Source organism: Xyrauchen texanus, chromosome 11 (assembly GCF_025860055.1).
Source record: "Xyrauchen texanus isolate HMW12.3.18 chromosome 11, RBS_HiC_50CHRs, whole genome shotgun sequence".
Lineage (NCBI taxonomy): Eukaryota > Metazoa > Chordata > Actinopteri > Cypriniformes > Catostomidae > Xyrauchen > Xyrauchen texanus.
The window spans coordinates 4,614,805-4,686,893 of NC_068286.1; the positions used below are offsets into that span (position 1 = coordinate 4,614,805).

Here is a 72,089-nt window from a genome sequence, read left to right on the forward strand (position 1 = left end):
TTCTTCGTCAAATTCGTTGAAGCGAGATTCGAAAACGGTATGGTTTAAAAAAACGCATTTCATTTCTAGGACTCACGGTCCAAGTTTAGGCAGTTGCGCTAGAGGGTTTGAGGTCTAGATGCCAAATAACATATCAGAATATCCTATTTCTGTGTGCCAAATTTCATAACTTTCCCAGCAGTGGTTCTATGCAACTCCAACGGTAGAAGAAAAAGAAGAAGAAGAAGAAGAAGAAGAAAACTAACGAAAACATTAGGGATCTTTCGCGGTCTTTGGGGCTTGACCCCTAAAAAAATTATAATAATATAAAAAAAAAAACAGTTCAGCAACACAAGAAATGTAAATGAGGAAAAACAGTAAAGTTTCACCCCAGGCCTTGTGCGTTCTTCATCTACTTCTCCGTTTTTGACGATTTGAAGGTTTTGATGAACGAATACAGTTTCTGTGTCTTAATGGTGAGAAATCCCACACAATGATATCCGCCGTTGACCAATTGCATTTTGTTTTACAGAATATATATATATATATATATATATATGTGCGTGTGTGTATATTATTTTGGATATTTCTATAAGAAATTAATGCTTTTATGTCTGCTGCAATGGCAAAACCAAACAATTAACCACTAATTCTATCACAAGGTCAGAAAAGTAATAAGGTTGAAGTAGCAGTAGTTCTGATAACTATAGAAGGAAGAATAAAATAAGAAAAAAATGTAACATGACTCATAATCTACAGTTTGTTGGTTGTCATTGGAGCTACTAGCATTTGCATTGTTTTCTTCATCACCTTTTCAACAGACATAAACCCACTCACACACAAATTCAATGATACAGGCCTGCTAATTTTCATTTTTCAGCCAAATCATTACACCAACATCACAAGACACAGAACAATACATTACCAACTGTGGATGTAAGTGGTGCGGCTGTTGCATGGGCGAAGTTAACATCTGAAAAAAACATTTAAAAAAGTATGAAATAGACACACTATGTAAAACAACAGTCAATTGGCCCAACCAAATACAATAAGTCAAATTGCCTTGACATGCTTTCACTTAAACCTCCACTCTTGGGTGTTCACCGCTTTAGGCCTGTTTCACACTGCATGCATGCATTTCTGCTGCTTGATTGAGCTGATTCTCCATAGATTTGTTTCTTTGACAACGACCATACATTATAAAATGGTTCTATTATGGGTAATGGTGTGCAGTGAAGCCATTATCTGTATTTGTATTATTTACTATGACAACATGATTTGTATCTGTTTCTGTATTCAAATAGGACCTGATGTGGGGCGTGACTCAAACCGGAAGTGCTTCAAACCTAATTTTAAAATGTAACTCTCTTACTTTTATAGTTTCTGTATATAAAATATGCCTCAGATAGGCCTATTTATATATTATAATAAGAATTATTATTATCATTATTATTATTATTGTTATTATTTATTATAGCCTATAATTATTATTAGAATTTAATTATATTATTTATAATTGTTTTCTCACCAGATGAAGCTGGATATGTTGGCTACATTAACTGTGGAATGTGTTTTTGTTTTTTTTTTACTTTGGTTTCTCCAGGTATTTCTGACATTTAATATCAGCTAAAATATCATTTTTGTTTAACCTATGTCTGTGCAAGCATAACAAAGTTATTCTGGAGGCACGAGGTGTCAAGCAATTGTGAAAGGTCGAGCACAAATTTTACAGCGAATATTAAATAGCCTTCAAATACAAACATTAATAAAATGGGAAAAAAATAAATTAAGCCTATAAACAGGTGAAAGCACCATAAATCTCTATCCGAAAGTTTTATGTTAGGCTACACTCAAAGCTTATTTTTTGTGCACATATTTTATCATGTGGAGGACATAATTATTTAGTTAAATTAAATAAATTGCAAGAGCGAGCCTATATACATTTCTAGAAGAGAAAAACAGAAAAAAAGCATGTTTTGGTTTCTCTGCAGTCCTCCATGTTCAGTAATATTCTGAATAGATTTACAAGTATTTAAACCTCTTTGGGGAATTTAAACAGTTTGGGGATAAAGGCTAAAACATGCAACTACTTTCACTGGCTATATGGATATAAATATGGTCAGCTTTAAGAGACGGGCAGATGATCTCTTCTCTGGTCAGGAATTCAACAGGTTGGTTTATGAATCCTTACGTGTGAACTGTGTAAAATATTTGGCGTTTATGTATTAACAGGCATTTAAAAAAATTGAAAATGTGTATCATAGAGTATCTTAGTTAACGATACTCATGACAAGATTTGATTTCTGAGACGCACTCAATTAACCGAAACTTAAAAGGAGTCGAGACTGCAGCCAAATGACAAACAATATCCATAATATCCAACATTTATTTTAATTTCAGTTGAAAAGCACACTTGCTCTCTCTCTCTCTTTCTCTCTCTCTCTCATATGTGTATCGATAGCCAGCTGGTACGTGATAGCTGTGTAGTGTGTAAGCTTCATTCTCCTGGCCTTAAGAATCCCTTGCGAGCGAAGCTAGAGGCCTTGGCTTTTATAGGCTCCTTGCTAGCACGGTTGGCTTACATGCTTACACGTGTGCCGTGACCCAGTTGGGAGTGAGGTTTAGGGGGGTGAGATTAAGTCAGCTGGTAACCAGCAGGTAGGTGATAGCTGTGAAGTATGTAAAGCTCACTCTCCTGGCTTTAAGAGCTATCATGTACCAGTTGGCTACTGTTACATGTAGGGTTGCCTCCTAATAGTCAACCAAATGTTAGCCAATGAGAAGAGTTTTGGTTGACCAATTTTGATTGGTTAATTGGTTGCAAGAGAAAAAACTCCACAGGAAACCTATGAACATTGGTATTAGCACTGGTTGGACGATAGGTGGTACTATCGGGTCAATTTCGTTAAGCAGGGTTAGGGTTAAGCTGAAACTGGAAAAAAATTAAGAGCAATTAAAATGTGTGTTGTTCAACTTTTTGAAAGATGGCTTTACAGCAGCTGTGAACATCTCACTGGCAAAAAAACTCTGTGCATTCTCTACCGGTCAGGTATTTCATATATATATATATATATGTGTGTATATATTTAAGCAATATCTCACGCGCAAGAGTGTATATATAGCACACTTGCGAGTGTGATATTGCTTATATACAACAGTGAATTAAAGTAAATATAAAAAAAGGTTAAGGAAAAACTGAGTACGGTCATAAAAACGCATTTGTGCATGGAACTACTTTCTTACGAGACGGATCAGAACCTGCCGTTGCTGGTTCAAAACAAATGATGCGTCCAAACCTCCGATAGTAATTCATAAATAAAATGTCACTTCAGAAATAGTATCACGGCTTGTGCTGTTTCCAATAAAAAAGGATGGATGTGTGTGTGTGTGTGTTTGAGAGAGAGAGAGAGAAAGAGAGACGGAGTGTTTGCGATCACCTGTTGCCACTCCCAAGCAGAGATGCTGTCAGCTTTCTGAAGGTCAGCTTTTTTTCAGAAGAACGTAGTTCCACAAAACCAGATAACATGTTGAGGGGTGTGCATTATTTTTCAATAATTCAACAGTCTCTCGTCAATCATTCCTTACTTATAAGGAGTGGGCAATTAGGAATTATTATGAACTTGATCATCAGGGTATTTAATGTTTACAATATGGAATGCAAACCCTAAACTCTAGATGATGAACCTCTTTTAATGGCCAAAAACCACCCGCTACATAAGAAATGGCCTTCTGACCCACAACATTTCATAATTTTACGAGACGTGCAGTGTTTGTTCAGGTTAATCTGCAATCAGACATAACCAGAAGGCAGAATATACAGGTGTGATTAAGGATATTTCATTTAAATACTAATAAGTCTTTTTTTGGCAGACCGATAAAAACCTGTTCAACCTGATTCGCAGAAATTGGCTATGTAGAACACAGTTGTGGTTAGTGCTCAATACTTCAATTTCGGAAGTACAATCGATCAAATAATGAGCCGATAAAGAGAAATCACACTGAAATAAAAGGTCAAGATTAGCGCATTGGGAGTTGTTCATGACACATATTGGGAACTAATATTCCATAAAGTACATGCAGAACATTTGCATACCGGTTTCTTCAGAAACAGAGTAGGGAAGTATCCAGCTCTGAACAAACAGTTGTGTATTGTGTAGAACACAAATGATCTAAGTGGAAATTGTCATTTTGTCAAGAATATGCATATTTTTGCATGCAGTTTCCATCAACATGTGGGCATGCCATCTGAGACTGGGACTGCCGGTTCACATTTTCAGAGCAATTAAGGATATTGACAGCTAAAATAATAGAATATTAAATAAAAAAACATAATGTGCACTTGTGCTCTGACCAGATGCCAAACTAAACAAGCAACCCAGATACCATCTACTTTGAACAGGTTACTGAGTGTCAATAGACAGATGTGTAACATTGACGTAAACACCACTGGCTTACACTTACACAGGATAAAAGAGATCGTAGTCAACAGAGCCTTTAAAAAACCTGTCATAAAATAAAAGACAAAATGAATAAAAATAAATAAAAGTATTTTAAATGGTAAATTATTTCCATTTGAATAATTGATTACAATAATGTGAATTATAATTATTAAATACATTAAACACATGGATTTTCTGAGGCTATCATCTGAAATCAATTATTTGTATTGCAATTATGAGTTTGATATATGAAAATTATAAAGCACTCTGCCTTTTAAAATACAAATCACAAGAAATTCTGTTTACAGGAAACAAATAAATAAATAATACTCAATTTTAAGAAGGGTGGACACCATTATAACATTTGGCAGTCCACTGTAGAGATTATTCTAGCCACAAAAGGTTTGAGATTAGGTTGAGATTCTTAAGATAATAGAGATAAAACTCTAAGCATTGGCAAATATTTATCCCCCACTTCACTCAAACAATTGGACATTTTCTGTGTATGTATGTAAATAAGATCTTACCTGATTACACATGTAGTGCTCCACACCTGACAGAACTGAGTACAAATAAATGTGTGTGTCAAGAGTGTTTATAGAGCAGTTATCTGTTCATCAGCCGGCAGACCGTGTATACCACATTGTTTGTTTCATCCATCCTGCTCACATTCAAATTCAGATTCAAATTTACAGAGTACAAATAAATATAGTGCATTCAACATGTTCACTAATTCTCATACAATATAAATGTAATTTATTTTAATATGTTGATGTAAGTCAAGATTTTAGCATGATGAGTATATAGATACTTGAAAACTGCTGTTTTATCACATATTAATGATAATTACGAGAAAATGTTACAACAATAAAAACATCATTTATTTGTGGATTACTTTTCTTCTGAGGTCTCATTCTCTTATGTTTTGTTGTATTTAATTTTTTGGGATATTTTATTATAGTATGGGTTTATCTATCTTTGTAGGAACTTTCCATTGACTTCTATTATTTTCATACTGAGGTAATGCCACATACATACACAAGTTCCCTTTTCTTTCCTCTTCTTCCTGCTTACATTCAAATTTTTTAACTAATATTCATGTAGTGTGATGTCCTGTGACGTTTCTATATTCACAATATTATAATGAGAGCTGCATTCTGTATTTTGCACCTTCTGTCCTCTCAAGGAAACTTTGTGTTCTTAGAAATTCAATTTGTACTTTTTTGTTTATTCGGGAAAAAATCTATTGTAATTATTCCTATATTTATTCGGTAACGTATTTTAAATTAAGAAGTTTAGAAATGGAACAGAGACTGTTTAAAGAAATAATAATAAGCTTCATGTATGTGGGAGGTCGAAGTTGACAGCGCAGGCTCTGGGACGGGTATAGCTGGCAATGCTGGCTCTGGGATGGATGAAGCTTCCAGGTAGTTGGCCATGGCAGGCGTGGGCGTTGGCTCATTGGCTGTGGCAGGCATGGGGGGCTTGGAAACAGGGTTCAGGGCAGGGAGAGGAGGATCTTCTGAATCAAGAGTTTCTAGAGTTAAACTCCTCCCATGTATAGTCTCCTGTCACCGGCAACTCCCTCCACTGGTGTGCGATGAGTCTGATTGTGTACATGGATTTCAGGGTTGTGTCGTAAAAGTCTGTGCATTTGGCAAGGACACAAATCAGATGGGAATATTTTGGGATGGGTAAGATCCATTTTGGGCAGACAGTTGTTCTCTTACATAGTGAGAGTTCACAGGAGCAGGACCTAAATGCAGTTTAAAAGTATTAATAAAATAAGCAAAGCACAGATTAACGGGGTAAACACAGGAACAAAGGAAACATTCCTGAAGGGCACTGGTCATACGCAGGGGTCAAAACAAATAACAACTAACAAGGACTGAACAGAAATAAGGGCATTATATACAAACTGACTAATGAGGGAATGAAACACAGGTGAGAACAATAGGAAACAGCTGGAAGTGATCAGAGCAGGGGATTATGGGAAGTGTAGTCCAGGAGGAACTGATGACAGAGGCAAAACACAAGGCAGACAACAGTGAATCATAACAGATACAGTGTTACCCAGGACGGAGAGGTGTGGCGACTTTGGTGTGCGCACTTGTTAAGTTTCCTGTATATTGCCGTTGCACAGAGGTGGTTCCACCTCTAAAAAACTAAATAGTGCCCAAGACAAAAAATTATCAAAACAGCAAGTGGGGTGGCCATGCTTTGGTCCATGGCCACACCAGTAGGTGTGTTACAGTAGGTTTAAAAGTGGGTACTTTTTACTCTCACTCAAATACATTTCTAATAATGTTTTGGGGTTTAATTTTCATTAATGTGTAATTTATTGAGAGATTATTGAATGGGACTTTTACAACAGCAGAAGTTCATGCATTCAAATGAAGAACACATGGTTTTAATATAACTGGGCTCTTATGACATCAGTTATTAAGTGTACATTTTTAAGAGTGTGCTGTGTCCCGCATGTCATAAGCAGTATTTATGCATTTACTCCGCGCCCTCGCAAGGTTACTGTAAACTATCTCAGCTACTTCATGCGGATTAACTGTATAAATCCATGTAAACATCCAAGTTAAGTATAAATCACTGCCATTCATGTGATCGACAACTGCAGCGTGAACAGACAGCATTTCTGCGCTTGCACAGCGAGGTGTGTGGGGCAAGCGTGTAAGATGTTTGTGATACATTTGCCCATCACTGGATTGAGAGGCCAGGCATATGATGGTGCAACAAACATGGCTGGCCAATATTCTGTAGCACAGGCCATCTTTTGCATGTATCGAGGCAGCTTTAGAATCCATATACAGGAAGTTTATTAAACAAATCAAGCAAACAAATCCAAATCGTCGATCTGAGAGACGTAGTCGATATAACGGCAGTGATTCAGTAACAGGCAAATAGTCCAACAAGGCAAACAAAGCAAAACAGTGATCCAAAAGACGATATCCAGACAAACAGTTACAATGGTCATAAAGTGAGACATAAATAGCAGGCAATGGAAAATGCTCTGTAAGACAGGGATTAGCTGGCAATACTTCACAAGGAATAATGGATATGCATGGCTATGTATATATGTGACAAACAGGAAATGAGAAGTGAAGGACTGTGTGATGATCAGTATTAGTATTAGGAAGTTTGTTTGGGCTGTCAAGTAAGTCTGGAGAAAGGTCCTTCAAATCTATTAAGCCTCTGTGTCCCACAAGTTGGGCAGTTTGCTCAGGTTCGACACATGCTGTGCTAAATCAGTAAAGTCAAGTCATTTTTATTTGTGAGGTGCCTTTCACAACACACATAATTTCAAAGCAATTTTACAGATACAATACTGCTCTTGGACTTTATACTGACACCTCTTGGAGTGAAAGCAGCATTACATTCAGTTGCAAGTATACACTGTTCACAAGGATTTCCATCATGAATAATTTATTCAACTACCGAAAGTCTCTTATCCCTTTTGCTCAGTGTCAGTGTACACTTCACTGTATGCTGTTGGTGGTCTGGTCGTCATGGTGATCATACTTGCAGTTGGGTTGGTCGTTGTTCTCAAGTTTAAGAAGAAAGTGCACACATCAGCAAGTATGAACATGCAAGCAAAAACATCATGCAAAATATCAATACTGTAGTAAAATAATGCCAGGTTTGAAACACTTCATGGTGAAAATACTGATGAAGCCAATATGGTCTTGTCCATTTCAGTTAAGGAATGTCACAATGAATGTAGAGATGAAGAGGTGAGTGACGCTTAAACATTCTGTTAGTTACTGATTTTCCTTTAAATAATCAACTTCATATTACTTAGCAAAGACCTGGCAGCCATATTACAAGTTAACTTTGGTTTCTTAATTCAGGCTAACAATATTTATGAGAATGATCATCCTGACGTACAGATGAAATCGAACCACAAGACTGAAGTCCCAACAAGCCAATCAGATTCAGTCTATAATAATGCAAACCTCAGCATGGGCAAGTCAGATACAGTCTATGGAAATCTCTGATGCCGACATTCCTCAATGAGAGTGAAGAACAGAACTCAAGACCAGGAAACTGACGGCAAACTTTTCTAAATCATATGTCAAAATAAATGCTTTCAAGTCATAATCAAATTTAATGAAAAATGTGAATGAAAAATACATTATTAATTTATTCATGTGAATGAATACATTTAATTTATATTAATATTATTTCATGCATTTAATCTTCCCATGAATCCTCGACTCCCTGCCTCCACAGGGTAAGTGGCAGTCCTCCATCAATTTTCCCTGCATTTGGAAGCCAGATCAGTGTATTTTAACTTATTCATCTAATCGGCTGTCTCAGGTCACTCATGTGACAATAAGCTTAACCAGCATGAAAGTTCTAGCTGATGTTGACTAGAAATGGAAGCGGAGCGTAGTTCTAGCGGGAAGACCAGCAGGTGTACATCATCACATCATTAGCTGGGTAATTCCTAGTCAATCGCACGTAAGCCATTTCTTTATAAGTCTGCTCACAATCTATCACATTGCTGTTTCGGTGTGCTAACACTGCAACCTCCACCACCCCACCACCACCAGTTGAGCCCTGTCCCGCAGGAGGGTAGGCTCCTCGCCTCTGCCTCCTATCTCCGGCAGGACATGACGGTTCCGGGTACAACTCCCTCGGACTGCCGGACGGGGCCTACGCCAAAGAGAGAGACATCACCTCCCGTTTTACATCTATCAAATAAATGGCATCTCAAACTTCACTCAAGCCTGCGTGTCTTCCCGATAGAACACTACGTCTGGCCTCAAGGAGGTAATGGCGACTTCTGAAGGAAATTTCAGCTGCTGACTGAGGTCGACCCCTATTGTCCAATCACTTTCAGGCACCAGGCTTTGATATTTGCAAACTGTTTTTGTTTGCAATTATATTATAGAGAAACTGTTTTTAGTACAATACGGTGTATAAATACAGTACAATAAAGAATCCATTACATAAGGTTAAGTGCAGTAACATGTTGCATGTTTTGAGCAGGAAATAAAGAAGCTTCTATAGTCTTTTGACTGTGAATGATTTATTTATTTATTTATTTTTAGCTTTTAACATGAAAATAGTTCTTGAGGCTTGCATTTTGGACAAATGGATTGTAAAGACTGTTAATGCAACACCGCACGTTTATGGGTTCACATGTCTACTTCCCTGTGGAGTTAGTAAGTAAAGAGTTAGATACAGTAGATCTCTCCCTACCATTACAAATCATAATTTACAGCTCTCCAGTGGTAGATATGGTTAAAAAAAGACACAAATCACTTCATCTCATATATGTATGAAAGTATGTGAAGATGATGTCACCTGATCCACATTTACACAAAAGATCCTCAACTGTCGGTAGCATTTGTAGTGCAGTGATCTGTTCATCTGGCTGATTTAACCTCACAATGTATCTTTTCCTTTTAAATCAAATTTCTTCACAAAGTCTAACACACATGCAAAACATCCAGCATCTTATTAACATATTTAGAGCCAGCAGTTCTCATATTTCACTAATCATCACACAGTGAGATGCTCCAAACACGTCCGCCTGAGCCACATAATTAGGCAAAACCACTGCTGTCTTTACATGTGTCAAGTGTGAGTAAGTGAATGTTTTGGACTCTGTTGATTTGCATAGCATGGAAATCTATGCATCTCCATCAAAAGATATTTGTGTTCCGCATGAGAAAAAAGGTCATATAAGTTTGAGATGGTATAAGGGTGAGTAAATGATGAGAGAATTAACATTTTTGGTAAATATTGCATTGCAGCATGAATGTCTTGCACACTTAAATTGTCTGCTTTTATGTGCAGTTGTTTTTGTTATTAGGTTTGAAGGGTTAGGGTTGGATTTTTGTTATGTTCATCTTTTTATTTGATAAGTATGTTTTTGTTGATCATCATCATGGCTGGGATTTGTACACCGATTTTTTATAGCATGTTTATGACTGTGCATCTGTGATTAATTGTATTGAATGATGTTGTCACACTCGACCGAGAGAACATCTGCTCAGCATCAATATTGCATCTCACTATTCTTACTACTTTTACTACAGATGCTTAAAGATACTTACTAAATTAACCATATATAATCTTTTTCAGTGTACCATGGCAATGATATACTCAGTGTGATTTTGTGAGTGAAATGTTTGGGTTTGACATGGAAGTTGAAAGTTTGTACAAATGAGTGTGTAGTTTTGAGATTGTGCTCAGAGTTTTGGGGAAATAGTTGATTGTTTCATAAATGTTTGTCTTGGTAAATGAGAACAACTTAGTTGAAGCAGATGTTCTCCATGTTTAACATGTAGTTGAATGTGTTTAAAAACTCAATAATGCTAAATAACTTTAAATAAATGGTTTATATATTTTATTAATTAATATGAGTAAGAATTGCATATTACTACAATACATCTGCTTACAGTCTACTTTACACTAAACACTTTAAACACCATGACCCTCTGCTATATATAAAATATAGTATCTCACAAAAGTGAGTACACCCCTCACAATTTTGTAAATATTTGAATATTTGGACATTTTCACTTAGGGGTGTACTCACTTTTGTTGCCAGCGGTTTAGACATTGTGAAATAGTGAGTGTATAGCTTGTCCCCTCAAAATAACTCAACACACAGCCATTAATGTCTAAACCGCTGGCAACAAAAGTGAGTACACCCCTAAGTGAAAATGTCCAAATATTCAAATATTTACAAAATTGTGAGGGGTGTACTCACTTTTGTGAGATACGGGACAAGCTATACACTCACTATTTCACATTGTAGCAAAGTGTCATTTCTTCAGTGTTGTCACATGAAAAGATATAATCAAATATTTACAAAAATGTGAGGGGTGTACTCACTTTTGTGAGATTCTGTAAATTATTCACAATTAACAATATAATGTTTTAAAAATGCTATTGTAGATTTTCATAAAAATATATTGACACCTGTAAAATATGACTGAGTACATAACATGTTAATAGCTTCAATTAACAGAAAAACACTAAGACTTACATCACATGCGAGTAATAATAGAATCACTTTAAAATAACAGCACTGGAGAGATTTTCATTCTCTAAACACGGACTCTGAAACTTTCTATGAATTTTGGGGGGCACTTTTGATGGCTCTACTTTCAGGTCCAGGGAAAATAGTGTTCAACCAATCCACATACTGCTGCCTGATCTGAAAGACAATGAGAGGAGATGAGTAGATGTTTATATAATTTTGTATTGTTTGATTGTAGCAGGATAGGATGACATATTCCTGTAGTACTGATTTGTGACATGCCTCTTTTTTTGCATTATGTACTTGTTAACCAATCCAATCAGTGCCCATGTGTGTGTCATTAAAAGGTCTTTCTAGGGCCTGATTTTACTACCTGAAAGTGGAGTTCAGGGACACTTTTTTATTGTTCGGCAGGCTGCTGATCCCCAGTTACATGGTGTCCTCTGTACATCTGCTAATGGTATTTACCCTTCTGTCACTCACTCGATGTTGTGCCGAATAAAGTGACACAAGGGGTCTTCCTGGGACGCCAAACGTACATCTGAACCTGAGAAAAGGCCAATGTCAAGTTGGCAGACAGAATTTGCATGCCCCGCCCCGGACATACGGGTATAAAGGGAAGCAGGGCAGTGAGTGCCAGTCACAATTTTTCTTCGGAGCCGAACGGTTGTGCAACAGCAAGCTGAGTTCACCACTGTTCCACTCACCTCTACTGGCGATAAGCTGTTGGATCTACGCCGCGCTTCCAGCTGGCGTTCTCTCTCTCTGAGCGCAAAACAGTCCATGCCACTGGGCACTTTGACAGCGCTTTCATTGCCTGAAAGAGTGTTTCTCCTCCTAAAAAGAGTTTATTTCCTCTAAAAGAGTTTGAGTTCCCACTCATAAAAGAGCAATACACAGCAGGCGTTGAACATCCTTTTCAGGATGTGTCTTTTTAAAGATGTTTTTCCGCCTGTGTAGATTTCTCTCCACTTCTGACGGTCATAAAAGCTGCTTCACGTGCCTGGGATCACACGCAGGCAGCGTTTTAAGAATGGTTCATGTTCTCAGTGCGACATGGCAACATTGCGGTCGTGGCTTTCTTTTCTCACGAGAGAAAGCCACTTCAGCCGCCCACCATTGAAGAGCGTCACAGCGGTGTGTGATGCTGATGACTCGGCTGCCACCTTCGGGTCTGCTCGCCCAGTCTGAGGCTGACGCGCAGATGTCCGCTATGCTTTCCCGGGCCACCGTGAGCACGAGGCTGGACTGGAAAACTCTGCCCCCCCCTCACGGCTACTCGATCGGTTCCTCGGGTCAGGGCGCCGCATGACGAGCTGACACGGTCGCGGAGGGCACCTTTTACTACCCAGAACCGACCCCTTCGCTCGTCCGCTCTCACTACCCTGGATGGCGGGGCAGCACACAGGTACACGGAGGTCCCCCAGGTGGACAGAGCTGTTGCGATCCACTTGTGTCCAGAGAACACCGCCCGGTACTCGCCTCCAGAGCCTGTAGAATGACTTCATCACTGACCTGGAAAGTCTACTGCGCCACCGGACAGGCCGCCTCCGCCCTGCATGCCATGGCTCTCCAGCAAGTTCACCAAGCCAAGGCACTCAAAGATCTGCACCTGGGTAGTTCTGACCCCGACGTGCTGCAGTAACTGCACTCTGCCACCGACCTCGCTCTCAGAGCCACTAAGGTTACAGCGCAGGCACTTGGGCGGGCGATGGCCATCCTCGTGGTCCAGGAGCGTCACCTCTGGCTGAACATGGTCAAGATGTACGGCATTGACATGAATCACTTTCTCAATGCCCCCGCCTCCCAGCTTGGCCTCTTTGGCGACACTGTCGACGACTTCGCCCAGCAGTTTTCGCCGGTGAAGAAGCAGATGGCACATCTTGCTGCGGTGCCGCCAAACCAACGGGCCCAGTCTGCTCACTTATGGCGTCCCCCTGTAGCTAAACAACAGGTAGCTCTGCCTCAACCCGGGCCCAGCTCTCAGCCCCAGCATCGAGCACCTCGCAGGTGGCGTACACCCCCCCCGTCTCCAGGACCCCTTCCAGGACCAGTAAAGATGTTCGCTCCGGAGCTGGTACCAAGACCACTCCGTCCCCCGGTGGAGGGCCGGGAGGAGAATCCTTGTTTCATTTGCTGCACCGCCTTCGGGTCGTGGCGGGTTGTGAACAATCTTGGACCTGCGAGTTCTCAACCGGGCCTTACACAGACTGCCGTTCAAAATGCTCACACAGAAACAGATTCTTACCTGCGTTCGACAGCTAGATTGGTTTGCGGCGGTAGACCTGAAGGATGTGTACTTCCACGTCTCCATTCTGCCTCGACACCGACCCTTCTTATGGTATGCGTTCGATGGCCAGGTGTATCAGTATAAGGTCCTCCCCTTCGGACTGTCCCTGTCCCCTCACGTCTTCGTGAAGATTGCAGAGGCAGCTCTTGCCCCGCTATGGGAAGTGGGCATCCACATACTCGACTACCTCAACGACTGGCTCATCCTGGCACACTCTCGAGAGTTACTGTGCGCTCACAGGGACCAGGTGCTCAGGCATCTCAGCCATCTAGAGCTTCAGGTCAACTGGGAAAAGAGCAAGCTCGTCCCGGTTCAGAGCATCTCTTTTCTCTGCATGGAGTTAGACTCAGTTTCAATGACAGCTCGTCTCAGCAATGAGCGTGCTCAGTCAGTGTTCAGGTGCCTCGTTCTCTTCGAGCCCGGCACAGCGGTTCCTCTAAAAAAATTCCAGAGGCTCCTGGGGCATATGGTATCCTCAGCTGCACCACTTGGGTTGATGCATATGAGACCGCTTCAGCACTGGCTACAGACTCGAGTCCTGAGATGGGCATGGTGCCACGGCATATACGGTGTGACAATCACCCCTTTTTGCCATCAAACTTTCAACCCTTGGACAGACCTCTGCTTTCTGCGGACAAGAGTCCCCTTGCAGCAGGTGTCCAGACGTGTCGTGTTGACCACAGATGCCTCTCGACCGGGTTGGGGCACCGTGTGCAACGGGCACGCTACCACTGGCCTCTGGACAGTACCCCGGCAGCATTTTCACATCAACTGCCTAGAGTTGTTGGCTGTATCTCTTGCCCTACGGAGGTTTCTCCCACTAATCCAGGGAAAGCACATCTTGATCCATTCAGACAGCGTACATAAATCACCAAGGTGGCGTGCACTCTTGCTATATGTCACAACTCATCCGTCATCTCCTCCTTTGGGGTCACTGCGTGCCACTCAAATCCCTGGCAACTGCAACACGACGGTGGACACAATGTCGCGGCAGGTTTTGCCCAGGGGAGAGTGGAGGCTCCACCCCCAGGTGGTCCAGCTGATTTGGAATCAATTCGGCAAGGCACAGATAGATCTCTTTGCCTCCCAAGACAACTCCCACTGCCTGCTCTGGTACTCCCTGACAGGAGCTCCTCTCGGGACAGACGCACTTCTAAAACATGATTTAATTATTGTATCTTATTTAATATTTGTGCATGTCATTACTTTTTAACTTTTCCATTTACTCAATCTATCACTGAATGGAATCATGGCCTGGTTTTGGGGTATTTGCTGGATTTATTACTGTTCTGTTTGTGCTTGTTTACTAAGCCCTTGCAGCTCTGCTCCGAATTAGGCCTATTTAATAATGGGCGTCATTCTGTCTGATAATTTAGTATTGTTGTTTTGTCAGCTGGTATTGTCTATATACATCTTTTATTTCCATTCCATGTTGCAGGTTCTTAGTGCAAGGAGGCTAGCTCTTTTATACTGGTGGTGGTATCCCCCCTCATGGTGTGCCATGTTCATGCACATTCGAATGTTGTTTCTTTGAGACCAATTGATTCCATTGCTAGCCTGTCCCTTTTGCTGGAAAGCCTCAGCCCTGTTGGCTTGGTAATTATGTCTTATTGCAGGGCGGCTGTGGCTCAGGTGGTAGAGCAGGTCATCCACTAATCGCAGGGTTGGTGGTCCGATTCCCGGCCCACACGACTCTATGTGCCGAAGTGTCCTTGGACAAGACACTGAACTGCAAGTTGCTCCCAATGGCAGGCTAGCGCCTTGCATGGCAGCTCTGCAGCCATTGGTGTATGAGTGTGTGGGTGAATGAGACACAGTGCAAAGCGCTTTGAATACCTCTAAGGTTAAAAAGGTGCTATATAAGTGCAGACCATTTACCATTTATTGTGCTTCTTAACATTTTGTGCCTTTGTATTTGTCTGCATAATATTTGGTTGATGGTAAAGAGCTGCTGTGATTGGAGAGACACTTGAGCAAATGCACACCTTAAGTTTGGAGGTGCAAGTTAGGACAAAATCTTTCAAAAGAAAAAAATATTTAACCGCAAACTCTCTTATAAGTTTTTTTTTGAACATTTTTGGAAAATTTACTTTTAAGATTTATCTCAAGAATTACATGTTCCCAATTGTTGAGTGTGAGAAATTCAGAAAAATCGATTTGCCTTTTTTTTTTAATAACAAAATGAGGTGCATGTCAACACAAAACTTTAATAAACAGTTTTTTTTCTTTAGCATACCTAACTACATCCTTTATTTATGGATGGAAGTAAAAATGGTTTAACTATTTTGACATTGACATTACTTGGATGTGGTTAGTGACATTAACTCAATTTTAATATTAAAGATTATTTGTAAGATGTCTTTCATACGTACTATTATCCTACAGGTAAAGTAAATGAAGGCTGACCTCATTATTGAGGACACAGTAGATAATGAAGATGAAGGTTCCTTGCTGGGAGTTCAAGCACAGAAAAATAATCTCCACCACCTCATTTTTATTTGTGAAGAAACCCAGAATCCAGGGGCAACCAAGAACCACAAACTGGGACAGTGTTTTAAATACCAGAGTCCTGAGGAGAGAGAGATTAAGCAAGGGAACAAAACATATTTATGGAATGTCTCTTGAGAGTCTCTTTACAATATTTTAAACACAATGTTTGTTACTTAGTTTGTTTCATCTGTGAAACTCCTGCATTCAGTTTTGTGAGAGTTGAGTTCAGACTGACGATGATGCTGATGAAGAGAATCACGTTTAACTGCAAAAAACACAGAAGAGTCAAATCAATTTATTTTTTACTTCTGCTTACTTTTCCCCATTGAACTTTAAATCTATTTATAGGCATAAGCATACATCATATTATTGTGGCAGATGAGTAAAGCATTAATTAAACAACACAAAAACTGCCTTTAGAAGGCAATATATTGTTTCCGTTTAGTTCACTTCAGTGCAGCGTTGCTGACGCAATAGTGACACACAAGTGGACATGTGGTCTGAAGCCCTTATACAATCACGCCAATTTATTGAGCTTTAACAACGGCCCTAAGGAGCTATGTCATGGGTTCATTTTAAGTTATCTCACTAGCGTCATCACTCTGATTTTCTTCATTTCAAGTGCACACATTTTTCTAGTGACTCATGCTGAAATTAAGATTATGTTCTCCCTTTTGAGAAGCAACACTTTAGGATGTTGTTGGAAATGACCAAGGACAACGACGCTTCATCAAGGCTCGCCACATCTCACTGCAGGCCACACATGCCCGTTACACCAGTTCTGCAGCCTCTGATATGGAGCCACATGAGATTTGAGCCTCAAGGATCTGGCTCTTGACTTGAGGAGATGGAGAGAGGATGGACACTGAAATTGACCTTGTGTTTAACACCGTTCCACTAGGCAGAAGCTCCGTGTCAGACATGCTCCTAGAGGTGGTATGCAGCCTAGTCCGGTGACCATTTTCTTGCAAAACGGCACGTGAGAATCGCACATTTCTCTGGCTCTGGGAGCGAAGAAGAGTGAAAAGAGCATTTTTGTTTTACAGTTATGGCAAACCAACACGCAGGGTGCTTCTTTGGCATTACTGTTCTCCCTGGGTCCCATAAGGAGACCTTACACAAGTCTGTGTAACTCATTTCGACCACTTCATAGATGCGCTGCCGTTTTGTAGGGGAGGAGACGCAAAATACTAACTCTGTCCCTATTCGATGGCGGCATGGACATAATGCTCCTCGCTCCTTGCTTCTTTTAGACTGTGCTGACACTGCATTCACTGATTTTGCATCCTTCCAAGGGTTAAGGAGTTTTGGTTTGAGCTCACTGTTTGACTCACTCATACTTGCCAGTGTCAGTGTGTATGGAAGGCCAAATGAGTCTCAATTTGACATAAAAAAAAGAAAAGAATCACTATCAGAATTAGCTCTGTCTCCCCCTGTGGCTCATGCTGGGAAATTAGCATTTAGTGTTCACAACTCAAGTTTAGCCTCTGCACCCATGGCCGAGTGTCTTGAGCCATGCATACTCTATGCAGTGTACAATATCTCATTGTCAAGCATCACATGTTGTTATCACACTGTACATATTTAAACAGTGTTTTAGTGGTCCAATCAGTTTCTGGCTCTTCAAACTGCCCTGCTTTAGGCATTGGCATAGGTTATAAACTTCCAAAGTTGAAAAAAACATCAACAATATTCCCTCACTTCCCTAATGAAGCCTTTTATAAATTTAATAGAGCTATTGTGGTAATACAATATTTATTATGAATATATTTCTGCCTAAAACACTACAGTCAATACGGTTAGTGTTACTATAGTAAATTCTAGGGATGCACCGATCCGATACCTGGTCCTACGAGCCCGATCCAAATCTGACACTGTGTGTTAGTCATGTTCGTTACTGTCAAGACCCAAAAATGACATTAAAGAACCATAAAAACACCATTAAAGCAGTTTATATGAGTTGTGCAATTTGTTCAAAAACAATTTTTTCTACTGAAGACTTGAAGACTGGAATTACTGTTAATGTTGCTGCTACATTATCCAGTATACTAGATAAAATGTGTTTCTTAATAATCTATACATTTATATTGAACTAATGTGTAATTAGAGGTTTGTGTTTCTTTACATATTAAAGATTACACCCAATTAAAAAAACAACAACACTGGTATCGGATTGGGATCGGTGTCGGCCGATACTGAGATTTCCGATATCGGAAGAGAAAAAGTGGTATCTGTGCATCCATAGAAAATTAATTATAAATATGGTGATGTGTGTAAAGGCTGCTAATTTATATCTGTGCATGTTCAGGTGTTTTCTCAGCATCAGTGCTGTTTTGTCGGGCTGTTTAATGTTTTCTCACCGAGAGGTTTGTACCAGAGAATTCTGTGACAAGTTCAAATGTTTCCGTGACTGACGCCGAATATATTCATTATGTTTAAACACACTGTAAAACTTACTGCTAGAACAACACAAACAGGTCCCAGAAAACTCCAGATAAAGCCTTTTTCGCTTTTAATCCAGCATCTGTTAATGGGGAAACACTCAAAATATAAATATCTACAGATTACATAAAAAGGCACAAAGTATAGCACACGTTTTAAATTAAATCTACATTTGAATAATAATTAGAACTAAAATACAAGCTTACTTTTCACTGCCATAACCCTCAGGAACCAGTCCAGCAGACACGCCCACCACAACAAAAGCAATCACATATCCAATCACAATCATGAATCTGCTGCTAAGCACCTCCCTCTGATTGGAGCTGATCTGTGATAGGTTCTTCACACAGATGAAAATCAGCACAGCTTCAATGAACATCCACACAAAGGAGGAGAGAAAGAGGAAGTGCAGAACACCTGATATCACTGCACACAACACCTGGAGACAATGAAAGACAGAAAGAGATTATATTTATTATAATTCTATAATGAACAGTACATTTCATCTGGAGTCGTCAATAATTCTCACGTGGTTAGGGCGTATGTAGTTCAAGAACTGTTGTGTGAGCAAGAACAGAAGGTGAGCCAACAGCAGACTCAAGCAGAGGTTGATTCGAGCCACATTGTTCACTCCAGGATTCCACCGACAAAAAGCAAAAGTCAACAGTGTCAAACTGAGGAACACCAGTCCCACGATAACAGCCACCAAATTCAGTATTTCCATCAGTGGATCATCCTGAGAAAATATAGTCACATTAAACAGGAAACTGCATTATTTTCTGCTCCAGATCAAAACTCAATTCAGTGTTTGTACTGTTGTGAATACTTTTGTGAATCAGTATTTGCTGAATATCTCCAACATTTGTAAAACCCCAAATCTCATTCAATGCAACCAACAAACAATGGCAATAGGGTGTGTTTGACTTCATTCAGCACTGCTAGCAGTTAGAAATTTTCCGCGTCACCATTACATATGCCATTAAAGTACCACGAAGGGGCTGTGTCTTGTTTTGAAGGCTGCGTGGAAGGTAGGACGCATCCTTTTAAGGCTCCAGTATACCGAGCATCATCCTTTAAACAAATCTTGTTTAAACGTCACAGCCTTCATAGGACAAACGGAAATGGAACATAACATGGTTGCTATGACAGCGCGCCACTCTTTAACAAGCACGAGTGAGAAGAAACAAAGTCCCTATAGAAGGGAATGTATGTGGTACATTTTAGTTATAAAGATTTAAAGAGAAAAGAAAATGTATTTTACAGGTGTACTTTTAGTCTAATACATTATTTTAATTATATATTCATACATATTATATACTCTGCACCCATCTACTAAGGTTCTTCAACATGGGAATTAACATTACTTGCGTTTGAACATCTTATTTACAGGCAAACTGTCGTTATTTATTTTTAGACATTTCCGTTGAAGCAAAGAATTGTGGGTTGTGAGTGCCCACAAAGGATACACCTCATGCATCCTCTGAATTTCCATAAAAAACGTCACATTCAAAGGCTGCATTCGAAGTGTTCTACTCGCTATTATGAAACAAGACAGCCTCGATGACGTAGCGGCTGAGAAAGCTTCAAAATGAGACAGACAGTGAATCGAGAGCAGCCATCTGAAGCTCTGAATGATGACACTGCTGATTCATGATTGGCCAGACTCACAACGGGACAATGGTTACACGTGTTTCATGGGCCGCGTTCGCAATTGCATGCTTCACATTAGAGGTGTGCAGCGGAGCCATTATCTGTATTTGTATCTTTATCTGTTCATATGACAAAATGATCTGTATCTGTCTCTGTATTCGAATAGAACCTGGTGTGGGCGGGGTTTACACAGGAAGTGCATCAAAACTAAATGAAATGCCTATGTTTAAGTATTACTCTTACATTTATTGTTTCGATTAATAAAATATGACTTTTATATGACTTTTTATTATAATAGCCTAATAATAATAATAATAATAATGATAATGACAACATACAATTATTATTAAAAAAACTTGATTTTATGAAGCTGAATTTGTAGGCTACAATAACTGCGAATATCTTTGGGTTTCTCCTGGTATTTCAGATATTAATATCTGCATGAAACATTTTGTTTGTCTGTTCATGTATAATAATATTGTGGATGTAAGAGGTGGCAAGCAAAATGTGAAATGTTGAGGACACATTTTGCAGTGAATATTAAATACAAATTCAAACATTAAAAGAAATAAAAATAAAATCAATACAGCCTAAAATCAGGTGAATGTCCAGTATTTTAGAAATTTTTACCTCAGAGTTCAAAAATGCAAAAATCCTCAGATTTAAGGAAGAAGAAGAAAAGGATGTTTCAGTTTCTTTGTTTTATATAAGGAGGAATATTCCTAATAGATGAATACTCTGTGGACCATTTTAACTTTTTTTTCGGAATAAAGTCTTAACCAGATCATTTTCTTAATCGATGATGTGGATATAAATGTGGTCAATTTTAAAAGACGGATAGACGAGCTCTGATGTAAAATCATCTCAAATACATGAGAATCACATGTGAATCATGTGATACATTAACAAAAGTGTATATGATGTCGTATCTGTAATGGCTGTGGGAAACAGGAGAAGGCAGACGAGTGATTTGGATCCAAACGCGGCTTTATTTATAAATCATAAACAAATAAACACAAAGAAAAGTCCACGCTGGGAAAAACTAAACTAAAACACAAAAGAACGCACGGCAGGAAGAACATAAATGAAGGGAAGGAATTAGGGGCATAGACAGCGAACATCCACGAAAGGCAGGGGGTAACCTCGAACGAACAAGGGGAACAGAGAGAGAACCACGAGAGAACATAGGAAGCGACATGAAACGCCAACGAACGACAAAGGGAAGGGGAGAGAGCGGGGTTTAAATAAACAGACAAGGCAATGACAAAATAACAGACAATTGCGGACAATAACACAGTGATCAGGGCTGGGAGTGTGATCCGGGAATTGTGGGAAGTGCAGTTTCACACACGGACAGTGAGACTCAGGGTGGACAACAGGGAAAACGTGACATGGAACGGGATCGGTGACGGGTGAAACGGAACACACGGAGCAGACAACAAGGAAACGTGACATAAACGTGACTAGTGAGACAGAGAAGACAGGGCAGACAACAAGGGATCGTGACAGTATCTTAGTTTATATTACACTTGATAAGCTCCAGACGCGCACAATTCACAGAAACCGCAAACGGAGTCGAGACCGTGCACATCTGATCTGAAAACACACAGTTCGGATTTTAATTAATAAAGTTTACACTTTAGAAATATTGGCTGCACAGATTCATAAAGTCGTTGTAATTTTGTATATGTTTATTTAAATTGTCACTTTATCTTTGTGCTTTTTGTATAATCAGTCAAACGAACAATTTATATATTATTCAGATGAATCTGTTCTTTGTTTTGAAGTCATTATCTTTTAGGGAAGCACGATTTGATCATCAGGTTCCTGAGAGCCGTGAGGAGGTTAAACCCCCCCAGGTCGCACCTCGTTCCATCGTGGGACCTCTCCATGGTCCTTCAGGGCCTTCGGGGAGCTCCCTTCGAGCCCCTTGAGTCAGCAGAGCTAAAAGCGCTCTCTCTGAAGACCGCCCTCCTGACGGCGCTCACCTCCATCAAGAGGGTAGGGGACCTGCAGGTGTTCTCTGTCAGCGAACTGTGCCTAGAGTTCAGTCCGGCTTACTCTCACGTCATCCTGAGACCCTGACCGGGCTACTTGCCCAAGGTTCCCACGACCCCTTTTAGGGATCAGGTGGTGAACCTGCAAGCACTGCCCCAGGAGGAGGCAGACGCAGCCTTGGCATTGCTGTGTCCAGTGGGCACTCTTCGCATCTACTTGGATCGCACGCAGAGCATTAGAAGCTCCAAGCAGCTCTTTGTCTGCTACCAGGGGTAGAATGGATGTTCTTCCTCACTAGCCTAGCAGCCGTCGAGTCTTCGGAGAGGCTCGCTGCCACCCCAGTACGGGCGTCACCAGGACCGTGCTCCACATGTGCTGGTTGTCCCCTAGGCAACCCCGTGTATATTCCGCAAAATGGTTTCCCTGACGGTAAACCGTGACTTCCTTGGGCAGAGGGCCCTCTGTCCTTGGTTGCAGTGTTTGTAGTAACTCCTCCCCCCTTCGGTAGGATCTACCACGGCCCCGCTCGGCACGATGTGCTTCCGCTCCTAACCGGTAAGACCGTGTGTTGTATTCCACCTAAACCCCCCTCCCCCCGGGTGTTGTCTCCGCAGTGTCCTCCTCTTTGGAACGACACCCCCCAGCTTGGACCATATATTTGGCCCCCAGCCGAACGATTTCGTTCCTTTTGTGGAGAACAATAGAGAGAAGGCCACGGCTGGGCCAGCCAGTCCTTATACTCCTGAGCAGTTAGCCGTTCCCTTACGTGCAGGGGACCGCTTCATGCCTGCCAGTGTGTTGGGGGTAGTTATGCGACGGCTTGCTGCGCTGGCTACGAGGCACACAGAGGTCTGCCCATCTCGCACCACCAGTCTGCATAACTCTGTTCAGCTCTTGTGGCGTTTTCCATTGGGACCCAGATAGGGAACTGACGTAACGTCCGTTCCTGATGGAGGGAACGAGACGTTGTATCCCTCCTTCCACAACACTGAACCAACCGCTTGGCTCGGCTCCTCAGTGCGATACCTGATGTGTGTTTGCAGCATCACTCCTTTTATACCTTTTATACTCCTTTTATGTCTGGGGGTGTGGCATGCAAATTCCACACGCCAATCTCCATTGGCCTTTTCTCAAGATCAGAGATGTCTGAGCTCCGCAGGAGCGACCCCTAGTGTCAACTCATCGACACAGCGTCTCATTCCCTCCGTCAGTAACCGAGACGATTTCTTTGGTAAAACTTGCTCTTAGCAGTTCTTTTCATAGCTTTTAATCAAAAATGTCTAGGTTACTTTTGTAACCTCCATTCCCCGATGGAGGGAACGAGATGTTTTGTCAATTGAAGCAACACTAGGGGTCTTTCTTGAAGGCCTCGTTTAACTCTGAACTTGAGAAATTTGTATGCCCCTCCCCTGGACATACAGGTATAAAGGGAGGAGGGAGTGCATCTGTTCATTCAGGTTTTGCACTGAGGAGCCGAGAATAATGTTTCGGCCATTACAGTGGCTCAGTACAGCGTCGTGGCAAGAGGGACACAACAGTAACCTAGACGTTTCCCTACTGTCACTCACTCGACGTTGTGTCGATTGAAGAGACACTAGGGGGTCCTTATCCAATAATGCCATGATGCTGAATCGTGTTACGTGAGCTGCTGATGCAGGTGCGAGCAGGTAGTTGCATGCTAGAGTAGCAGGCTGCATCAGACTACTCCAGGGGGGACGCCCTTTGTGACGAGGCATGATGTGAGATATGGCCTTCGTCTGTTTCTTCACTGCCAAAAACTGCTGGGTGAAATTATACTCTTTTAAAGAGCACAGTCAAAGCGCCCAGGGGCAGGGCTGCACTGGTGTGCAGTGAAGAGAGAAAGCTGCTGATATGCGCCATAATCCAATAGCAATATGCTCTGCAGAGGTGAATGTTGCAGTAGTAGTACTATCAGCTGATTGCACAACTGCTCGGCTCCGAAGAAAAAATCTGAAAGAACAGACGCACGCCCTCCTCCCTTTATACCCGTATGTCCTGGGGAGGGGCATGCTAATTCTGTCAGCCAATTTATCATTGGCCTTTTCTCAAGTTCAGAGGTAAACGAGGCCTTCAAGAAAGACCCCTAGTGTCACTTCAATCGACAAAACTTCGAGTGAGCGACAGTAGTGGAACACTTAGCTAGGAAGTATTTGTAGAACTCCTAGTTGTACTATAAAAATCTTTGTGAATATGGGTGCTGAAGTCACAACGAGGCCTTTGTGTTTTATGAAGCTATTCCAATTAACTTCCATTTTTCACGCTCGCGGTTAATCCTAACCATTGCAAAATGAGCAACCATCTTCTCTGTATGTAAGTCTATTTTGTTATTCATCGTTTGAGTTTTTTCTGTTATTAAATGTGTCGTCTTGTTGGTGCTCTTGTATGGCTGATGGCATGTTCCTGGGACAATGAAGTTAAAAATGTGGTAACCCTCTACAAGCGCTGCTGTTTTGTTCCTACTTAGTTAATTTTTCCAGCCAAACTCCAAATCACCGGTCAGATATTGCTTTTATCCTCCCCTGGAGAAGTATCAGCCTTTCTTCAAAATAACCAGCCAGGTATTTCCCCCACTCCCTCTACTTCTTGAGGCATTGACTTTGACGGCTTTGAAACCACTCTGATGCGGGAGCAGCCACCTTGTTGCTGGTGAGCTTTGTGTTTTTATTGCCCCGCGTTGTGTAAAACTGTTATCGGCCATGTAGACTCCTGTTGAATGGTGTTGCAAACATTATAAGATCTGTTACTCTCGGTGCTTTATATGCTCTGATTTATTTTTTATTTGTATGTACTTATGACATTATACTTTGTACATATAGTTCAAGGCTGTTGGACACACATGGTATGTGTAAACTTGGAAATTTAGGATATATTTTTGCCACGGTCTTTGGTTAATACTTTTGTTGTTTATACATAAGGCAGGTCTACTGCTCTCCTCTGTTTAACGGATGTGCTACCTAGTGAATATAGACACGTGGACACATAGACACACACTTATTCACGGGCACATTAACACACATAGGCTACATAAGCACATGCACGAAGCACCCTGACAAAAAATAAGGATGTTTGTTTGCTGTATCCCATGCTCACCTAATACAGCGGTTGCTTTTATTGTTTTTTTTTTTTATATACATCTGTTAATTGCTGGCATAGCCACATCATAGGGTTGGCTACTCACCAAGAGGTGTCATGCTTTTTGTTTATACTTTTATCATTAAACATATATACAGTCTAATTTGACAAACACCTAATTTACAAAGCTGATTTCAGGTCAAAGTTTTACCACGGACCTCCGTGAGACTTTTGTTAAATTATAGAATAGGCCACTATGATTGAAGCGCTTCCTTTTACATACAGCCACACATACGCACTTGCACGAGTATGCCCCAACACACACACACACACACACACACACACACACACACACACACACACACACACACACACACACACACACACACACACACACACACACACACACACACACACACAGACACTAACACAAGCACAAGCCCAAAGAGCACTGGCAGATGAAAATAAGGACATTTTTGCTGCACCCTATGCTTCTGTAATATTTTCCTTCCACTGCTGCAGCTGCTCTGGCTATTACACATATGTTGGTGACTATAGTTTACAATTGTTCCAATTGCTTTTACCAGACACACAGTGTTACACATTAAAATCTGTGATATTCTAATTGTTTTGTTCCTTTGTAAAAACAAAGTTCAAGTGTAAGTTAGGTGTTCTCTAAACTAGAAGCTCTGAGCACTGTTCGAGATCCCAGTTCCCTTCCAGATGCCTTTCTTCATTTAACCGTTTTTTTTTTTCCTCTCTTCATCCCCCGCCCTTGCCGCTGCCCACTACACACACACCCTCAAAATCTTGTAAGATATGACATCTACATCTAATTACAATCAAAGTCGGCCCATTCACTTTGTTTCTCTAAATACTAAGGGTATGAATACCTGGGTGAAAAGACAGAAAATAACATCCTATCTACAACAATTAAATTCAGACATAGCCAATTTATCTAAAAAAAGGCTGGGTTGGTCAAGTGTACCACTCCCAGGTCAATGCTAAGGCCAGAGGGACAGCAATCCTCATACATAAGGACATCCCCTTTCAAGCTGAGGAAGTGCTCGCTGATAAAAATGGGAGATTTGTCATTGTAGCAGGTCGACTATTCACCAGTCTCGTCATTTTGATCAAAGTTTACGTCCCAAACTATGATGATTACAACTTTTCTAACAAACTGTTCTCCGCCATTCCCTGTGATAAAATTATAAGTTGATAATAGGAGGCGATTTTAACTGTGTACTTAGCACCATGTTAGACAGATCATCAAACAAGGTCCAACCCCTCACCCGATCTGCAAAAGTTGTCAATGATTTCATAGCGCACAATGGTGTTTCGGACATTTGGAGATTCAAATTTAATACTCAAAAAGTATTCTCCTCTCCAATGTCCATTATACATAAACTTGCATCTATGAAGGACAAAACCTGCAAAAATAATAAATAAATACATAAATAAATAAATGTAATAATAAGAAAATAAATAAAGGAATAAATGTCTTAATAAAACAAATACAATTCGTTTTTAATTAAAGTTATTCATTAATTTATTTTTGTAGACTTTTTTCCCTTTATTTGTTATTTTCTCTTTTTATTTGTATTCTTTAAAACGTTTTTATTCTTTCATTTTTTTTATTATTATTTATATATGCATTCATTTTTTTTTTATATTTATTTATCCCCACCTGTATTTATTTCCATATTTAAATATTCCCACATGTATTTATTTTTATATTTATTCCTACATTTCTGTCTCTTGTATGATAATTATGTGGGCTGGTCCTGCTTACCATTGGTTTATCGTAGATTGAAGCATGTGCTCGATTACTCTGAACTTTTTTGATGTGACGTCAGGTCATAGCCATATCGCGTGTAAACTAAAGCTATTTGTGGGGCTAAAAACATAAGAGCTTAAGTCAATCCAAGATTTATTTGTTATACTACAATCACAAAATAAATGGGGAGCTGTTTCATCAACAAAACCACAAAATGAGCAAGTTTCATAAATGATATGATTTAACCTTATGCTTTTCTTGTTTTTCTGTGTATATAACTTCATATTTTGATGTCTGCAAATCCATAATATTGTTTTCTGTTGTTATGATTGTTCATTGTAAAAGATACAACCATGCTTCATTTCCCTGATCGTTTATGTATATATGTGTATATAAGTTCTGCAATAAATTTTTTTTTTTTTTTAAATCTATAGCTGACACTTCACATATATATAGAGATTTGCGCAACTTAGCGAATGAAGTCGATAACCACACATCAAATGACTATGTTTCATTTAGAGTAGAGGTGCTTATTGATGGTTTAGGAGAGCTGTAGGCCGGTATGAATGCTGAAGCATATCCTGGATTTTTAGACTCTCTGCAAAACGTTTCCCTGCATATTCTAAATTTGTGCGAGGCAGAGGGTGCTAAGGTGGGACATCCATCTTATTTGCTTCCGATAAGTACTATTGAGCTCTCAACCAATGATGCACTGGAGCTATGCAAGGACCGCCTCCCTCATTTCCATGTTGCACACAGAAAAGTAACAATAAATACATGTATAAATTAATAAATATATATGGAATATATATATATGGAAATATATATATGTGGGAATAAATAAATATAAAAAAATAAATGAACACATAAATAAAAAATTTAAAACAATGCAAAATAAATGAATAAATAAAAAAAAAGTAAAACATAAATATAGAAAATAATAAAGGAATAAAGTCATACAATAATAAATTCAGGAATAAATGTAATTAAAAACTAATTATTTTTGTTTTATCAAGACATTTATTCCTTTATTTATATTTTTATTATTACATTTATTTATTTATTATTTTTGCAGGTTTGGTCCTCCATACGCATCGACTATTTTCTCTTAGACAATAGACTGTATGGCATGTTAGCTCTTGCACATATCATAGTATTACAATCTTAAATCACGGTGCTGTCTCATTTCACATAGCTCTAACCAATTGTCTTAGGCCCTCTCGCAATTGGAGGCTTAACCCCCTCCTAATAGCTGACGAACATGGGAGACCCTCAATGCCAATCTTTGAGGGCAAATAATTGAATACTCTTCCAGGGCAAAAAAAGCAAGAGACTCAAAACTCAATGACATCTCGCAAGCCATTGCAGAGATTGACAACCACTACTCCTCTTCTCCGTCTCCAACACTTTTTAAAGAGAGACTGCAACTACAGATAGAATACGACTTACTTTCCACAGACAAGGCCACTTATTTACTCACAAAAGCGCGATTTAAGGTTTACGATTCAGGTGATATGGCTGGCAGGCTACTAGCCCAGCAAGCTCACCAAGCCCAATCATCTCGCCTTATTCCTAAAATGTATAGTCAAACAGGGGAGACTGTGACAGACCAATTGGAAATTAACGACACCTTCAAACAATACTACAGTAAATTATACAGCTCTGAATGTGATAATAACTTTTCACAGCTCAATCACTTCTTTGATAACCTTCACTTTCCTTCTGCCCCAGCTGAACAAAAATCATTACTTGGAGGTGCGATCTCCAAGGCAGAGATTCTAAAAGCTATCAATTCCTTGAAATGCAACAAGACTCCTGGGCCGGACGGGTATTCCTCCGAATTTTATAAAAACTTTGCACCCACGCTATGCCCTCTGCTCCAAGCCATGTTTAATGAATCTCTGTCATCTGGACAGCTCCCACCAACCCTACGACAAGCGCAATAACGCTTCTATCAAAAGGGGGTAAAAATCCACTTCAGTGCTCCTCCTACCGCCCAATCTTTCTGCTAAATGTGGATTACAAAATATTATCCAAGGTTCTCGCGGCTAGATTGGAGACAGTTATCCCACAAATTATCGCAGCAGACCAAACAAGCTTCATCTTAAATAGACACTCTATCTCAAATCTTAGAAGGCTTTTCAAGATTGTTTATTCTCCTCTGTCCCGCTCTCCAGAAATGTTTATATCTCTTGACGCTGAAAAAGCGTTTGACCGAGTTGAATGACAATATTTGTTTGCAACCTTAAAAAAAATGTGAGTCTGAAGATTCCTTTATCTCCTGGATAAAACTCCTCTACTCTCACCCTACAGCCAAAGTAATTACTAATGGACAGCAATCAGAGCATTTCTCTCTTGGCAGAGGCACACATCAAGGCTGCAGTCTGTCTTCTCTGCCCTTTGCCATTGCCATTGAGCCGCTGGCCATTGCTCTTAGACAATCTGGGGACTTCCGGGGTATAGAACATTGGGGCCTCATGCACAAATTATCCCTATATACAGACGACATTCTTTTATATGTCTCAGACCCACTAAGCTCTGTTCAACATCTTGGCTCAATTAAGAAATCTCTCCGGCTATAAAATAAATTAAAAACAAAAAGAGATGTTTCCTCTTAATCAGGCAGACACTTTAATCCCTGCATCACATTTCCCATTTAAAATTGTCAACAAGGACTTCAAATATCTTGGGCTAGAGATCACTCCTGCTTTTTTGTCCCTATTCACTAAGAATTTTAATGTCTTGTTTGAAAAATGTAAAAAAGACATGGCTAGATGGATGAATCTCCCGCTTTCCTTAGCAGGCCGAATTAATTTTATTAAAATGGTTATGTTACCAAAATTTCTTTACCTCTTTCAAAATATCCCCATTCGGATTAAAAAATCATTCTTTAGTTCATTGGAGAGGAGTGTATCTTCGTTTATTTGGAACGGTAAACAACCCAGAATCAAAAGAAGCACCCTCCAAAGACCTAAAAAGCTTGCTGGCCTAGCTCTACCTAATTATATTTACTATTATTGGGCATGTAATACAAAGACAATGTTACACTGGATTGGAAGAGGTTGTCCCAACGGGCACGAGGCCTGGATGCAAATGGAGTTTTCCTCTAGCTCATTTGATCTAGGCTCCATACTATGTGCCCCATCTCCTCCCCTCGAAGCCAATTCTGCGCTAACACAGTGGTCTATCACTCTATTAGAATTTGATCTCAATTTAGAAGACATTTTAAGTTGCAGACAACGTCTGTGCATTCTCCCATAAAGAATAATTATAACTTCCCTCCTTCTCTCTCAGATTCTACCTTTGGAACTTGATCCTCTAAGGACATTAAGTCTATTTCCATCTTTATGTGGAAGGCAAGTTCGGATCATTTGCCCAACTCTCTCAAATATTCAATTTACCAAAGTCTCACTTCTTTAGATTTCTCCAAATTAAACACTTTGTCCAGAAAAGTATAACCCCCTTTCCAGATTTTCCAGTGAGCAACACGGTTGACCATATCCTTTCATTATCCCCTTCACATAAAGGTCTAATTTTGATTCTTTACAACAGCATATGCGATATCTCACCGCACTCTTTGCAGGATGTCAGGAGACTTTGGGAGAACGATCTCGGTGAGGAATTTACAGATGATCAATGGACGGCTGTGCTTGACTTAGTACATACATCTACTCCTTGTGCCAGACACAGCGTGACACAACTCAAAATAGTTCTAAGAGCACAAATGACCAAGACAAGGCTGGTGAAAATCTTCCCTAATGTGAACCCTTCATGCCCTCGCTGTAAAGGTCGACCAGCGGACTTTAAACACATGTTCTGGTCCTGCCCCAAACTTAGCACGTTCTGGGCCAACATCTTTGGCGCCTACACTAAGATGCTTCAAAGAAACATCACCCCCAACACTGTAAGTGCCTTATTTTGATTAACCCTTGAAAATGGCCCCCTTATAGCATTCACTTCCCTGATTGCCAGGCATCTCATCCCCCTGGAAGGAACAAGCACCCCCCCAGCTTCACAAGGTGGATTAGAGATTTTATGTATTTCCTGAAGCTTGAGAAAATCAGATACACCCTTAAAGGCTCCTTGCAAACATTCAGGAAGGTCTGGGGCCCCTTTTTAGAGTACTATGAGAGCTTGCAAACACCATTAAATATGGATGACTAAGGTGTTATTATCAGAGTGAAGCAGCAGCACTTATTTACTTAGATATCTTATTTTTACTATTCTTATTATTTTCTTCCCCTCTTATTTTCGTCCTCTCATTCCTTTACTGTACTGGTAATCACTTATTTTGAAACTTTGTGCTAAATTGTATATGCTCCTTCTGCAATCCTTTGTTGGACAAGCACTTCAATTGACAATTATTCTTGTGAAGATCTGGATCTAAAAGGACAAACTGGGATGGTTGGGTGGGTTGGGGTGGGCGGTATCTTTCACATTGGTTACTATCTGTATAACACATCCATACTATGTTTGTATACATTTGGTCCAATATGTGCTGTAGAAAATGCTATATGGTTTAACGGAAAATCTGTAAAAAAAAATTATTTAAAAAAAAAGAATGCTTTTTTCAGGCAGGTTCAGCTAATGACATAAATTGATTGACAGGTGATCTCTCTATCCAAATGCTGATTGGTTCTTTAAACTGTGAGTTGGGATTTCCTTTTCAACATCCATTGGCTGTTTTCCAATTTCTCATATTTATTAACATATAAGTGCTCTATCTCTGCTAAATAGTCTCTGGTATTGCAGCAATATGGTGTCCAAATTACCACACTTGTACTGCAGTTCTTTTTTGTAAGGGTGAACTCCCTTTTCTAACTTAAAACCTCAATTAGTCATTGTACTCCACCCTCGTCTCTGCTACAGCAAGATGGTGAACTGTAAAATGGTATTTTGACTCTGAACACAGATGCTCTTGTCCAAATTAACTCCCTGCACACTTACTAGAGGAATAATACACCTGGAACAAACTGAGGTTACCTGTCTTGCTCAAGAGCTTAAAAATGATGGTTAATAATAGTTAAACTTTACCAAACTTGAGCATGTAACCACACCACCACAAGTATAAATGTCACCTGTCTGACCTGATCTCTTACCTCTGGTGGTCTGCTGGTTTGCATGATGAGAGCGAATGTTGACAGATGATCACAGGAACACACAGTGTGGTTGCTGTTGGTCTTTACAACAGAACATCCATCTACAATCCACTCACTGATATTCCAGTACACACAGGACAGATTGCCTCTAGAGACAAACTCCTTCAAATGAAGAACAAACATCCAGAACATTCAGTGTCAGTGTTCAGTGTCATTCATCACAACTTAAATTAGTCACAGACTTGGACAAAATGGGACAAACATTTTACTGTTTACACAATCAGGTCAACTTCAATGTCTCATTAGCACATCAATGGTTTCTCAACATCTGATATAAAGGTAACTCACTCTGATGTGTTTCAGGGTGAAGTTGACTGGTTTGGTGAGTTTTGTGTTGACAGTTTTGGGAAGAGTAGCTGAGATCACAGTGGACATCATGGTTTTAACGGAGTCATCTGATGTGTTGAAGAAGTCAGGTCTCAGTAGGTTCTCCATTGTGGTGAAGCTCATGAAAGCCACAGCAGCTGATTCTGTTACAGATGTTACATTATTGGTTATCATGGACACTCTCACATTTGTCTGTAATTACTGGTGATGTATGTAACAATTTTTTATACAAATTACACCAATATTTTTAAAATACTTGTTTCTTGGTTGTTTTGGGCAATTCCAATGAGATCGATGTCCACAGAAGCACTTGTTGTGTCCAGCCGAGGGATTTTATTTAAGGTGACGTTTGGTCCAACCATGAAGACTTTTGCCTCTAATTTGGAAAAAAAAGGTTATACTATCTATTTTTTATGTATTTTTTTTTTACATTTATCTTTTGTATGTTTTATGTTTACAAGTATGTTTTATAAAGTTAAAGCATAAAACACTGTTTACACATACCGTTTCCTTACTCATTCTACACCAAACAAACAATCAAATAGAGGAGTCTGGGTGGTTGCTAGGCGGTCACTAGGTTGTCCTCAGTTGCCACTAGAGTGTTGCTTGGTGGTTGCTAGGTTGTTGCTTGGTTATTCTGGGTGGTCACTATGGAGTTGCTAGGGTGTTCTGAGTGGTCATTAAGAGGAATGAGTACACAATGGTCATGCTGTATGTTTAATTCTGCCCTGCCCAATGTAGGCATGGGCAATGGGCATGGGCAGGGGTGGGCTGAGCCTATCCAAATGTGTGTCTAGCCCACCCAATCTAAAATGAGGAAAAACACATTATATATATATTGCAATGTTTCATGTGTGTTCATGTATTTCATGTCTTTTATTTTGAAAAGTTTAGTTCCTCTTTCATGTCATGTGTTACTAGTCATGTGATGTGCTGTTTTCCCTCCATGTTCACGTGTCTTGTTTTCTTTGGTTTATTGTTTAATTATCTTGTTATCAGTTCTGTCTCTTCATTGGTTCCCTCGTCATTGTTCTCCCATGTCCATGTATTTAAACCCTCTTGTTTTCCATTGTCCTTTGTCAAGTATTATGTGTGTGTTTGGTAACGTGTTACAAGTTTAAGCCAAGTCAAGTAAAATGTTTTTGTTTATTTCACGTTTATAATTAGGATTTTTTTTTTTTACTTTGAAAATGGGCCTTAGACCACAATTAGACCAAGCGATCACAAAATAGCACCAGAAATGAGTCTTATTTTTTTATTTTTGCAATTGGTTAAAGAAAAAGACACCTGCTACACTCAAGAGAGGCGGCTTAATTTTGCTGCGGAGAGTCATGCGTGTCAGAGTGAGAACGTAATAAGTTCCCTCTCATCAGAAATCTCCACCTCAGATCCCCAAAAATAAATAAAATTTATAATTTTGTATTTGCTTTTTTTAAGGGAGTATAATTGTTAATTGTATATTTCAATTTAACCAATCATTCACAAAAGTCAAAGAAAAATTATCATCATAATTTATTATTATATAATTTGATCCCATCATTGTTTACATTTTAGGTAATTAATATTGTATTAATCTATTGTATAAATCTTTATTTCAGCTCCAACACATGAACAGTGACCAACCAAACAAAAACATAAATATAATCTATTTTAGACTATAAAAAAATGCTTGACTGTTCCACCGAGATCAGACATACAGTAGATGAAACGTTAACTGCTCTGAAGTTGAATCAATTAATTAGCTTTATCACCATAAAAGCGCACATTCCCTTATTGTTCGACCTTCCCCATGAGTGCTGTAGAAAGCGTCCCCCTTTGATAGATGGACTCTCCCTGTCACCCCTGTCATTCAGCACGAAATGGACTATTCCCAAACGTTCCACCGGAGTTCGCAAAGTGACTGAGAAGAGAGCAGTCAAATGATAACGGGAAAAGGAGATCGGCTGAATATTGTAGATAGTTTGTAGAGTAAAGTCCACTGTATTATTCCAAATAGATGGAGTTTTACCGATTGTGCGTGTGCGAGCATTACACTGTAAATGACCACATAATTATTGATTATTCTCAGCAAATGTAAAGACAAACACTATTCCGGCTGTATCCGTGTTTACATTTTATTAAGATTATATTCCTCTGCTACGACATTACTGCCATTCCATATTTATTTGTCATTAGTATTATGTATATTTATTCCTTAGAAGCACCAATGCACAGTAGCATTTCAAGTTGTTTACATCTTAGTTTGATCGCCCGTGCAGCAGCAGCCATGCTCATGTGTGCAGCTCCTGTACAGCGTTAGCGCACACATAGTTTGTATACATTGTATTGAACACTCATTCCCATTTATTCAAGTATTTCATTTTAGAGATCGTAATATTGTGTTATATTTTACCTTTATTGATCAGTGTTTACCAAATAAGCTTTATTAATATTGTGTTGTGTTTTATACATGTTTTTATTTCAATATTTATATTTGTATTTTGCATTCACAGAACCACACATCTATGCACATTTAATAAAGACAACGTTTTGGATTATAACCCGAGTATGACATCATTGTTCTGACTGGACAACCTGTAGCCTTCAGCCAAACCCAGTCTAGCAATTCAAGTGAAGACACAATATTTTTCAAGTGCGATCTACATGCCTACATCGGAGGGCAATGTGAAACATACAACATGACCAGTGTAGTCCGATTCCTGAATGAATGACTCTTATGAGTCCGTTGTTTGACTGATGAATTATTGGATTGTATTTATGCATCTAAAATGTGTAAAGATGCCTAAAATAAATTTTGTCTACTCTGCTGAAATCTGAAAATATCTCATCAGTTGGCAACAGGCTACTGAGGGTAGTAACTATATTAAGAATTGCAGTTTTATGTAAGGTCACAATGGCCACAATGGGCAGTGGAGTTACACCTCGGGTGTGCATTATCTTTTAATAATTCAACAAGCTGGAGTAAATTTTTCAGCTTTTTCACCTTTTCTGGTTTTCATCCCTAAAACGGTATTGTGAGTGGAACTACTTTCTACCACCATGGATTCAGCATCTTGCTCTGATACAGTCACAGAGCTGAATTCCTCTGCCGCTTTTTCAAGATGCCTTTCCGTTTGTGTGTATTTCCTGGTTGCGGTCGATACCTCTCCCCGTCCGATGGCCACGATCGCTGCCTCTCGTGTCTGGGTGCCACCCAAGCGGAGTCAGCGTTCGTGTATGGTTCACTCACTGTAAGGACATGACCATGGCTACGTTGCGGTCGCGGCTCGCCTTCATAAGAGGGAAAGCCACCCCTAGGTCCTTCTATCTACGGGTATGAGGCAGGGTCGGCTAGCACTGGGGGCGATATGGGGACTTCAATGGGAGTCTCTCCGCCGGATATTCCCCCATGGACCTCCCATTCCCCGTCACGCTCATATGCTCCAACTGAGCGCTGGAGCGAGGTTGCCGGTTCGTCCTACGGCGGACCCGCAAACTCGTTCGGTGCTCCTTACGACGACGAGCTGTCGATCGCAGCATCGGAGAGTGGATTCGTCATGTCTGACACTGAGGACTCGGCTGGACCCTCACCCTCGGGTGTGGCAGCTCAGTCGCAGACCGACGCGGAGCTGACGGCCATGCCTCGACGATTGGTTCCTAGGGCCAGAGTGCCGCTCACGGTCATGCTCTGCCCCCGCTTCTTTCTTCCCGGAGGTGCATGATGAGCTCACGCGCTCATGACAGGCACCTTTTACTGCCTGCACACTGTCCTTGAGCTCCTCCGCTCTTAATACCCTCGATGGCAGGGCGGCAACATGCCGCCTCCACCTTGCACGCCATGGCACTCCTGCAGGTGCACCAAGCCAAGGCACTTGGAGAACTGCATGAGGGTAGTCCTGACCCGGGACTAATGCAGGAGATGCGCTCGGTGACCGACTTTGCTCTCCGGGCAACGAAGGTCCAGGCTCTCGGGCAGGCGATGTATACCCTGGTGGTCCAGGAACGCCACCTCTGGCTCAACCTGGTCGAGTCACGAGAGGCTGTCAAGGTACGTTTCCTTGACGCCCCCATCACCCATGTTGGGCTGTTTGGCGACACCATTGGAGACTTCGCCCGGCAGTTCTGAATGGTGAGGAATCAACCCCAAGAAGGCTTCAAAGCACCTCTGAGACAGGCAGCCCCGGGACTCAGGAAACTGCACTACGGGAGCTGGTAAGCAGATCACTCCCTCCCCCACCAGAGGGTCGGGTGGAGAATCCGTATACCCAGCCAGTCCTTATACTTCTGAGCAGTTAGCCATTCCCCAAGGTGCAGGGGAACGCTTCATGCCTGCCAGTGTCTTGGGGGTAGTTATGCGACGGCTTGCTATACTGACTACGAGGCACACAGATGCCTGCCCGTCTCGCACCGCCAGTCTGCGTAACTCGGTTAAGCTCTTGTGGGATTTTCCAGTGGGACCCTAGTGTCAACTAATCGACACAACATCAAGTGAGTGACAGATAGGGAACGTCTCGGTTACTAATGTAACCTCCATTTCCTGATGGAGGGAACAAGACACAACACTGAACCAACCGCTGAAATGTCCGGGCCTTTGGCTCGGCTCCTCAGTGCGATACCTGATGTGCGTTTGCAGCGTCACTCCTTTTATACCTGTATGTCAGGGGGAGTGGCTTGCAAATTCCACACGGCAATTTCCATCGGCCTTTTCTCAAGATCAGAGATGTCTTGGCTCTGCAGGAGCGACCCCTAGTGTCAACTCATCGACACAACGCCAAAAAGGATCCATAATTGTTATAGATAAATGCTGCACAGCCAACCATAATTTGCTATCTCTCTGTTGTATCTTCTTGGATAAAATGATGAAGCGCAGGAGTTGAATATGAACATTTTATACTGTATTTCAACCACTATAATGTAAAGTAAAACAATGTGTGACAAATCTTAAACAATGTATGCCTGCTAACAAATGATGAATGATGTGTGTAACTAACTAGAAAATATATGTTAAAACTAAAAATGCTAAAAGGATAAGTGAATGTGAAGGTGGGATAAACTGCAGCTGCATTTCTGACACAGGAGATGAGGGGAACCTAGAAACAGTTTCTACATTGGAAATTCTTTAAGCAAGGAACTGATAAGCATGAACCAATAGGAGGCAAAACCAGTAATCCCATGGAGGCAAAAAGAAACCAACGGAATTATTGAAACTTATCTCTTAGAATATTGGAGATGCCCTGCTGCTAAATAAGCCAATCAAAAGAGTAAAAAACTGAGAACAAAGGAATACACCCTGGGTCAGAAATGTAGAAAAGAAGGGAACACTGGAGAAACGGGGTCTTTTTGTGCGGAGCTTACGGGTGATGCAGACAAGATCCCCAGTTGGGCAAATGGTTTCTGTACTTATTCTATCTTGTTAATAAATAAAAAATTTACTTTGAAAACTTGACTTCGTCTCCTGAAAAACGAACACGACAGTATGTTTGTGACAGTGTGTGTTTGTGTGTGTGTGTGTGTGTGTGTGTGTGTGTGTGTGTGTGTGTGTGTGTGTGTGTGTGTGTGTGTGAGTAAGTGAGCAAAACAGAGAAACTCAGAAACTGAGAGAGATTGCGTGTTTGATTACCTTTGTTTGTTGCAGCTCTAAAATAATTGTTACTGGAACTGTTAAAGAAATGGTCTGAGTACAATACAAGTTAATTTCAATAAACAGCATTTTTGGCATCATGTTGATTACCACACAAATGTATTTCGAATTGTCCCTCCTTTTCTTTTAAAAAAGCAAAAATCAAGGTTACAGTGAGGCACTTACCTCTCTGAGAAGTGGGGAATCTCCTCAATTACCCTTTTTATTAAGAGAGAGTGAATTTCCTGACTCAAAAACAGGGCTTCTCGAACTGAAATGTCTGTCGGCAACACCGTTGAACACCAGCGGAGCTTCCCTGTACTGAATTATATAACCATGCTTTATCATTCGAAACAACCAGTTTGAAATGCCCTTCAGCGGCTGCCAAGCCAACAGATGTGCAGACAGAGAGATTAATGCATGGTTTTTGCCTGCAGCGTGACCTGTAATCACTAGATGGCGTGCTTGGCTTATTTTTGCTGGCTGCACCCAAACCAGCTGCACAGCAGAGGGGAATCTTCGCTACTTTAACACTGAGGCTGGTTCAGGGATAATGTCTTTTGCCTTTAGTTTATTCAGGTATAAAAAATGAGCGCCTGAGATGACTTTGCTGTAGGGACGCTGACAGAATAAACCTTTTATTAGATCAGGATCCAATGAGATCAGGCAATTATAAAGACCGGCCACTCTGAATGTATTTACAGAAGAGGATGCCAGAGAAAACCATCTTCACTAGCATAGAAACAAGGAATAATGTCTCACCAGTCTCTGCATGTTCCCCTCTTCCATGAGCAGTGCACTTCGAATGGGAAAGAAAGAGAGAGAAAGGCAGAGAGTGCTCCTCCATTGCCTTTTGCATGTAATAACAAGGGGCAAATTTATTTCTTACCTTCCAACGAAAAACTTTTTTTAAAATAGTAATGGCTCGAGACGTGCATGATAAATCTTTTGCAGGCTTTGTTCATCAGAAAATGGCTGCCAGGCCTCAGAGCATGTCCCATGAGACTCGTGCTTTCGCTCAGGGAGATTGTGACAAACATGAGGAAGAAACCGTTTGTCCATTTGCACACAGATCCGAAACCCCAAATGGCTCATGGAGATCCAAAATTGGAGGCTGTGGAACTGGAACAGTTGGGGATAACGCCTTGTGTCGAGAAATTGTGAACCTCGAAAAGCACAGCTGTCTCCCTTGGACCCCTGTATTGTTTAGAAAATAATGCTGTATAAACAACATCCTTACATATTTTACACTCAAAAGGGAGGATGAAGAATTCTTGCTTCCACATGAGACGTTGGAACAAACACAGGCTTAGACAAAATTGTGCACTGAAGAACAGATAATCTGACATGATGGCACGAAGCAAGTGCTTTTATGCAGCTCATGGCACAGCTCTCTGGGGGCGTCACTAAGCGCCATACGGCAATAAATTGGCTTGATTGTATAAGGGCTTCAGACCATGTGACACTCAGGGTGTGTCCCATAGTGATAATGCAGCTTGAGTACTATCTAGAAGGGAACATATCATTTAATAAAACATTTAGATTAATTATTCTAGTAAAACTCATGCAATATTTGATATGTAAAATTGTTTAAATTATCATTTTTTTTGCTGTTTTAGGGTTTTTTGACAATGTCATGATAATGAAGTAGCACTAGAATCATGTTGACACACATATTGTTTATGTCTTGTGGCTATACTTCTGATAGATTATTTTAAATTTTATGAATTGGCCCCATTCATTTCCATTGTAAGTGCTTCACTTTAACCCAGATTTTTGCTTTTTTTGTTTTTTTAAGAAAAGGAGGAATGAGTCAAAATAATTTTTTGTGGCAATCAATATTATGCCACTAATGATGTCGACTGAGCTTAACTTGTATTGAAACCTGAGTAGTCCAGAATAATTTTCAAGAAGAATTGTTTATTTTTTTTATGTTTCCACCACAAGTCTTCACTCACCTACAGTTTTAAGAGTAAAATTGACCGAGTCACTTGTGTCTGTTGGCTTCACTAGTGTAGAGATGAGTTTCTCACTGGCTTTTAACACACGGTTTCCATAATAGGCAAGTTCATTTGGCATGAGGGATGGAATCTTTTCAGAAGTGTTCAGAACCAGACCCAAAATGTCGGTCACAACCTAATTTATTAATCAGATAAATACACTCACATTTAAATGTCAAGACCTCCAAAAAGAGAGCATCACTCTATGGATCATACGTATATCATTTATGTAAGCAAAATAATTTACTATTTTATAATTTAATTCTTAAAGACTTACGTTCAAAGGAAGCACTTCAGCAGTAATATTCTCTATCTGGTTAAGAAGATTATCTACACATTCTTCTGTGATCTGAATCTGAAATCAGATTTGAGGGGGGAAATAAAGAAGACAGACTCTGTGCGCATGGTGGAGGCAGTATATGTTGATTCTGATCATGTAACCAAAAGTTTATTATTGTTGCTCATGCACAGAGTAAGAGAATGAATGAAACAAATGAAAGGACCTCCAGTGATGTTGATCGAGTCATAATAACCGCATGAGACAGTCAACAATAAATACAACCCATATTCAATATCCACGATATAAAAATATAAATACACAGTAAAAACTTCTAGGTTACATATGTATCCTCCGTTCCCTGATGGAGGGAACGATACGTTATGTCGGAGAAGCGACACTAGGGGTCTCTCTTGAGCGCCGAATATGCCTCTGATCTATGAAAAAAGGCAAATGAGAAGTTGACAGACAGTATTTGCATACCCAGCCCCTGGACATACGGGTATAAAGGCGGGGAAATACGTCTAGTTCATTCAGGATTTTTCTGAGGAGCCGGAAATCGTCCGGCCACAACAGTGGCTTGGCTCAGCGACATGGCCGGGAGGACACGTCTCATTCCCTCCATCAGGGAATGGAGGTTACATACGTAACCTAGATGTTCCCCGTCTGTCGCTCACTTTGACGTTGTGTCGAAGAAGCGACACTAGGGGTCAAATATAAATCATGCCATGCACTGAGCCATGTATGTGTACTGCTGACAAAGGAGCGGGCAGGTACTTGACGTGCAAAAGCAAGAAGCTGTATCAAACTGCACGTACCCTTCCCCAATGCCCCCAAAAAGTCGTCGGAATCCTTCTGGTTACCCTAGACAGGGGAACAAGGCGACGCTTGCCAACCTGGGAACGGTCCGAGACTAGCTGGGCCTCTTTTCTCTCTATGTTTCTCGCATAAAGCCAAACAGTTGGGGCCTTTACACGCATCGTGGGAAGACAGTCTTACCCGGTTTCCTGTTTTTCAGGGGAAAAGACACTGCGGAGACCACACCTGCTCAGAGAGGGGGAGGTAAGAGTGGCGAATACATCACATGGCGACATGTGGAAAGTGGCGCGGTGGTAGATCCCACCTCTCAGGAGAGGGGAGTTGCTATGAACACGGGGACCAGGGGCAGTGGGGACCGTACCGTGGAAAATACACACAGGGGGAGTCCATGTAGGAGTCCTGAGCTGTGGAGCACCTATTCCAGTACAGGGTAGATTAAGTACCCACAGTAGATTGGGTCGGCGAGTTCCTCCGCTGAACTGCGGACCCAGAGGTCTAGAGAAGAGTCATCCAGGGATCCGAATGAGTGGGATCTCCTGGGAGAGAAAGTGCACAGTTTTACCTTGGCCGAGGGAAAGGGCGCTAGGTGTAAGCGATCCACCCGGTCAGTCCGTCAGCGTGTACCGAGTTTTACCGGCTCGGACCTGAGAAAACACGGGACGATACTGACTCAACCCTGAGATTGTAGAATCTCGCAAAGGTATTAGGTGTTGCCCAACCCGCTGCTCTGCATATGTCTGCCTGGGACATTGCCTCTGGCCAATGCCCATGAGGAAGCAATACTTCTTGTTGATTGTGCTCGGACCCGCAAGGGGGGGGCCAGGCCTGGGTGTGATAGGCCAATGAAATGGCGTCCACCACCCAGTGGGACAGCCTCTGTTTAGAGACAGCGTTCCCTTTCCGCTGTCCACCAAAGCAGACAAAGAGCTGCTCAGAACGTCTAAAGCTCTGCGTGTGGTCCAAGAATGGTACGCAAAGCACGTACTGGACACAGCAACAAAGGGGCTGGGAATGCCTCCTCCCGGGGCAGCGCTTGCAGGTTCACAACTTGGTCTCTGAAGGGAGTCGTAGGAACCTTGGGCACGGTCTTAGGATCACATGAGTGTCTGCTGGACCGAACTCCAGGCAAGTGTCGCTAACAGAGTACGCTTACAGGTCCCCGACCCTCTTGATGGAGGCGAGCGTGATACGCAGGTCGAACAAGCACCACATCAAGGTGTAAAGTTGCCTGGTAGAGGGAGCTCTGGCTTGGTTGATCGTGTCTACGACAGCAGGTGGTAGATCAGCTAGATCTTCCGCATCCCGTCCAGGGGCTAGACGTGGAGGTTCCAGAGGTCTGGGTGCAAATGCCAGAGCGTGCCACATTCCTGAGAAAGAAGGTCCTTCCTCAGGGGAATTTGCCAAGGAGGGGCTGTCATGAGGAGTATGAGGTCCGAGAACCAAGCCCAGGTGGGCCAGTAGGGAGCCACTAGGGTGACATGTTCGCAGTGAGAACATGAACCATCCACAAACGCTGCCTCAGTTTGATCGCAGTCCAGCCACACGAGACGACGGCTGTGGGCGTCTGAAGCAGAGAGCACTCTACCGCATCCAGGAACTACACAGGGGTGGAAGGGCATCTTTATAAAGACGTGTCCTGAAAAGGACGTTCAACGCCGCTGTGTATTGCTCTTTTAGAGGAAAATACTCTTTTACTGAGAAAATCACTCTTTTTACAATAAACTCTTAAGTTTTGCGCCGTCGAAGTGCCCAGGGGCAAACTGCACTGCCGTGTAGAGAAGAAGAAAGCAGCTGAAGTGCGCCGTAGATCTAACAGCAGAATCAGCTCAGATGTGGGAGGAACAGTGTGTGACTCGCAGCTCACTGCATACACGACCATCGGCTCCGAAGAAAATTTCTGAATTAACTAAACGTATTTCCCTGCCTTTATACCCGTATGTCCAGGGGCGGGGTATGAAAATATTGTCTGCCAACTTCTCATTGGCCTTTTTTCATAGATCAGAGGCATACTCTGCGCTCAAGAGAGAGTGTCACTTCTTCGACACAACGTCGAAGTGAGCGACAGACGGGGAACACAATTTAGAGCACATTATATCACACTATTGCAATATTCTTTGAGGTATAATTGAAAAGCGCAGCTTTTACCAGTATTACCTGTGCTGATCAAAGTTGCCTAAATGGATGCTAGTGCAGTTTTTATTGTGCTCACACAAATTATATTATTTTTATTTTTTTATGACTTTATAATTGCCCAATTGTTATCACTTAATCTATTTAATGAATACGGAATTTGTGTTACACATACTTGTCTAAGCAAACATGACTCAAAATAAAATTTGTAGATCAGTTTAATTGAAGGTCTCTCAATGAATCTCCAACAGTGTATCGTATCAAATGATCATCCAGTGAAGACTTGGAAACAACGGAGGAACTCACTTTCTACCAAAACATTTTTTCATGTTTTATGTTGCCATATTGTGTGTTGCCTTGTGACAGTTTCACTCTCTGATCCAGTTTGCAGCGTGTGCTGCGTGTGTTGTTTTGTACTCTTCCACTCGCCGGATGATTGGCACGCCTGATGTAGTGTGCGACTTGAACAGTAGATGGGGAGGTTTGACAGCTGCAGCTGTGGTGGGTCATATTGTGCTAAGGTTTTATGAGCCCAAACAAGCCCAAAAACTGCTGACTGAATACTGAGAATAAAACAGAAAACGATGTGTGTCTCCAGTGCATTTGGATAGAGTTATGGGGGCTGTGCATAAGGATAATTTGGGGGGGCAAAGCCCACCCCAGCACCCATAGATCTGGCCCTGTAACACACTCGTTTTGATGCTGTAAACTGTTTATTAAATGAGGGCTGACAGTTTAATCCAGAGCATGTTCTTCTCCAGATTTATTAAAATATTATTATTGTTATTTTAAATTATTTTTATGAAAGAAAAACACTGCGTCTATCCTCTCTGGGTAACTTGTGTCGCTATTACAAATGACCCGGTAACAACAGTAACTTCACAGTTATTGTGAAGATGTAAACCAGAAAAGTTGTCAATTAAAAGAGTCACATTACCTGTGACTGAAGAAACCTGGTTCCCCGTGTCCTCTTTCCCTCTGGCTGTGAATCTTAACAAACAGTTTTTACATATTGTGTTTCTTTTTATAAAATCCTAATCCTAATAAATCCTCATCAAACTCACCTTAATTCCATAGAATGTCATTGGAATATAGCAAACGTGTGTCAGAGTAATGTCGGCAGGGCAACAATCGCTAAGACAGGATTGGTCAGAAGCGCTTTTAAGGCGGGACTTAATGAAGGGTCAACTGTGAGTCTGAAATCTCAGTTTCAGAAACTCTTACCTTGCATTCCTCCGGCAGCGTGATATTTGGAATGATGCTGGAAGCTGTTGAAATAAAACCAGGAATGACAGAATGAATCATGAAGACTGTGATACAATATAGCAGCAGGTCAAATTATCATCAGGGTTCAAGTACATGACTAAAGTAGTAAAATGACCACCATTGCCAAATGTGTGAATGCTAATTTATTCTTTATATTCCTCATTTTCTAATGATTATCCATTTAAACAAAAGTTCTGGCTGCTGAAATCTGATTGGCTGTTGGTGGCAATTTTTGTTTTTTCTCCAAAATATATTTTAAAACACTTCAGCACTTGTGCCAAAGAAAAAACAAAACATGTACATTTATTTTCAGTTCAACAGTTTTCGGGATGAGATTTTCTATGTGAGAAACAGTTAAATTATAATTTTTTAAGGGATCCACTAGAATCATGTTAACACACATATTGTTTCTGTCTTGTGGTTATACTTTTGAAACAGTGAGTATTTTAATGTTCGAAAATGTACCCCCATTAACTTTCATTGTAAGTGCCTCACTGTAACCAAGATTATTATTTATTTATTTATTTATTTATATATTTTTTTTTTAAAGACTAATGAGTCAAAATTCAAAACTGTTGTTGTAATCAACATTATTCCAGAAATGCTGTCGATTGAGCTCAATTTGTATTTTTTGGGAAACATGTTTGCAATTCTGATGCTGTTGGACACCGTAATCTATAAACTCTGATAAATCCTTCAACTTTAACTAAACTCAAACACACTCACACTGACTCAATGCAACATATCTGCTCATATCACCTCACACAGTATTTACCTGCACAGTATGCTGAATTGCAGAAAGCTGGTGTAACAAACTCATAGACATAATAATTGTCTGGGCAGGCTTTGACTGTAATGGACTTGGACTGGTAATAGCAGCAGTCACTGCCAGCGTGACTGCACACATCTCGGCTGACCTCTCCATCCCCAACTGTTGGGTGTCCATCTCTTAACCACAGTGGGAAATCAGTGCCACATCTAGAGTTTGCAATACATGTGTCTGGCATCTTTGCGTTTGATCCCTGAATGAAGAGACGATACCAGCCGACCCAGTTGACATTCCAGTCACACATGAGGGTGTTATTTGTATTGTCGGTGGATCTCCAAGTATCGTCCAGCTCAGTGTAGTTGTAGCAGGGGTCAAAAAAGAGATAATCTATAAATAAAATAAATAAAAAATGTTTTTAAATGTGTTGTTGAAAAAAAAAATACATTATATTATTAGTTATAGTTATTAATTATTAAAAATAATTCTGTTTGACACTGATATTGAAATCTGAAAACAGGTATGAAGCACACACACACACACACACACACACACACATAAACACATGTGTGTATATATACACTTTAAACACTAGCTAATACATTTATAAATCAATTAAATAAAAAGCCATGTAAAGTCATGCTGCACTGTACATATACGAGTCTCATGTTTTTAATTTCCATTAACTCATGGAGGAGATATGAGCCGTGATTCATCTGAAAATCCAGCAGCTGCTTTAAACACAACACATATGATGCACTGTGAATTCGGTTTAAAAGTTTTCAAAGATGCCGAAAGATAATTATGTATAAACCCACCCCTCAATTGAACTTGTTTATTTAATAATGCCGCGTAAATATACAGATATAGTATACGGACGGCGCCATCTTTGATATTTACTTTAGTCACTGTCACTATGGTTACAGGTGTTAGAATCCGGTTGTGACTTTGGTTGTATACGCGCGGTTGTCAATCCCGACCCAAACATTGACTGTTTGAACGTGGCCTTGTTCTGTTGTGTTTCTTACATACGTTTTTATTCGGGAGCAGCACTCAACGGAGCCTGTTAACACACAATCATGAGAGTCTCTTTGTCTGAGCATTATCCATCGCTCACATCACAGGAAATTTGCCAATAAGTGAGTTTGAAGAAAATAACGTCATAAGGATTCTTCCTTGTAATATCTTCCATCGATTTTAAGACTGCTTGTTTTCTGTCTGTAGCACTGTTCATCGTTTCTAGCCTTAAACGTGACTGAAGAAGAAAGAAAATCCCTTCTGAGATCTGTGAAGAGGGCAAACAGCTGAAGGTCAATCTGCATAGTGAAATAAACACATCTGATTGGTCAGATTTTCTGTCACTATGCTAATACAATTAAATCACAACAACCTTCTAAAAGTCCTCTGAAGGGGCATCTGTTGTGATGTAGATCTACAGCATGATTTGATTGGTTGTCTGACTGTTAACAGTCCTTCAGAAGAAACAATGCGAAGACATTTGAGGTAATCTACATTCAATTTAAGTAGTTTTAGAAGTTGCGTGTTTCTATATTTTAATACATTTATTTTTTAAATGCATATACATTGTTAAATAAATGCAGGGAAGAGGGTTTCATCATGTCCCCTTTGAAGGGGCTGACCGCCCGCCACTGATATATATAGCTCTGGATCTACTTCTCTATATCTACATGTATGAACATCATTCCATTCCAGTGTCTGTTGAATTCCTGCTGGAGTGTTTGTCCAGAAGTGGCATAAAATCACACAACAGCAATGCGAAAGATATTGTGCAAAGACGCATAAAAACTGTGATTGAAAATCAGGGTTATTCCACCAAATATTGATTTCTGAACTCATTCTAAGTTAAAACATTAGAATTGTGTTGTTTAAAAATGAATATGAACTTGTTTTCGTCACATTATTCAAGGTCTGAAAACACAACATATTTTTGTTATTTTGACCAGTTGTCATTTTCTGCAAATAAATGCTCTAAATGACAATATTTTATTTTGAATTTGGGAGAAATGTTGTCAGTACTTTATAGAATTAAACAAATATGTTCATTTTATGAACAAATAATATATATATACATACATAAATTGTTAGGGAGTAACAGAATACATGTAACAGGATTACGTATTGAGTGTAAAATACAAAATATAAGTAACTGTATTCTACTACTAAAAGAGCAAATACACAGCTGGCGTTGAACGTCCTTTTCACGACGCGTCTTTATAAAGATGCCCCTCCGCCCCTGTGTAGTTCCTGGATGCGGTAGAGTGCTCTCCGCTTCAGACGGCCACAGGCGTTGTCTCGTGTGTCTGGGTTGTGATCACACCGAGGCAGCGTTTGTGGATGGTTCATGTTCTCACTGCGAGAGCATGACCATGACAACGTTGCGGTCGCGGCTCGCTTTCAATAAAAAGCATGCCACTCCAGCCGCCCCCCGCATTGCTCCTTCTTCCCATGGGATTGAGGACGATGCGGCAGGCGATGGAGGCGATCTGGGGATGGCAGCGGCTGCAGCTCCTCTGGGTACGCCCCCTCGGACAACCCGCCCCCCGGCACGCTTGTTGACTCCCGTCCGTGCTCGAGGCAACGGCGCCTCGCCTTACAGCCATCCTCTAGAACTCGAGGTGGATGAGCTCGCTGCTGCATAGGAGAGAACGGCGTCTGACGCTGATGACTCCCCTGGGCTGCTGCATTCAGGCCAGCATGCCCAGGCTGAGGCTGACGTCCAGCGTGGGGCTGGACTGGAACCCTCCGTCCTCCCCACAGCCATTGCGGTTGGATGACTGGTTCCTGGGGGCTCCACACCGCTCACAGCCGCCATTTTCCCGGAAGTGCATGATGAGCTGACATCTGCATGGAGGGCACCCCTCTCCACATGTCACAAAGCCACTCGCTCATCCGCTCTCGCTACCCTCGAAGGCGGAGCAGCCCATGGGTACACTGCGATTCCCCAGGATGACTGGGCTGTTGCGCTCCACCTGTGTCCCGAGTACCCTACAACCTGGCGGGGTCGCCCTGTACTACCTTATTAAAGTTAATACTGAGTATTTTCTCTAAATAATATTTTACTGATTTGTAAACATTGAAAATATTCTAAGCTCTACATTGTTTTATCCATCATATTTTCTAACAGACACAAACCCACCCACACACCAATTTAATGCTAGATAAATTATATTCAACCAAAACATTAAACCAACAGTACAAGACACATCACAATACATTACCAGCTGTGGCAGACACTGGTGTCTCTGTACAGATGAAGATAATGCTTAAAACATCTGCAGGGAAAAAGAATACAAATGAATAAATTAATTACTAAAAGACATTACATGAGAAACAGCAGCGATACAATTCACATACTTTTGCACTATTCCCCCAATATTGTAGTGTAAGTAGTGTGTGTACTGTGAGTAGTGTGTGTAGTGTGAGTAGTGTGTGTAGTGTGAGTAGTGTGTGTAGTGTGTGTACTGTGAGTAGTGTGTGTACTGTGAGTAGTGTGAGTGTGTGTAGTGTGTGTACTGTGAGTAGTGTGAGTGTGTGTAGTGTGTGTACTGTGAGTAGTGTGAGTGTGTGTAGTGTGTGTACTATGAGTAGTGTGTGTACTGTGAGTAGTGTGAGTGTGTGTAGTGTGTGTACTGTGAGTAGTGTGTGTAGTGAGTAGTGTGAGTGTGTGTACTGTGTGTACTGTGAGTAGTGTGTGTAGTGTGAGTAGTGTGTGTACTGTGAGTAGTGTGTGTAGTGTGTGTACTGTGAGTAGTGTGTGTACTGTGAGTAGTGTGTGTAGTGTGAATAGTGAGTGTAGTGTGTGTACTGTGAGTAGTGTGTGTAGTTTGTGTAGTGTTTAGTGTGAGTAGTGTGTTTAGTTTGTGTAGTGTGTGTTTTGTGTGTTGTTTGAGTGGTGTGAGTTGTGTGTGTAGTGTGTGTTGTGTGTGTATTGTGTGTTTTGTGTGTAGTATGTGTTATGTGTGTAGTGTGTGTAGTTTGCGTAGTGTGTGTAGTTTGCATAGTGTGTGTAGAGTTTGTTGTGTGTGTTGTGTGTATAGTGTTTGTTGTGAGTGTTGTTTGAGTAGTGTGTATAGTGTGAGTAGTGTGTGTACTGTGTGAGTAGTGTGTGTACTGTGTGTGTAGTTTGTGTGTAGTGTGAGTAGTGTGTTTAGTGTGAGTCGTGTGTGTACTGTGTGAGTAGTGTGTGTACTTTGTGTTTAGTGTGAGTAGTGTGTGTAATATGAGTAGTGTGTGTAGTGTGAGTAGTGTGTGTACTTTGTGTGTAGTGTGTGTAGTGTGAGTAGTGTGTGTAGTTTTTTGTAGTGTGTGTTGTGTGTGTAGTGTTTGTTGTGTGTGTTGTGTGAGTAGTGTGTGTTGTGTGTGAGTAGTGTGTATAGTGTGTGTACTGTGTGAGTAGTGTGTGTACTTTGTGTGTAGTGTGAGTAGTGTGTGTGTGTGATATGAGTAGTGTGTGTAGTGTGAGAACTGTTTAGTGTGTGTAGTGTGAGTAGTGTGTGTAGTGTGAGACCTGTTTAGTGTGTGTAGTGTGAGTAGTGTGTGTAGTGTGAGAACTGTTTAGTGTGTGTAGTGCGAGTAGTGTGTGTAGTGTGAGACCTGTTTAGTGTATGTAGTTCGAGTAGTGTGTGTAGTGTGAGAACTGTTTACTGTGTGTAGTGCGAGTAGTGTGTGTAGTGTGAGAACTGTTTTGTGTGTGTAGTATGAGTAGTGTGTGTGTAGTGTGAGAAGTGTAGTGTGAGAACTGTTTAGTGCGAGTAGTGTGTGTAGTGTGAGAACTGTTTAGTGTGTGTAGTGCAAGTAGTGTGTATAATGTGAGAACTGTTTAGTGTGTGTAGTGCGAGTAGTTTGTGTAGTGTGTGTATTTTGTTTAGTGTGAGTAGTGTGTATAGTGTGAGAACTGTTTAGTGCGAGTAGTGTGTATAGTGTGAGAACTGTTTAGTGTGTATAGTGCAAGTAGTGTGTATAGTGTGAGAACTGTTTAGTGTGTGTAGTGCGAGTAGTTTGTGTAGTGTGTGTATTTTGTTTAGTGTGAGTAGTGTGTATAGTGTGAGAACTGTTTAGTGCGAGTAGTGTGTATAGTGTGAGAACTGTTTAGTGTGTGTAGTGTGTATAGTGTGAGAACTGTTTAGTGCGAGTAGTGTGTATAGTGTGAGAACTGTTTAGTGTGTGTAGTGTGTATAGTGTGAGAACTGTTTAGTGCGAGTAGTGTGTATAGTGTGAGAACTGTTTAGTGTGTGTAGTGCGAGTAGTGTGTATAGTGTGAGAACTGTTTAGTGTGTGTAGTGCGAGTAGTGTGTATAGTGTGAGAACTGTTTAGTGTGTGTAGTGTGTATAGTGTGAGAACTGTTTAGTGCGAGTAGTGTGTATAGTGTGAGAACTGTTTAGTGTGTATAGTGCAAGTAGTGTGTATAGTGTGAGAACTGTTTAGTGTGTGTAGTGCGAGTAGTGTGTATAGTGTGAGAACTGTTTAGTGTGTGTAGTGCAAGTAGTGTGTATAGTGTGAGAACTGTTTAGTGTGTGTAGTGCAAGTAGTGTGTATAGTGTGAGAACTGTTTAGTGTGTGTAGTGCGAGTAGTTTGTATAGTGTGTGTATTTTGTTTAGTGTGAGTAGTGTGAGTAGTGTGTGTAGTGTGAGAACTGTTTAGTGTGTTTAGTATGAGTAGTGTGAGAACTGTTTAGTGTGTGTAGTGCGTGTAGTGTGTGTAGTGTGTTTAGTTTGATTAGTGTGAGTAGTGTATTTTGGGTGAGTTAGAGTGTTTAGTGTGTGTAGTGTGAGTAGTGTAATTTGTGTGAGTTAGAGTGTATAGTGTGAGTAGTGTATGTTGTGTGAGTAGTGTAATTTGTGTGAGTTAGAGTGTGTAGTGTGAGTAGTGTATGTTGTGTGAGTTAGAGTGTTTAGTGTGTGTAGTGTGTGTAGTGTGAGTAGTGTATGTTGTTTGAGTTAGAGTGTGTAGTGTGAGTAGTGTATGTTATGTGAGTTAGTGTTTAGTGTGTGTAGTGTGTGTAGTGTGAGTAGTGTATGTTGTTTGAGTTAGTGTGTGTAGTGTGAGTAGTGTATGTTGTTTGAGTTAGAGTGTGTAGTGTGAGTACTGTATGTTGTGTGAGTTAGAGTGTGTAGTGTGTGTAGTGTGAGTAGTGTAATTTGTGTGAGTTAGAGTGTGTAGTGTGTGTAGTGTGAGTAGTGTAATTTGTGTGAGTTAGAGTGTGTAGTGTGTGTAGTGTAATTTGTGTGAGTTAGAGTGTGTAGTGTGTGTAGTGTATGTTGTGTGAGTTAGAGTGTGTAGTGTGTGTAGTGTGAGTAGTGTAATTTGTGTGAGTTAGAGTGTGTAGTGTGTGTAGTGTGAGTAGTGTAATTTGTGTGAGTTAGAGTGTGTAGTGTGTGTAGTGTGAGTAGTGTATGTTGTGTGAGTTAGAGTGTGTAGTGTGAGTAGTGTATGTTGTTTGAGTTAGAGTGTGTAGTGTGAGTAGTGTATGTTGTGTGAGTTAGAGTGTGTAGTGTGAGTAGTGTAATTTGTGTGAGTTAGAGTGTGTAGTGTGAGTAGTGTAATTTGTGTGAGTTAGAGTGTGTAGTGTGTGTTGTGTGTGTGTAGTGTGAGTAGTGTGAGTAGTGTATGTTGTGTGAGTTAGAGTGTGTAGTGTGTGTTGTGTGTGTGTGTAGTGTGAGTAGTGTGAGTAGTGTATGTTGTGTGAGTAGTGTAATTTGTGTGAGTTAGAGTGTGTAGTGTGAGTAGTGTAATTTGTGTGAGTTAGAGTGTGTAGTGTGAGTAGTGTAATTTGTGTGAGTTAGAGTGTGTAGTGTGTGTAGTGTGAGTAGTGTAATTTGTGTGAGTTAGAGTGTGTAGTGTGTGTTGTGTGTGTGTAGTGTGTGTAGTGTGAGTAGTGTATGTTGTGTGAGTTAGAGTGTGTAGTGTGTGTTGTGTGTGTGTAGTGTGAGTAGTGTGTATGTTGTGTGAGTTAGAGTGTGTAGTGTGTGTAGTGTGAGTTGTGTAATTTGTGTGAGTTAGAGTGTGTAGTGTGTGTAGTGTGAGTAGTGTAATTTGTGTGAGTTAGAGTGTGTAGTGTGTGTAGTGTGAGTAGTGTATGTTGTGTGAGTTAGAGTGTGTAGTGTGAGTAGTGTATGTTGTTTGAGTTAGAGTGTGTAGTGTGAGTAGTGTATGTTGTGTGAGTTAGAGTGTGTAGTGTGAGTAGTGTAATTTGTGTGAGTTAGAGTGTGTAGTGTGAGTAGTGTAATTTGTGTGAGTTAGAGTGTGTAGTGTGTGTTGTGTGTGTGTAGTGTGAGTAGTGTGAGTAGTGTATGTTGTGTGAGTTAGAGTGTGTAGTGTGTGTTGTGTGTGTGTGTGTAGTGTGAGTAGTGTGAGTAGTGTATGTTTTGTGAGTTAGAGTGTGTAGTGTGTGTTGTGTGTGTGTAGTGTGAGTAGTGTGAGTAGTGTATGTTGTGTGAGTTAGAGTGTGTAGTGTGTGTAGTGTGAGTAGTGTAATTTGTGTGAGTTAGAGTGTGTAGTGTGTGTTGTGTGTGTAGTGTGTGTAGTGTGAGTAGTGTATGTTGTGTTGAGTTAGAGTGTGTAGTGTGTGTTGTGTGTGTAGTGTGAGTAGTGTGTATGTTGTGTGAGTTAGAGTGTGTAGTGTGTGTAGTGTGTGTAGTGTGAGTAGTGTGTGTAGTGTGAGTAGTGTAATTTGTGTGAGTTAGAGTGTGTGTAGTGTGAGTAGTGTATGTTGTGTGAGTTAGAGTGTGTAGTGTGAGTAGTGTATGTTGTTTGAGTTAGAGTGTGTAGTGTGAGTAGTGTATGTTGTGTGAGTTAGTGTGTAGTGTGAGTAGTGTAATTTGTGTGAGTTAGAGTGTGTAGTGTGTGTTGTGTGTGTGTAGTGTGTGTAGTGTGAGTAGTGTATGTTGTGTGAGTTAGAGTGTGTAGTGTGTGTTGTGTGTGTGTGTGTGTGTAGTGTGAGTAGTGTAATTTGTGTGAGTTAGAGTGTGTTGTGTGTGTGTAGTGTGAGTAGTGTGAGTAGTGTATGTTGTGTGAGTTAGAGTGTGTAGAGTGTGTTGTGTGTGTGTGTAGTGTGAGTAGTGTGTATGTTGTGTGAGTTAGAGTGTGTAGTGTGTGTGTAGTGTGAGTAGTGTGTGTAGTGTGTGTAGTGTGAGTAGTGTGTGTAGTGTGTGTGTAGTGTGTGTAGTGTGAGTAGTGTGTGTAGTGTGTGTAGTGTGTGTGTAGTGTGATTAGTGTGTGTGTAGTGTGTGTAGTGTGTGTAGTGTGAGTAGTGTGAGTAGTGTGTGTAGTGTGTGTAGTGTGTGTGTAGTGTGAGTTGTGTGTGTGTAGTGTGAGTAGTGTGTGTAGTGTGTGTAGTGTGTGTGTAGTGTGAGTAGTGTGTGTAGTGTGAGTAGTGTGTGTAGTTTGTGTAGTGTGTGTAGTGTGTGTGTAGTGTGAGTAGTGTGTGTAGTGTGTGTAGTGTGTGTGTAGTGTGAGTAGTGTGTGTAGTGTGTGTAGTGTGTGTGTAGTGTGTGTAGTGTGTGTGTAGTGTGAGTAGTGTGTGTAGTGTGAGTAGTGTGTGTAGTGTGTGTGTAGTGTGTGTAGTGTGTGTAGTGTGTGTGTAGTGTGAGTAGTGTGTGTAGTGTGTAGTAGTGTGTGTAGTGTGTGTAGTGTGTTCACACTGATAAATGCAGCATAAACAAGAGATAGTTAAGATGATGGAATTGAACTGAAACAGTGTGTGGAATGTTAATGAGGATAATTGCAATATATAATGTGCACTTGTCAAATCCCAAACTAAACATGCAACTCAGAGACCATCCACTTGGGGGACTAAAGACTTGTGAGTCATTTTAATTTACAACAAACAAACGCATCTGGCTTACATTTACACAGCATAACAGAGATGATAATCCACGGAGCCCTTAAAATACCTGTCATGAAATATGAAGAAACAATGTATTAAAATTATTACATGTCATTTATTGTAACTATAAATGATTTCATTTAAATAATTAATATAAAAGTCAAAGGAATATTCAGTGTTCAGTACAAGTTAAGTTCATTGGACAGTATTTGTGGCATAATGTTGATAACTGCTAATATTCATGTTGACTCATCCCATATTTGATATAAAACAGGTAATAATGGAGGTCACAGTGAGACACTTATAATGGAAGTGAATGGGGACAATATTTGGAGGGTTTAAAGGCAGAAATGTGAAACTTATAATTTTATTAAAGCACTTATATTCATTCTTTAGTTAAAACTCGTGTGTAATTTGAGCTGTAAAGATGTTTAAATTGTTTTTATGTTATAGTCATTTTAGGTTTTTAGAGTTTGTTAGTAACAAACTTGTAAAACTGGCTAAATAAAATTATACGAATAAAATTGAAGGATTCTATTATATTACAAATAGTAATAAAGACTAAGATGTAAATTACTAACACAACATATTTTGATTTAATAAGCGTTTTTACCTTCTGCCCATTGAAATATTAATGAAAGGAAATGTCTTAGATGCAAATTACTTACTTTTAAGAGAATCCATTATTAAATTAGACAGTCCACTCTATAGATTATTTTAGCAACAAAAGATTTTCTGTAGAATTTAGAGACAAAACATTTTAGAATTGAGAAACATGCATGGATTTCTTTCTTTTCTTTTTTTTTTTTAAGTTTGTTTCCAAATCCTCCACTGGAAATTTCCACAGAATATGAATTTACATGGTAAAGAGTCATACATTAGGATAAAAGAACAAAGTTTAATTTGGAACCTGTCCACCGTTTCCTCGGGGTCTTAAGGCCCCAGCATACTCACAGAGAAGTTCTTCGTTCTTTGTTCAGAGCCTAAAAGAAGTTTAAAACAGCTGAGCAACGACGATCATGCCGTGTGTGAACATTCAGACACCTGCCACACTGCTGGGTGAAGTGTTTAGAGGAACATTTAAATGTGTGGACACTTACGGCAACATGTAAAACATCCGCTAATATAACATTTAAATGAGTCATCAATGACTTCATGCCTCATTCTAGAAGTTGAATTCACACAAGATCAGTTAAAGAAGCTGTTTCACCACTCCATGATGATTTAAAGTAATGTATACAGTAAGCACTAATGTGTCATTTGTCAGAATTGAGTGGAGAAAAAAAACTTTAAGCTAAATCAAAAGCTAAATAAACTATGTCTTCATTTTAAAATAGTGATAGACAGGGAGGGTCTAATATGATAGGGCAGGATTTAAAACAAGAATGGGGAACATTATTTATTAGAGATTAGACTAACAGGCAAAGTTCAAACCATATAAGCAAATCCACATGATGCAAATATATCCAAAACGAGAGACAACAGTGGTAATCCAAGGAACAGGCCAACAAGATAGTAAACGCTCAGAAATGCAAAACAACAAGGTGAATTGGCAACACTTCACAGTGAAGAGACGTCAGATCAGAGACTAAATACACAGGGAGCTGAATGAGGGAATGGGAAACAGATGAGTGTAAGGAAAGGGATGGTGGAAGGAAAGGGATTCTGGGAATTGTAGTCCAAGGTCAAGTTAATACTCAGGAGAAGGGAATCTCATGTAGACAGATCTGGAAGATGTGACAACAATAGTAGCAGTAGTAGTAAAAGATCTCAAGACCTGAGTGACCTGGATGGAGATTTTGATTTAAGAAGATCACAGACATAAAACAGATCAAGACCATGTAGGGTCTTAAAAACAAATAATAAAATTTTAAAATTGATTCTGAACCTCACAGCTAGCCAATGCAATGAGGCCAGTACAGGTGTAACATGATCTCGTAATATGATCTCTTATGACCTGTTAAAAGTTGAGCTGCTGCATTTTGGACATACTGTAGGTGAGTAACGGTAGATTGTGTCAATCCGAAATATAAGAATTACAACAATCCAACCGAGATAAAATAAGTGCATGAGGACTATTTCAGAATCTTTCTGTGATATAAATTATTTTGTCTTTGAAATTGATCTGAGTTGGAAAATGCTCCCCTTAATGACAGCACCAACCTGCCTGTCAAAAACGTCTAGGTTAAGGATGTAACCTCCGTTCCCTGATGGAGGGAACGAGACATTGTGTCGAAGAAAAGACGCTAGGGGTCTCTCATGAGCGCCGAATATACCTCTGATCTATGAAAAAAGGCCAATGCGAAATTGAATTGACAGAATTTGCATGTCCCGCCCCCGGACATACGGGTATGGAACGTCAAATTGAGCGACAGACGGGGAACTAAAGAGGAGTACAAAATGACACTAAGATTTGTTACATTATCATGCATGTTAGAAGTAAAGGGATTTTACAGGCAGGAGAACCAAAAACAATTACCTCTGATTTTTTTCATTAAGCTGAAGAAAGCGTAATGCCATTCAAGATTTAATGTCAGCAAAATAATTAAAAAGATTTCTTAAGTAACTATAATTTGATTTAAGGAAAATAAAATTGTGTGACATCAGCATAACAACAATGGTATGAAAGATTATACATTTGGAAAATAGAACCCAATCAGAGCATCTACAGTATAGACAGAACAACAGAGGACCCAAAATGGAACCCTGGGGAACACCATAAATAATGGGTGCTGGCAATGAGGAAACACTACCGATATTAAGTTCTCCCTTTGAGATAGGAAGCAAACCACCCAAGGGCAACCCCCTTGATGCCCACCACACACTGGCACTCTATAAAAATGTCATGGTCAATTGTACCAAATGCTGCGTACGATCTAGTATACAATGTAAAAATACTGATTATAGTGATTAAGCAACAATGCACAAGTTGAAAAATGAAAATGATGTGAGTTTACATACAGTGATCCACACCAAACAGGACTGACTGTCAATATTTATGTCTACAGTGTTTATAGAGCAGTTATCTTATCATTGACCTGATAGGAAACAAATATCCCCAATTTCTCTTTTTCCCTCTTCCTCGTATGTAAATTTGGATTCAAATTCATACACAAATTCACACCAAAAAAAGTCACACAACAAAATTTTGTTGTAGTTAAATATTGCAATTGCATTCATGAATCTGCTGTAAGCCCCTCTCTCTGATTGGAGCTGATCTGTGATAGGTTCTTCACACAGATGGAAATCAGCACAGCTTCAATGAACATCCACACAAAGGAGGAGAGAAATAAGAAGTGCAGAACAGCTGATATCACTGCACACAACACCTGCAGAAAATGAAAGTCAGCTAGGGCTTCAGGTCAACAGGGAAACTCTCCCCAGTTTTTCTCAGCATGGAGTTAGACTCAGTCTTGATGATGGCACACCTCACGAGCGAGCATTCACAGTTTGTGCTGAACTGCCTGAAGTCATTCAGGTGTAGGACAGCGGTTCCACTGAAACGATTTCAGAGGCTCCTGGGGCAGTCACGCCGCTCGGGTTGATGCATATGAGACCGCTTCAGCACTGGCTTTACACACGAGTCCCAAGATGTGCATGGTGCCATGGGGTCCACTGTGTGTTAATCACGCCGATCTGACCCTCTCTGTTAAGCCCTTGGACCGAGGGAGTTCCCCTAGGACAGGTAGTCAATTTGGTCAAGCACAGGTATACCTGTTTGCTTCCCAGGAATCCTCCCACTGCCCGCTCTGGTATTCCCTGACCGAAGCTCCCTCGGCACAGATGCGCTGGCACACAGCTGGCCCCTGGGGTTACGCAAGTATGCGTTCCCCCCAGTAACCCTACTTGCACAGACGTTGTGCAAGGTCAGGGAGGACAAGGAGCAGGTCGCCTTAGTAGCACCCTACTGGCCCAGTGGTGGACACGATCACTCAGGCCAGGGCTCCATCCACAAGGCACCTGTATGCCTTGAAGTGGCATCTGTTTGCTAAGTGGTGTTCTTCCCGACACAAAGACCCCCAGAGATGCGCAGTTGGATCAGTGCTTTCCTTCCTGTAGGAGAGGCTGGAGAGGTGGCTGTCCCCCTCCACCTTGAAGGGGTATGTAGCCGCTATACCAGCATATTACGATGCAGTAGACAGTATTTAGGGAAGCACGACCTCATCGTCAGGTTCCTGAGAGGCACAAGGAGGTTAAACCCCACAGACTGCTCCTCATCCCCTTGTGGGACATCTCCGTGGTCCTTTGGGACCTACGGGGAGATTCACTCGAGCCTCTGGAGTCAGTTGAGCTTAAGGCACTCTCTTTGAAGACTGCCCTCCTGACTGCGCTAACTTCCATCATGAGGGTAGGGGACCTGCAGGCATTCTCTGTCAGCGAATCTTGCCTGGAGTTTGGTCCGGGTTACTCTCACATGATCTTGAGACCCTGAACGGGCTATGTGCCGAAGGTTCCCACGACCCCATTGCAGGATCAGGTGGTGAACCTTCAAGCACTGCCCCATTGCGGTGTCCGGTGCGCACATTACTTACCTATCTGGATCGCATGCAGAGCTTTAGATGCTCTGGGCAGCTCTTTGTCTGCTTTGGTGGACAGCTGAAAGGGAGCGCTGTCTCCAAACAGAGGAACGCCTACTGGGTTATTGACGCCATTGCTTTGGCATATCATGCCCAGGATGTTCCGTCCCCCGTGGGGCTATGAGCACACTCTAATAGGATTGTGGCGGCCACCTGGGCCCTGACCAATGGCGCCTTTTTAGGAGACATCTGCAGAGCAGCGGGCTGGGCAACACCCAACACCTTTGCGAGATTTTTCAAACTCCAGGTTAAGCCGTCTCTTCCCGTGTGTTGTCAGGTACAAGCAGGTACGTTTCGGGACAGCTGGCCGGGTGTATCGCTTGCACATAGCACCTTTCCCCTCCCTCGAGGTTCAATTTCCACTTATGGTGGAGGTGACCCTGTCAAGTGCTGAGTGCTGTGTATTCACAACTGATTCACCTTTGTGCTTGTATGAGTGAGTGTATTGTAGGGGGATTGCTGCACTCGGCTAGTCTATCTGCTCCTGCTAAGCCTCAGCTCTCGGTATAGCACAGGCAAAGGTGTACTCTTTGTTTTTATCTGATTGGGTTCATATTTTGCTGGTGTAGTCACCTTTCTTACTGGTATTCCCTTAAAAAATATAGAGATTGTCATTAGCATACCCTGCCATCATTTTCCCACTCTCATGCTGTTCCAAACCTGTGTGACTTTCTGTATTTTTGTGTAACCCGAAAGATGTTAGACAGAATGTGAGGGACTGAGAGTCTCAGTCACCATTCCCTTTTAAAATATTGAGTGGATAATATGCAGTGAAAGTAAAAGGTGACCAAGTCTAACATTATGTCTGACATGGCTGTGATATAACAAGTGATATGCTACACTAATGCGGTCAACAAACCTGGAATATCTTACAACATGGAAATTATACTGAATTAACCAAGAAATGTAGTCGTAATTCAACTTGGCCACCATATTAATGTATCTTTTACATGTATCTGGGATATTGGTTTCTTGGATAATTATATGATTTCTGTGAGAAAACTAAATAAAATACAAAAATAAAAAAACACATAAAGTATCTCCAGGAACATTGTATTCATATTGAGTGTTAAGAGTCTTTCATGTGATCTTGCGCTGGAAGAGTGGGTAAGAATTATTCTGACTTGGCACAGAGCTTGTGCATGTGTCAGGGAGTCTTAATTATTTGCATTTTATAAATTCTATTTATGGTATTAATTTTTAAACAGAGTATGCAAAGCAGCAGTGCAGAGTTTTGTTACTGATTAACAGTGAAAGGACCACTTCAAATTTGCATCGATGGTGAAAAAGATGTCATGTTTTCCTGCCTATCATATATCACGTACAATAATATTCTTCTTTTATTGTATTTAATTAATTACTTTTGCCAGATCAGAACAAGTGTTATTTCTCTGCCACATACAGCACCAAAAACAATGAGGGGGAAATTGACTAAAACAAAATATTGTTGTTTAATTGCACATGCTTTCTGTGTTGTCTTGGCACAAAATTCACAAAAGGAATCAGGAATCTGGCAATGGTGTTAAGTGTGAACACACCCAAAATATGCACTGCTGAATGCAATTTATACAGAACTAGTCCCTATCTTGAGGGTCGCCTCCTGCACGTGCAACATCACTCCACTTCTGTAATCAAGGTATACAGTACATATAATGGTTCTTTAAATGCGACTACACAGTGTGTGAATATGCGGCCTGGTTTTAATGCTAATCTCCATCATTTGACCATGATTTAATGAGTTAATGCTGACATGGGTAATGGAAAACGTAAATTAAAATACATTTTTAATTAAGTTCCATTTCTAACAGGAAGACATGCAGACTTGAGTAAGTAAGATTTATTTGATTTATTTGATGAATATGAAACAGGAACGTAAAGTCTCTCTTTAGCGTAAGTTCCGTCTGGTGGTCCAAAGAAGTTGTACTCTCAGTAGTTGAACCATAAGATCATGCCGGAGATAGGAGGCAGGGGCAAGGAGCCTGCCCCCGTGCAGGACGGGACTCAACTGGTGGCGGTGTGGTGGAGGAGGTCGCCATGTTGACACACTGAAACAGCTATGTGATAGAATGTATGCAGACTTATAAAGCAACGTCTGACGCATGATTGGCTTGGAGTTACCTAGTTAATGATACACTGATGTACAGCATGTACAGTCATCCCGCTAGAACTACATTTACTACCTGCTATCCATGGGCGATAACAGCACAACAGCAGTGCTGATGTAGGGCCATATAGCACAATTGCGAGTGTGATATTGCTTATCTACAACAGTTCAATGATGTAGTACGTTTAAAAAAAATTGGAAAAACCGAGTTCTCCGATATGTCGTAGTCTGGTTCTCGGCCACTCCTCCACCCTCTTATGGATGACAGCCGCAACTCCGCAGGGTGGATTGGAGGCAGTCCTCTGGCTCCTGGCGAACGGAATGCCCCACCATGGTTTTGGTGGACGGTAGGTGTCTCCCCCGCCCGTGGCAGCAGTAACCGCTCTAGGCGGTTGGTTAGGAGCCCCTCCTCCCCTCGCTTCCAGGCGGCAGGGCTCCTCCGGTGGATGGCCACGGCTGCTCCTTTGGGGTGGATGATAGAGGCAAGAACTCCAATACGACCCATCCCTCCTCCTTCCCGGATTTTGGTACCAGTGTTAAGGGATTAATGGATAGGAGGAGGCGAGAACCGGCTTAACAATATAAATAATAGTTTAATTTTAAACAAAACCAAAAAGACAAACACACACACAAGTGTCGGAAAGCTGTCCGTACTGCTTTCTCTCTGTTGCACTGCCTCCTCCAGTCAGCCCTTATCCCTCTCAGGCTAATCAGCCCAATTAGGGGCCGGGTATTTGGAATCATGACCCGGCCCCGCCCTCTGCCCTGTCACAAATCCTTTGACCTTTGACAATCCTTTCAGTCTAATCATTAATAAGGGCTAGCTTAATGTTGCTAGGGTGTTCTGGGTGGTGTCACTGTAACAACTAACTAGCCAATATTACTGTTAGTTTATTGTTCTGCTAACTGTATTGAAAAAGAGGGAAAAGATGAGCAGCATTTCAATTATTACATGCACCTATGTTACTTTGCATGACTACACTGATAATTTTTAAATTAATAATGACAATATCAAGCATGAATTCAAGAATGGCACATGTACACTGGCAGCCAAAAGTTTGGAATAATGTACAGATTTTGCTGTTTTGATAGGAAAGTGGTTCTTTAATTTACCAAAGTGGCATTCAACTGATCACAAAGTATGGTCAGGACATTACTGATGTAACAAACAGCAGCATCACTATATGAAAAAAGTCATTTTTGATCAAATTTAGACAGGCCCAGTTTCAAGCACCCATCACTCCAACACCTTATCCTCGAGTAATCATGATAAATTGCTAATTTGGTACTAGAAAATCACTTGCCATTATATCAAACACAGTTAAAAGCTATATGGTTCATTAAATGAAGCTTAACATTGTCTTTGTGTTTGTTTTTGAGTTGCCACAGTATGCAGTATACTGGCATGTCTTAAGGTCAATATTAGGTCAAAAATGAAAAATAAAGAAACAGCTTTCTCTAGATACTCATCAATCAATCATTGTTTCGAGGAATGAAGGCGATACAATGCTTGAAATTGCAATTTCAAGCAAAAAGATTTCATAGAAAGGTGTCACTACAGTCTTCAAAGATAAAGCACAACTGTCTCTAACAAGGACAGAAAGAGATGTGGAAGACCAGATGTGCAACTAAACAAGAGGATGAGTACATCAGAGCCTCTAGTTTGAGAAATAGACGCCTCACATGTCCTCCGCTGACAGCTTCATTGAATTCTACCCGCTCAACACCAGTTTCATGTACAACAGTAAAGAGAAGACTCAGGAGGACTTATGGGAAGAATTGCAAAGAAAAAGACACTTTTGAAACAGAAAAACAAAAAGAAAAGGTTTGAGTGGGCAAAGAAACACAGACATTGGACAACAGATAATTGGAAAAGAGTGTTATGGATCTTAAGATCTTAACCTCATTGATCTTTTGTGGGATCAGCTGGACTGTAAGGTGCGTGAGAAGTGCCATACTACAAAGTTTCACTAGCATCAGAATAGTATTCAAAGCAGATTTAAGTCCAACAAAAAGTAGTACATTTTAATTTTTTTTAGTGACCGGTTAAGTGCTCTTGGAAAAGATGTATTTTTAGCTGTTTTTTGAAGATAGAGAGTGAGTTAGCTTCACAGATGGAGTTGGGAAGGTCATTCCACCAACGTGGTATGATGAAACTGAAAGTCCGGGAAAGTGTTTTGGTGCCTCTTTGTGTTGGTACAACAATGCAACGTTCTTTAGCCGACCTTAGAGCCTTGAATTTAATACGTGCATCAACCGGCAGCCAGTGGAGAGAAACAAGGAGTGGTGTAACATGCACTCTCTTTGGTTCATTAAAGACCAGACGTGCTGCTGCGCTCTGGATCATTTGGAGAGGTCTAATAGCACATGCAGGAAGGCCTACAATGAGAGCGTTACAGTAGTCCAGTCTAGATATGACAAGTGACTGAACGAGCAGTTATGTTGCATGTACAGAGAGGAAGGGTTTTATCTTCCTGATATTGTAGAGTGTGAATCTACGTGATTGTGCAGTCTTTAAGATGTGGTCTGTGAAATGTAGCTTGTTGTCGATTGTTACCGATGGTTACGTTTCAGATGTAAACGATCAAAACATTTTTGCGACCAGGTTTAAACACCAGTGTGTCTCATCTAACCACCTGTGTACGGATCACCTGAGATAGATCTTAAGACTAGGTGTAAACAGGGCCTTTAACATGCTTAAATTGTTGTTGCACTGTATGAGTGAGTTATGTGTAAGTAGCAAACATATGTCTGATTTTGTTTGGTGTCACAATGCAAGTTTTAAATAAATGATATATTCTGGACTTGTCAGAATGTAAATTGAACGTCAAAGACCATGTTCATATCCCCGGAATAAAACCAGCACTAACACCCTTTCAAAAATACCAGTGTAAATATGTTGGTTTACCCGGGGTTAAAAGTGGGGTTTTAAAAGATGATAACCTGGGGTTAAATTCACTGAGCAATGCCATTATGTGTACTCTTTTTTTTGTCCTGTCAGCAAACTGACACCAACAAATATGTTTTTGCATTGGAGCCTCTGTTTCAGGATCAGATTGCCCCATGCAAAGCTGATGCACATCAACAATGAAAGCGCGCTCAAACACTGATCTCAAGTCTGTGTGAAATGAGTAACAATTTCCCACATTACAGCAACTGTTAAAAGAGGAAGTGAAATCGATGTGTTTTTGCGGCCACTATCATACATTGACTCATTTAAATCAGACTGGAGACTCAAAAGGTTAGTGATGAAAATGAAGACCCTCCATGTTCTGTGGATCTGGATCTTTCTGTCAGGTCAGTTCTCTTTGTATGCATCACTGTTGCTCTACAGTGTGATCGAACATGTTAGTTTACACTGTGGCTACAGTGTCTGACTTGCTATGAATGAGATCTTTTTTCTAATACAGCTTGCACATTTTTTATTCAGTCAATGTTGTTTTAAGCACTGCAACAGAAACAATACGTCAGATAAGAGTTGAGGAAAGAATGTTCTAGTCTCTGTACAGATAATTGGAGAAATACATAAGATTAGTTGATGTTGCTGCAGGGTTTCTGTAGGTTTCATAAAACCTAATTTAAGAGTTTTAAGACCCTCAAAGATCACCATGCCCTAAATAACTCTGGATTGAATTAACATTGCTCTGCTTGAAACATGTCAACTTCTGACTAAAGCGTTGGTGCGAGTTTGAGGTGGGACTGCTTGTTTGTTTGATCAATGGTAGATGAAAGGCGTGTTTGGGAAATCTGTTTAAAATGTCATTTTTTACAATTCCATTTGTTGCTGCTAAAGATACTGTGAGTAGGAAGAGGGCGGGGCCAGACCGAGCCATAACTATATACGCCCGGCCACCAATGCTGGTGTGGCTATACTTATAAGGACTCGCCATAGACATAATGATTTTTATACTGTACGAACTATAGATTACATCCCCTAAACCTAACCCTCACAGTAAACTTTCTGCGTTTTTACATTTTCGAAAAAACATCGTTTAGTATGTTTTTAAAGCAATTTGAATTATGTGGACTCTAGAACTGTCCACATAAACCACATTTATAGCATAATACCTTGTAATTTCCAGTTTGTGGAACTACCTTTAGCTTTCAGTAATTCAGTCTCACCTTTTATCAAAACAAGTAACTATTCTTCTGTTGCCAGAAGCATCCCACATTTGCAGGACTCTTTTGGGATAATGCAACGCAGTGTCTCGCACAGCTCACATAAACTTCAATTTGAAGTTCAATATGAAGCTTATGTGAGAGTTTATATGAGCTGTGAGAGACACTGCGTTGCGTTCTTTAATTGGTTTAGGAAACACTCTGCTACAGCCAACTACTTTCGTTTTGAGATGACAGCGGTATCTGGCAAGGATAATTGTCTCGTCGGCTATTTTCACTTCCCAATGAAACGACACTTCAAGAAAAAAATACAGAGGACATGACCTCGGTGTCCTAAATGGTAGTTACGGCCATGACTAGAAGTACAACACTAAAGGCTTTAATTCACTTTCAGACACATTCTGAGCAAACGGCAGATTCTAGCGGAGGAGGGCGGGGCCGGGCTGGAACGACAGTTCGAGAGAGAGAGAATTACGGGCAGCTGCCCTGTATGTGTTTGTGTGTTGTGTCGTCACCGGCCACCTTTATCCCTCGCGTGCCCCATCAGGCTGATTGGGGACTGGCGTGTGTCGTTCCAGCCCGGCCCTGCCCGCCTCCACTCTACACATGTGCATTACATAACCAATTACATTGATAAGATTGTAAGGATTGTGATCACATTGCGCAGTAGCTGCTAGAGTATTTCATTGGCACAGGCCGAAAACTGCGAAAAAAAGATGCGGTTGCTTCAGCAAATGCAGAAGAACAAAACCTAAATCGGTTAGGTTTAGATCTCAGTATGTCATGTCATGAGGAAAAAAAACTATCCACACGTGTGATGGTGGGGGGCGTTTGCTTTCCAAAGATGTTAGCCAATCATAACACAGTGGGTGTGTATGTCGAAGTCTTAAAGGGGAAGTAGCACAGAAAAAGAGCAAGACTGAGGGCCAGAAACAGGGCAGGAAATGGAAAATCCTTTACTCGCATTATGTGAACTTCAAGGAAAATAGTAAATAGTTTTGACTCTGAGTTTGACTGACAGTCAGATTTGTCCTCTAGACAGGACGATACCAACTCAATAACTTAAACACTGATCTTGGACTATTTTTTTTTTTTTTTACCAGTTCTGAACATTTCAATAGAAGCAGTAACCACAGAACTGATCTCCTTTCTCTGAACAAGAATAACAAATGCATGCATCAAGTGTGAAAGACAGAGGAAGTGGTCACAAGGCTCTGTGCTGGTAAGGCACAAATATGACATTGTAACTCAGACTCTGAGTGGCCTTTGTAAAGCAAGTCTTTTAAAGGAATACACAAGCTTGTTTAAGGTTTATAGTGTGTCAGATGAGTTTACTGGCTTTCTAAGAGCAGGAAGTCAATGTGGTTTTCATAATGGGCACATTTGCTGAGATCTGAATCCGAGTGCGATTGACCCAGTGCCCCTCCCAACAGCGGTCTGCTTTCAAACTCTTTCAGATTTTGTTGAACCCTGGTGCTTTTCCATCATCAACGTCCATCATCACAAACAAGCATATTATGGAGAACACAATGCAGGTTGCTATATTTGTGTTTTTTATTCATTTGGTGTTATTATGCACACCAGAGTGAACGAGACTTGTGCCTCACATGCCATAAGAGAGAGAGATCGTTTACGGACATGTCCATCATGTGTGTGTGTTTGTCTTTTGTTTAAGTTAATCATTAAAGTATTGTTTATATCGCCAGGCCGGTTCTCGCCTCCTCCTTTCCATTGAACTGCTTTTCAAAGGCATTCCTTGGAATACAACTGGCAATGTTCAGATCAAAGTATAACGTCCAGTACAGCAGTGAAGCAGCGAACATCCTCCAGGGGATGTGTCTAGAAGTGCATGGCATCTTTGAGCAGGTGGAAACACTTGTCAGATTGCTTCTTGTTGTTCCTGTGCCCTCAGCTGAGGCTCAGAGAGGTTTCAGTGGTCTTCAGAGGCTGAAAACATGGCTTTGTAGTACCATGATGCAAGCACACCTTAATAGTGTAGCTGTGTGTCATATACACAAAGAAAAACTTGACAAATTGATGAAGCGTAAGATTTATCAGCAGCTTGTAAGCTGCAAGGAATTCTGCTTTTTTCACACTGATTTAGGATCAGATGGTATATTTGAGCACAACCACTGATCTGTGAGACATGGGTAACATCTACAGTCTTAAGTGTTGGGAAAGGAGGAAGTGATCACCATCTGTGAAGCTGTTTATGGGTTTCTCTATACAAGTATGAGAGCTGAAACCTTGTTCACAACAATAATGAAAGCAAACACAATACTGATGTGAGATCAGTGTGAAATGAGTAATATGTACATGTGAAGTCTTAAAGGTTAAAAGTTGACCAGGCTCAGAGTCCGGATGTTTGTGGCCATTTTGAAAGACGTGTGAGTGAATAACCAAACAAGGAAAACACCAAGACACAAAACAACTAACTGACAAAGACACACACTTTCAAACTCTTAAGATGTTGTTTTATTCATCTATTAGGATTCAGGATTGCAGTCACTAATGAGATTAATATACATGGATTCAGTGGAAGATCCGTCACAATTCCATGTTCTTTTCCTTGGGCTCCGAACCACAGGAAGTATTTCTGCAGAGATCCATGTAATAATGAAGATAAACTAGTTTCATCTGATCAGTCATCTAATGGGAGATTCAGACTGGATGATGTTGGAGAGGGAATCTTCACAGTGACCATCAGTGGACTACAGGAGTCAGATTCTGGCATTTACTGGTGTGCAGTGGACAGACCTGTGGCAGTGGACACATATGATAAAGTGACTCTGACCGTTTCTAAAGGTACAAATCATGTATAGTGATGCTTTATAGTATATTATTTAAAGTATCTCTCTTCGTATTTCCATATAAATGTTTTTTTTTTCACCCAGAAATCACCACACCCCCAAACCAAGTCACACAACCATCTAAAGAAGTGTACACAACTCTGCCGTCACCTACACCAACAACACATAAAGATCCTACAACAAGCAGAACCTCCAGATATTCAACTCCTGATGACATCACACACTTACCTTCAGTAACAAGTAACAACTTCATCAGCATCTTTGTTCAGTCATGTATTGTCAAACACTTTAACAGGAATTGTTCACGCAAAAAATTTTAATTGTCACTTTTTATGTCATTTACTACATAGTTATACATTACATAGTTCAATGTACTGTACATGCTTTTTATGTTTCACTGACCAATACAATCTTGCTCTTGGACTTCATACTGACACCTCTTGGAGTGAAAGCAGCATTACATAAAAGTTTTCAGTTTCCAATGCAGTTGCAAGTATACACTGTTCACAAGGATTTCCATCATGATTAGTTTATTCAACTACCGAAAGTCTCTTATCCCTTTTGCTCAGTGTCAGTGTACACTTCACTGTATGCTGTTGGTGGTCTGGTCGTCATGGTGATCATACTTGCAGTTGGGTTGGTCGCTGTTCTCAAGTTTAAGAAGCACACATCAGCAAGTATGAACATGCAAGCAAAAACATCATGCAAAATATCAATACTGTAGTAAAATAATGCCAGGTTTGAAACACTTCATGGTGAAAATACTGATGAAGCCAATATGGTCTTGTCCATTTCAGTTCAGGAATGTCACAATGAATGTAGAGATGAAGAGGTGAGTGACGCTTAAACATTCTGTTAGTCACTGATTTTCCTTTAAATAATCAACTTCATATTACTTAGCAAAGACCTGGCAGCCATATTACAAGTTAACTTTGGTTTCTTAATTCAGGCTAACAATATTTATGAGAATGATCATCCTGACGTACAGATGAAATCGAACCACAAGACTGAAGTCCCAACAAGCCAATCAGATTCAGTCTATAATAATGCAAACCTCAGCATGGGCAAGTCAGATACAGTCTATGGAAATCTCTGATGCCGACATTCCTCAATGAGAGTGAAGAACAGAACTCAAGACCAGGAAACTGGTGGCAAACTTTTCTACATCATATCTCAAAATAAAGGCCTTCAAGTAAGAAACAAATGTAATAAAACATTTTTTCACGAAAATATCAATAAATTTTTTCTCTATGTATCAAGTATATAGAGCTTCCTCAAATGACCACAGGGGGTGTCATGTCTGATTTTTCTTTTCTAATTACTGTCATGTGACAATCAGTCTTTGTCTGGCCTTGAATGTTGTAAAATTTTCTCTCTGCACACTCATGGAAGGACTCTTCGTCTTATGTTTACCTGGATGTTATATGTGTCTCAGATTGGACTTACATGTTGTCTACGAGTGCTGTTTATATTGAAAAAGAGACTTTCCTTGTTTCATTTTCCAACAATATTCACTTAGCTACTTCAAAGTTATATTTTGGAACTACTATGTTTATTCCTACCTGCATTGAGAAACATGTTATGTTCAGTTCTCCATTTCAGTTCATACCAAGGCTGAGTATGCATTACTGTTTGAGTTGCATTCCTCATTTTAGATTTTCGTTATCTCTGCTTCTGAAGAAATGTGATGCTTACCAGTCCTGAGTTCTGTTCTAATCGATGTTGATGATACTAGCCAGTGATTACTTACATGTCGGGATTTTTGGTTAATGTCTTCACCCACTGGTTCCTGAGATTACCTTGATGGCTTTTATGGATGAATACGGAGTTGAATTATGAGAATCTCCTGTGGACATGCCTATGTTAAACTTATGAACTATTCTAAAGACTGTATCCTGTTTGTCCAGTTGTCCTGTACTCTTTGAATAAAGCTCCCGCACCTGGGTTCATACCTAATCTCCTCTCTATAGTATCATTACAGCCTGCTAGTATTTTGACATCCTTTTGCTACTGTTTAAGTAATAAAAATAGGTCCTTAAACAGGTCCTTTGAAGTTATTGACTGCTCCTTTATCACTGCTTTGAGACAATATGAAATAATTATTACTGTGGCACTGCTGCATCTGACAGTGATACAATCCAGTGAGTCCGGAAGCCATCTGATTATTTTCTACTGTTTTTGAGACATTTCAACGTATTTGAAGTTACATGCTTTTACGGGTCTTCAAGTGCCTTGTGTAGTCCTCTGGTATATTTGCCATGGTTGCCCTTTTGGGTCTGATGCTTTTTCTCCCTCTAAATCAAGTATTACTTGGAGTAAGCCATTTAAAAGAAGAATAGTAGCATATCTCTCAGTTATATAAATATTAATGAATGTATTTTTAAAAGCCTGTTTTTTTATGTAAGCCTGTTTTCAATAAATAGTGTATACAGTTATGCATATTATGATGAAATAAATATATTGTATACATTTTATATTATGAGTGACCTCATGTGGTCCCCCGTGAGGCAACCCACTTCATGTAAATATTAGGGCTGTCAATCGGTGAAAAATTTTAATCGAATTAATTACATGGTGTGCCGATTAATTAATCGCGATTAATTTGCGCTATATCTACTGCGGTAAAGCGGACGCCCCCTAAGGGGGGGTGGCCTGGCAAACTGAATTGCATAACCAAATCGAATGGTCCTGGCCAGCCAGCGTGACGGATTGGGAAGCGAGAGCATTGCGTCCAATTATTTTTGATGTACTTCGCAGCAGGCCGGAGCAGGTAATGCGGCGTCGGGAGGCAGAAATGCGTTGAGGCTCTATTGCTGAGAGAAGACTCAGGTGGAGGTCCTACGGAGGCGTCCTCTGGACTCGTCAGAACTGGCCAGCCGGGGGACAACAGTCGTGGGGCTGGAGGCAAGAGTTCTGCGTCCAATGTGCCAGGACTGTTGAGGTGTGGCGGCAGAGTGCCGTGAGAACGGTATTTGTGGGCCAGGTGACCCAGTGACAAAGGGAATTGCTCTTTTATTGAGTATATGTGTACCGCAGCCCGAAGGGGGTGTGGCAAAGTAAGTTAACTTAACTGAAAAGTCTCCTCCCGGCCCTCCACCGGGGGACGGAGTGGTCTGCTTACCAGCTCCGAAGCAAACATATTGGTCCCTGGGTCATCCGTCTCAGGAACGCTTGGGAGCCTTCCAGGTCCTCGAAGGAGTTCGTGAGACAGGGGCATGCGCCTCCTGCGGGGTGCTCGACGCTGGGGCTGAGAGCTGGGCCCGGGTTGAGGCGGAGCTGTGTGTTTCTTAGGTGCCGCAGGGGGATGCCCTCAGGGGGCAGATGGGGCACAGTCCGTGCTGGAGGTGCGGGGGGGCATGATGTCAGATATGGCCTCCGTCTGCTTTTTCACTGCTTAGAACTGCTGGGCGACGTCCTCTACAGTGTCGCCAAAAATCCCGAACTGGGAGACAGGTGGGTCATGGCATGCAGGGTGGATGCGGCCTGTCCAGTGCCGCTGTAGGATTTGGAGGTCTTTGAAGACGTCATACTACAGGCCTTGGAGGGGAGCACAGGGTAACCTTGCCAGGTGGCAGCGTTCTCGGGGCACAGGTGGATCGCAACCACTCTGTCCACCTGGGGACAGCAATGTACCCGTGGGCCGCTCCGCCGTCGATTGTAGTGAGAGCGGATGAGCGAGAGGCACGGTGACGTGTGGAAAAGGGTGTTCTCCACGAACTCGTCAGCTCATCATGCCCTTCCGGGAAGAAAGGAACTGGGGGAGGGAGGGGGGGGGGCGTCTGTGAGCGGGGCGCAGACCTAAGGAACCAATCATCCAGTCACGAAGGCTGTGGGGAGGACGGGGGTTTCCAGTCCAGCCCCACACTAATGGGGCCTGGGCAAGCATGTCGGACATCTGGGCATCAGCCTCAGAAAGTTGAAGCACCCAGGGGCAGAGAAGGAGAAAGCCGCTGATATGTGCTGTAGATCCAACAGCAATCGCTCAGAGATGGGAGGAACAGTGTGTGACTCACAGCTCACTGCATATACAACCAGTCGTCTCCGAAGAGAATTTCTGAATGAAATAGACGCATTTCCCTCCCTTTATACCCGGGGGCGGGACATGCAAATTCTGTCTGCCAT

General features: G+C 41.1%; 2 protein-coding genes across 2 annotated transcripts; one reads left to right on the plus strand and one right to left on the minus strand.

The window, feature by feature from the left end:
- Positions 1 to 11,449: 11,449 nt before the first annotated feature.
- Positions 11,450 to 48,343, minus strand: LOC127652041 (adhesion G protein-coupled receptor E3-like). Its single transcript, XM_052138098.1, has 14 exons — positions 48,328 to 48,343; positions 45,520 to 45,900; positions 44,703 to 44,788; positions 40,530 to 40,607; positions 40,211 to 40,388; positions 32,910 to 33,029; positions 32,615 to 32,790; positions 32,267 to 32,428; positions 19,179 to 19,385; positions 18,856 to 19,088; positions 18,665 to 18,731; positions 16,381 to 16,472; positions 16,124 to 16,286; positions 11,450 to 11,604 (listed from the first exon to the last, which is right to left on the minus strand). Exons 1-14 carry the CDS (start codon positions 48,341 to 48,343, stop codon positions 11,518 to 11,520), a joined length of 2,046 nt encoding a protein of 681 aa, XP_051994058.1. The 3' UTR covers positions 11,450 to 11,517.
- Positions 48,344 to 64,245: 15,902 nt separating this feature from the next.
- Positions 64,246 to 69,899, plus strand: LOC127651224 (CMRF35-like molecule 6). The gene is made up of 6 exons (XM_052136956.1): positions 64,246 to 64,335; positions 67,648 to 67,962; positions 68,052 to 68,207; positions 68,537 to 68,644; positions 68,765 to 68,799; positions 68,917 to 69,899. The coding sequence occupies exons 1-6, from the start codon at positions 64,287 to 64,289 to the stop codon at positions 69,061 to 69,063; spliced, it is 810 nt and encodes a 269-aa protein (XP_051992916.1). The 5' UTR covers positions 64,246 to 64,286; the 3' UTR covers positions 69,064 to 69,899.
- The last annotated feature ends 2,190 nt before the right edge of the window (positions 69,900 to 72,089 follow it).

Coding starts and splice junctions, on each gene's coding strand:
- LOC127652041 (XM_052138098.1), bottom strand. Junction 44,789..45,519: donor CAATTCAGCATACTGTGCAG/GTAAATACTGTG, acceptor ATTGTATCACAG/TCTTCATGATTCATTCTGTC. Junction 11,605..16,123: donor ACTGTGTCCTCAATAATGAG/GTCAGCCTTCAT, acceptor ATTGTCTTTCAG/ATCAGGCAGCAGTATGTGGA.
- LOC127651224 (XM_052136956.1), top strand. CDS start 64,287: ATGAAAATGAAGACCCTCCATGTTCTGTGGATCTGGATCTTTCTGTCA. Junction 67,963..68,051: donor GACTCTGACCGTTTCTAAAG/GTACAAATCATG, acceptor TTTTTCACCCAG/AAATCACCACACCCCCAAAC. Junction 68,645..68,764: donor TAAGAAGCACACATCAGCAA/GTATGAACATGC, acceptor TGTCCATTTCAG/TTCAGGAATGTCACAATGAA.